At 34.4% G+C, this 72,089-nt stretch overlaps 1 protein-coding gene and 1 non-coding gene across 2 annotated transcripts; one reads left to right on the top strand and one right to left on the bottom strand.

The window, feature by feature from the left end:
* Positions 1-28,003: 28,003 nt before the first annotated feature.
* LOC108482469 (S-type anion channel SLAH4-like) lies at positions 28,004-29,547 on the bottom strand. The gene is made up of 2 exons (XM_017785604.2): positions 28,570-29,547; positions 28,004-28,479 (listed from the first exon to the last, which is right to left on the bottom strand). Exons 1-2 carry the CDS (start codon positions 29,446-29,448, stop codon positions 28,162-28,164), a joined length of 1,197 nt encoding a protein of 398 aa, XP_017641093.1. The 5' UTR covers positions 29,449-29,547; the 3' UTR covers positions 28,004-28,161.
* An 8,824-nt stretch (positions 29,548-38,371) lies between these two features.
* LOC128281891 (small nucleolar RNA R71) lies at positions 38,372-38,478 on the top strand. The gene has a single exon (XR_008272174.1). It is a non-coding gene; the product is annotated as a small nucleolar RNA R71 (small nucleolar RNA).
* The last annotated feature ends 33,611 nt before the right edge of the window (positions 38,479-72,089 follow it).

Here is a 72,089-nt window from a genome sequence, read left to right as displayed (position 1 = left end):
TATATTCATACAATTTAATTTAGTTATTCGTCAATTAAAATCATATACATTCATGTTGAGCCGTTATCTAATTCAAATACCATTGATTCATGCTTTCCATTGTCATACTCACATTCAAATCACATTTTCAATTCATGTTCCATTTTTACATTTCTTTTAATGGTTCAACCAATTCCTTTTATTCAACTTTTCTTTTAATTACCCCTATTAATAGACTTGGACTTTGGCGGATACATGGATCCAACCAAACACATCGAAGTAAAGTTGACACCCAGTGTCTCATCGGCCTAGCCGACGTAAAGTGGTACCCAGTACCTCATCAAATCTATCCGAAGTAATAATATGACACCCAGTGTCTTATCGACTCGAGGTCGAAGTATCCTTGAACACATCCAATCCTATGGCATGTCAATTATATCCGACTCAGCCCGACTAATTAATAGCGTTTCCGGATCACATATATGTCTCAATTCAGTCACAATTTCTCACATATTCAATTCAATCATTTTCTACTTTTCAATCAAAATTTTCAATTCACATATTCATAGTTCAATACACTTTCTCAATTCAATATGCATTTCAATTATTCACATATAATCACAATTCAATTTAATTTCATACAATTAAATACTAATACTTACCATGCATATCAACTTAAAATTCAACAATTAATAATAATTAAATTCGAATTATAGTAATACTAACACGTATTTCTCATTCAATTCAATTTTCTAAATTCAATTCAATAAAATTATTTACCTCAATATTTACATACTATAAAATAAATAAATTTAAAATTAATACTTAATAATAAATAACTTGAATTATAGTAATACAAACACGGATTTCGCGATTACTCCTCGATAACTTTCTCCTTTCCTTTTTGTGCCAATGCCCTGGGTTCTTTGTTAGCTACGAAAATAATAATAATTTACACTATTAATTACAGTATTAATTAATAATAATAATAATAATAATAATTGAATTTTATCTAATTTATACCCTAATTCAAATTTAATCCTAATTAACTCATTTACTTTTCTAACTCAATTCATACTTTAATTCTATTCAATTTCCTTCCATATTCTACTTAACTATCTAATGTTCATAATAAAACTCTAATTTAAAACTTCTTTCAATTTATTCCTACAACACAAAACTTATAGCCTAGTTTACAATTTAATCCTCTAATCAATTCTAACTTGAAATTTATTCAATTAAACCCTAATTTATTATTTTATTCAACATGAACTATGTTCAAAAACCTAAGAACTTTCAAAACTTCAACTTAATTTCAACAAAACTTTGTTCTAAAGCTTCCAAAACATCAAAATTAAGAGAAAAGGACTTAATTGACTCACCTTTTAAAGCTTCAAACCTTAAAACCCTAATTTTTTTCTTTTTCTTTTCTTTTTCTTCCTTTCCTTCCGAATGTTCCCTGTTTCTTTTCTATTTCTTTTCTTTGTTTCTTCTTCTTTTTTTTACTTTTTTATTATTTTATTATATTAACTTAATAAATACTATTATTTCTTGAATAATAAGTAAATAAATAAATTACAATTGTATGTATATGATTTATTACACTTGTATTTTACTATCACCTTACATTTGTCAATTTATTAATTTATTCATTAATATAATAATATAATATCAATTAATTAAATAATGATAATAAATAAAATAAATATCTATTTAATACACAAATACATATATTACAAATGTACACTTATAAATATTTTTACATTTGTATATTATCATGACGGTCCATTTGTCTTTCTTTTATATATTTATCATACAAAAATCTTATAATATAATTAATATAAATTATAATTTATTTTAATAACAAGTACAAATACTACAATTGTACACATATATTTTTGTACATTAGTACAATATCAATACCATACAACTGTCATACTTTTAATTTATTTACTAATAAAAAATTTCCTAATATAATTATTTAATTAGTAATTATCTTTTACTTAATTTTCAAGTAAATAAATAAATATAATACAAATGTATATATTCACATTTACTTAATTTTCAAGATAATAAATAAATATAATACAAATGTATATATTCACATTATTACAAATGTCACTATTACAAAAATCTCACAATTTAATTATTGTGTCTAATAAATATCTTTTACTTAAATAAAAAGTAATTAAGTATTTAATTTACAATTGTACAAATATGATTATTACACATTTATATTTTATTACCATATAATCTTCTTTATTTATATTTTTATAATATAAATCAAGAAAATCTAAGATTTTTCCATGTATTACCACTTCACCTTAATCCATTGGCTTATTTACCTATTTAGTCCCTCTTATTTTCTTTTATTTTATAATTAAACTTTTACGCCTTATTCTATTTAGTCCTTTTTCCTAATTATTCTTAATTAAGCTAAATTCACCTAATTTAAACCTAATTAAACACATCACTAGACTCATAAATATTTCTAATAATTATTTTTGAACTCGATTTACAAAGACAGAGGTCCGATACACTTTTTCGATGCCCGTGAATTTTGGGTCATTACAGTTTAGATATGTTCAGTAATGCTCATTTACCCTAGTTTGGCGACGGATACGGGTTAGGGGTGTTATAGTTCTTACCCTAACCATCTGTTACACACCATAGGTTCCCCAAAACTCGACTGCCAAACTCCAACGAATGCAAGCAAAGCTTGAGGTGGTAAAAACCACCGTATATCATAAATGCATAAAATCTACCGGATAACATATAATACGATAAAATTGCCAATCTCCTCGGTACTCCAGGTGTAATGCACTGACTACGTATAAATGCAGACTTGAAATGTCACCGGTACTCCACCAAACTCCTCCGTCAACCACAACGATTACCCACCTCAATGCTCATACATAGCCATAATTCAATTCTTTCACATTAAATTGGCATGTACAACAAGCTTTCAATTATCAAATACTTTCAGAATATGGAATCAATAATCTAACTTTCCAATTACCATTAAGATGGTATCATTCACAAATCATAATTTCATGTACATTCACAACTTTTCTGTGTGCATGCATAGCGGTTTAACGGACATTCATAGCAAATCAATTGTACGGATATATCATGCATAAGCCTTATTTTCATTCAAAAACATGCTATACATACAACTAATCATTCATCAACTTACACAAACATTCATGACAATGTCAATCATCCATCAAACTAGCAACATTGTTATCATGCCAAATAGTTAGGGCTCGAAATGTACTTGATTCGGCCACTCACAAATTTAATTACTTAGCTATTAAGCCAAGCCCAATAAACAAGCTAAATCATCAATTAATTCATAAAAATTATTATTACCAATCAAGTTGTTGAGTTTAGGACCCACACCTTATTTTACGCTCTTTTGCAGCACACTAGCAAATCTTGCAGTTTCTCTAATAAACTTTAAAATGAACCTAAATTAAAAATCAGTATAAAACTCAATCAATACACCTCTTAAACAATCCTTAAACATCCACTTATGGGTTCAATCCAATTGTCACAACCTAAAACATTTTTTGAATCCAAACTAATTAGATTTCTTACACTGATTTGAGGCGAATCGTACGTGCGAATGTCTTTTGGCTTTATTGTTGATTTGGGGCGTTTAAGTCTTCACCTAACATATTTAATTACTAAAAAATCAGTAGCTAATATATGATTAAAAATTCCTTATTTGATGGCAACAAGATGGTGGGGAAAATGATGCAAGATCTTATAGCAAGAAGAAAATAAAAAGATGATAAATCAAAATCTATGGGCAATGCAACAATGCAGAAAGAAAGAAAAAAATTGAAAACAAAGGGGAGGAAAGAATGAGAGGGACGGCTAGGATGAGGGGAAAAAATTAAAGGCTTATCATTTTGTGAAAAAATAATATTTATATCTAGGTTCATATGGGTATGGACGGCACATTCATAAAATAACAAGGGATTTTGCAAGGGAAAGGATTCAAACTTGGGACCTTAATTTAAATTCCATGTTTTTCCATTTATCAATAACTACTAGGCTATTTCCTTATTTTTGAAATAATTTTACAATATTTATTTTAAAAACAAGGAGTGTCACATACTAGGGTTTGATGCAAAATTACAAAATAATAAAAATGGTTTTAGAGAAGGGATTTGAGTTTGGGTTTCAAAGAACGTTTCACTAATACTTAACCAAAAAACCAATACCTCATTTATTTCCTAAACACACATAGATAATCTCAAAAAATAGGGTATCACCACTCTCTTTTGATTTCCAGACCCGATTCTACTAACCCTCAATTTTTAGGATGTTACATGTTAAACATGCCTATTGAAATATTCTATTTTATGTGTCATATCACATGCATGGGGTTGGGATATGATTATACAGAGGAAGATTCTAGTAGTTTAATAATTTGCATGTTCTGATGGTTTAACCATATTATCTGGCAGTATATCTGCAATTCTAGTGGCTTGTCCACAATTATTTGTATCTGGTAGCTCAACTGCATTATCTAGTGGCTTATCCACAATATTGATGTGTTATTAGAGGGAGAACTCTTTTTATGGTGTGTAGCAGAGATGGGTACGAATGATTTCTGAAAACTATGCATTGATTTCTGAAAAATTTTGCATTTACATTGTCATGCATATCGATATATGTGAAATTGGCCTATTTGTTTACTTTTTGTTATCTTTCTTATTATGTGATTTATTTACTATAATGTTTTAAGTAAGACTCACACTGGGCTTAAGAAGTTCACCCTCCATTTCTTGACTTTTTAGATAATAATTGAGGTTAAGACATGGGCTTAGCTTACAGAGGTGCACTCAGATATATTAGTATAAACATTTACACTTTATCATTCGATAATTTGAGATTGTTTATTTATTATTGCGGATGTAGCATGGGACACTTATTTGGATTTTGCATTTTTTTATTTTTTGTATGAGTTGGTTTTTAAAACTATTATTTTAAATGGTTAATCAATTTGCTAAGAAAAACTGGATTTTCAACTAAATGACAAAATCAAACCAATATTATTATTTCAATTTAAGATTATGTTTTAGGAAACTTACATCTATATAGTCATTTATTCAATAATTTTATGAAATGTATCAAATTACAAATTTTAAACAACAAGTAAGATTTGGTTGTTTTCTGTTGTGACATTTTCAAAACGTGATGACTTCTTTGAATGATCAATACTTGTACTTTTCAAAGCTAATCAATTTATGATAATTCTTTTCCTAAAATATTCAAATACAATATTTTGGATTTTCTCGTGCAAATCAAAACACTTATTTTAAAAGTAAGAAATGACAATTATTGAAAGAAAATAACTAAACGTTTGTTTGCACTATTAAAATGGCCAATGTGATTTTCGAGATTAAATCATAACGTTTAGGCCGTGATTAGGAGTTACAGACGGGTACTCATACATTTGGCAGATTCCCAGGATGAGTTGAATACCATCAGTTTACTATCTGGATCATTCGAAATAATTACACACTTATCTGTTACAGAACACAAAGTTACTCACGATAACACACAGCTCAGGTTCCATAAGATTTTCAAGTCAGACATGAAACTGTTCAAATATGACATATGCCAGAAACTTAGATTTTAGCATTACGTAACGCAAACAGAATCCAATTGACAAATGCTCATATCTTTCATGACTAAAAATATGCCCATATTCTAGACTAATAGATTACCATGTTGGATACCCTCTTTGAACATACATATACACACTTCTTTTCAAGAGACTTCCCTTAAGACTTATTAGATTACATCACTGAACTAATTCAACTAATTCAACTAATTCAACTAAATTAACTTCAGACATATCACAATCTTACCATATACTTATCTAACAAGGAATTCTCAGAACTTATACAGAACTTTCCACAAAGGCTTAACAAATCACTCCACACAGAAAAACATATAGAATCACGTGTTTACTATCTCGATGAACTTTCATTGTAATAGTCTATTTTCAATAAAATCAGAAAAGTGGTTTCGGGACCAAAAATCTGATATGAAAATATTTATTTTATTATTATTTTAGAGTTTACAGCATGTTAATAGAGTCATATGAAAATTTCGTTAAGAAATTTTAACGTTTGCATGCTTAACTCGATAAAAAGGACTAATTTGCAAAAAGTACAAAACTTGAGTTCTATATGTTAAAAGTACCTTATGGCTATGAAATTAAATGGTTAAGGGATTTAAATTTTAATTTTAAATTAAATGGTTAAGGGATTTAAATTTTAATTTTACCATTTATATAGTTAGTGGACATTCTTGGACACGAATTAAGTATTTTATAAGTTAATTTGTAAGGTTATTTAAGTAAAATGATAATAAGTTAAGTAATAATAAAACATCATCTTCTAAAATGTTTTCATTCGTCGAAATTGAAGATGAGAAACTCCATTAAAGAAGCTTGAAGTTTTGGCCATAGTCTATCCTTGCATGTAAGTGTAATTTTGTCCCATTTTTAATGATATCTATGTTTTTGGAGTCGTTGTAGCTTAATCTAGCTAGCCTGGGGACTAATTTGCAAGACTGTTAAGAGTATAAGGTTTTACCATGAATGTATGTTAGTTATTTTTTTATGTTTGATGGATGAAAATGAATGCTTGATGATAGTTGAACAACTTTAGTAAAAGAAATTTTGATGAATTTGCCAATTACTGGTTAAATTGAAAAATAGAAAAATATTCATGGTTAATTTAACAGCCCGTTTCTAGTTAAATCAAAAAAGTGGTTTTGGGACCACAAATCCAAAGTCAAAATATTTATTTTATTATTATTTTAATGTCTACGGCATGAAAATATAATTGTGTGAAAGTTTCATTTAGAAATTTTATCATTTGAGTGCTTAATTCGGTAAAAAGGACTAAATCGCGTATGTAAAAGTGATGTTCTATTAGTTAAAGGTATTTAATAGCTAAGGAATCTTAAATTAGAGGTCCTTATGTTGTAATTAGACCATGATTAGTGTGAGTTGACAAAGATGGACATGATTAATGAATTTTAATGAATTATAACAAAGGTTAATTTTGTAATTTGGTTATTAAACATAAAAATAAATAAAACAAAATCATGAAATAGTGTTCATCTTCTCCTAGTGCCGAAATTTGAAGAAAAGAAAAGTCAAAGTTGGGTTTTCTATTCAGCCAAGCTTGTATAGTTAATTAAGATAAAAAAAATGAAATCCGGATATAAAACGAGGGAAAAATAAAGTACTTGATTGATCGATTCATTTCGTCGATTTTACATCCGAGGTAAGTTCGTATGTTATAAGCATTGCTATAATTATGTTTTAAATGCTTTGATATTGCATAAAATGTGAATACGAGATTATGGACACATTCAACAATGACTCAACAATGATTCGGCATATGAAATCCCATTTGAACCTTAGGAATAGGTTTGGATACTAGTGACATATCATTAGGGGATTAATGTGATTATGTAATCAGGGTGCTGGTCCTGTACGTCCTACCGGTGGCTGAGTATACCAACATGTGTTGCGAATACTTGACAGCTTGTGTAAGTAGGCCCGTTGTTAGCTCTAGTGTAAGCAGTATATGTTATATGAGATTGAGTTGGCTTCGGGTCATGATATTGGCACTTAGTGTGCGAGATTCCTAAGTATCTAATAATATTCCGAATGGTTCAATGGGTAAATGAAAGATGTGATTGTGTATGAGATTGATAAAAGATGTTACAGGTATGTACATGAACCATATAAGCTTAAATCGAAGAAGTTGTGAAGTTCGTACATAAGATTATGATTGAAAATGTGAAAGGTTTGTTAGTTAGATAAACTACATGTTGATATGTTCAAATTGATGAATTGTATATTTATGTTAAGATTGAGTTTATTTCATACGAGCTTACTAAGTTTTATAGCTTATTTTGTTTATTTTACCGTGTTTTATAGTGACTTCAAAGCTAGCTCGAAATCGGGGATCATCGGAGACATCGTTACACTATCCTACTATTACTTTGGTACTTTTTTTACTTATGTTTTGGTTATATGGCATGTATAGGTATTTTGAGTCATTGTGGTTATGAGTTGATAATGATTTTGGCCATTTGAATGGGCTTGTAAATGTTTATATTTTAGTTTGTATATATAGCCATGAGATTTGACTTAAAATTGGTTATTTTGAATGTAAATGTATATATGTAAAAATGGCCTATGATGTGCTCCATAATTGCTTGCAAATGGTTTGTAGTAATTTAGCATTTATGGTAGCTAATGGTTAGAAATGGCTATTGTATGTTTGTGAATTTAGGTAAGGTAAAATGTTTGGTTGAAATAATGAATATAAGTGTTTGAGATTAATGTGTGTCGAGAATGAGAGTACTGAATGTGCATGAATTATGTTTGATTTGGTTGAATTGAAATGCCTTTTGATGCTATGTATTTTTTTCCAATTGATGTGGTGTAGGTACATGCAAGTTTGGGTGGCAAAATGGCTTGGTAAATAGCCTATTTTTGTCCACACGGGCAGAGACACGGGCGTGCATCTCATCCATGTGTGACACACGGTTATGTTACACGGCCGTGTGTCCCATGGTGTTGAAATTAAAATCAAGTCAGTATGCTCCACACGGCCTCACACATGGGCGTGTGACTTGGCCGTGTGGCATAAGTCAGTATACCCTACAAGTTTGGCATGGCCTAGCACACGGTCTGGAACAGAGGCGTGTATGGCCATTTTTAGGGCACATGGGCGTGGGTGTTGGCCTATTTTTGAGAAAATTTTTTAAGTATTTAAAAAGTTTCCAAAGTTATCGGTTTAGTCCCGAACCACTCTCAATGCATGTTTAGGGCCTCGTAGGCTCGTATTAGGGACAAAATGATTGTTTCGGAATAAAATGTATATGATTTGATTAAATGTATGTGAAATGTATGTTTAAAATGTGTTATAAGTTTGGTAATGCTCCGTAACCCTATTCTATCCTTGAATACGGGTGAGGGATGTTATAGTTAAATTGTGCAATAAAAGAAATGTAGGGCTTGCTAAGGGCATTAGTGATATTCGACTATAGTGGGATTGTATTGAATTGTATGAATTTGCATTTTTATGAGTTAAGGACTAAATTGTATTGAATTCAAATTTTCAATGGCAAAAGTGTAATTTCTCCAAAACATGATTTTTGGATTAAATAGAATAGAATGGATTTTGAATGAGTTAAATTTGATTATATAGATCAAGAAAAGCAACGTAGGGATTTAGATCAGGGAAAAGAAAATGTAACACCCCCACGCCCGAGACCATCGCTGGAGTCGAGCTTGAGGGGTTACCGAACATAATTTATCAAATTAAGAACTTCAAATCATTTGTTTCTACATTCACAGCTTTCTAGCTACCCGCGTCACAGTTACAAGAAAAATCATATCTCGAGTTACGAAACTCAAAATCAAGATCCATAAATTTTTCCTGAATTTAGACTCATATATCTATTTACTAATTTTTTTCTAGAATTTTTAGTTGAGCCAATTAGTACAGTTTATTAATTAAAGTCTCCCCTGTTTCAGGGTTCGACTGCTCTGACCTCTGTGTATTACGAATCAGATATATCTCTATACAAAATTTAAATGACTATTAGGATTGTTTTTCTTAAAACTAGACTCAATAAGGAATCTGTACATATAAATAAAAACTTATAATTATGTTTTTAAAATTTATTATGAATTTTTAAAGTCAGAACAGGGGATCCAGAAATCACTCTGGCTCTGTTTCACAAAAGTTTAAATATATCATAAAATATAATTTATATGCCTGTTTTGTTCAATCCACATGAAAATAGACTCATTAAGCTTCAATTTCATAACTTAATCATCATTTATTTCCACTTATACTATTTTTAGTGATTTTTCTAATTCATGTCATTGTTGCAGCAATATTCTGTTTTAAGGCAAGTTTCATCTTTCCATGAATTTTTATGAACTAGATAACCTATTAAACTTCCATGATATCAAACATGATCTAAATTAGCCATCACCATGACTTATCAATATCAAACATTTTCTCAACCAAACATGGCCATATCATAAAATTATTTACACAAAATAGGTATATTGCTATACATGCCATACTTAAGTAGTTGTACAAGCCATTTACCAAGATAAAAGTCCTTTGGATAGTGTGATCGAACTTTCGACCTGTCCCGATTCCTGAGTCGACTTGTTCAAAACTACAGTGAATGAAAAGGAAGGAGTAAGCATAAATGCTTAGTAAGTTCATATGCAAATAACAAGTAACATAACAATACAATCATACCAAACAACCTTAACGTGGTATCACCAAAACATTTATCACACTTCTAAATATCATTCATCATCTTACGATCTTATCGTTGTTGTATCTATTTCCAACCCGAGGGTTAAGAACATACCTGTCCAAAGTGTCCATTTCACAACACTTACCCAAAACGTCACTGATATCTTAAGTGTTCTTCCATTAAACTAGAAATTTCACCCGTTGAACACATCGGAATATAACTCGGATACATGGATAATTTGCACATAAGTGCCACATATGTAATCAATAAATCATGTAACCCGCCCTAAGTGAACTCGGACTCAACTCAACGAGCTCGAGCGTCAGCATCCATAAATGAACTCGGACTCAACTCAACGAGTTCGGATGCCTAGTTACATCTCACGAACTCGGACTCAACTCAACGAGTTCGGACATTTGCATCCATAAGTAAACTCGGACTCAACTCAACGAGTTCGGATGCTCAACCATCCTACTGACATGTCACTTGTATCCTAATCTATTCCTAAGGTTCAAACGGGCTTTTTCCCTCGATCTCACATTTGCCGTCTTCCATGGAATATCGGAACCAATACTCGGTAGCAATTCATATTTATCAAATAATAAACATAATTTGCATATTACTCAACATTAACCACAAAACATAATATTTCACGATTAAAAATCAGCATATCATATAATTAACATCAATAACTTAAAAATAACAATTATGCTACATTATTTACACATGAACTTACCTTGGTACCAAAATATAAAGATTTTGCAATTTAGTCCACAACCTTTTCTTTTCCTCGATCGCGACTTGAATCTCGTTTCTCTTGATTATGGAGCTTGAAAGTTGAAGAAACCCTAGCTATAGAGAGAGGGAGAATTCGGCAGCAACTAAGGAGGATGATGACCAATTTTGTGTTATTTTTACCATTTTATTTCATTTAATATCCAAATGACCAAAATGCCCCTCCTTACTAACCTTTCAAAAATTCCTTCCATGTCCTAATTTTGTCCATGAACTTAAAATTGGTCAAATTGCTATTTAAGACCTCCTAATTAATATTTCAATGCAATTTCATACTAAAAACTTCTAGAATGCAAATATTGCAACTTATTCGATTTAGTCCCTACTTTCAATTTAAACACTTTAGGCATAGAATTTCATCACGAAATTTTCACACAATCATGCAATCATATCATAATCATCAAAATAATTATTTCTATCTCAGATTTGTGGTCACGAAACCACTATTCCGATTAAGCCCTAATTAAGGATATTATAACTCTCCCCCCCCCTTTTAAGGATTTTCGTCCTCGAAAATCTTACCGGTAAATAGGTGTGGGTATTGTTTTCTCATAGTTTCTTCAGGTTCCCATGTAGTCTCTTCTACTCCATGCTTTTGCCACAACACTTTCACAAGTGCAACACTTTTATTTCTTAGTTGTTTGACTTCTCGAGCTAAAATCTTAATTGGTTCTTCTTCATAAGTCATATCCGGTCGTAGTTCAATTTTTGTCTGTGAAATTATATGTGAAGGATCCGAACGATACCGACGTAACATAGATACATGAAACACATCATGAATCTTCTCTAATTCAGGTGGTAACGCTAGCCAATATGCTATCGGTCCAACTTTTTCAATTATTTCATACGGTCTAATAAAACGCGGACTTAACTTGCCCTTTCGTCCAAATCGAAGGACTTTCTTCCATGGAGACACTTTTAAAAATACCTTATCACCAACTTGAAACTCCATTTCCTTTCGTTTCAAATCCGCATAAGATTTCTGTCTATCTGAAGCAGCTTCCAAACAATCTCGAATCACTTTCACCTTTTCTTCGGTTTCTTTTATTAAATCAACTCCATAAATCTGATTTTCCTTGAGTTCAGTTCAATACAATGGCATCCGACATTTACGACCATATAATGCTTCATAAGGTGCCATCTTCAAACTTGTCTGATAACTATTATTATAAGCAAATTCTACCAACGGTAAATACTTTTCCCAACTACCTTGAAATTCCAATACACAACATCTGAGTATGTCTTCAAGAATCTGAATTACTCTCTCTGATTTTCCATCAGTTTGTGGATGAAAAGCAGTGCTGAAATTTAACTTTGTACCTAATGCTTCTTGCAAGTTTTGCCAAAACCGTGAGGTAAACCTCGGATCTCTATCCGAAATGATTGACAAAGGTATCCCATGAAGTCTAACAATCTCTCGGATATACAATTCAGCCAACTTATTAAGAGAATAATCTGTACGAACCAGAATAAAATGAGCCGATTTAGTCAGTCTGTCAACTATTGCCCAAATGACATTTTTCTTCCCTAGAGTTAACGGCAACCCTGATATAAAATCCATAGTAATCCGATCCCATTTCCATTCAGGAACCATAATAGGCTGGAGTAATCTTGAAGGTACTTGGTGTTCAACTTTCACTTGTTGACAAATTAAGCACTTTGATACAAACTCGAAAATATCTCTTTTCATTCCACTCCACCAGTAAATTTTCTTCAAGTCATTATACATCTTCGTACTGCCCGGATGAACCGCCAAACAACCATTATGTGCTTCATACAAAATCTTTTGAATCAACTCATCATTTTTCGGTACACAAATCCGATTTTTAAACATCAAACAACCATCGAATCGATTCGAAATCGATCCCGTGTCGACTTCACCTTTATTTTCTTTTGGCTAGCAAATCTTGATCATTTTTCTGAGCTTCAGAAATCTCTTGTAAAAACATCGGTCTTGCTCTTAACTCTGCTAGAATCGAACCGTCATCTGAAATTTTCAACTGAGTGTTCATAACTCTCAAAGCAAACAACAACTTTCTGCTTAAAGCATCGGCAACCACATTCACTTTTCCCGGATGATAATCAATAACAAGCTCATAATCTTTCAATAACTCCAACCATCTACGCTGTCTCAAATTCAAGTATTTTTTGTGACATCAAGTATTTAAGACTTTTGTGATCGGTATATACTCGGCACTTTTCACCATACAAATAATGTCGCCAAATCTTCAAAGCAAATACCACCGCAGCCAATTCCAAATCGTGAGTAGGATAATTCCTCTCATGAGGTTTTAATTGCCTCAAAGCATAAGCCACCACTTTTCCTTCTTGCATGAGTACACACCCCAAACCATTTAGAGAAGCATCACTATACACCACAAATTCTTTACCTGTTCGGGTTGTACTAACACTGGTGCTTCAGTTAATAACTTTTTCAATTCTTCAAAACTCTGTTGACATTCTTCCGTCCATTCAAATTTAACATCCTTTCGGAGTAGTCTAGTCATAGAAGCAGCAATTATAGAAAATCCATTTACAAACCGCCAATAATACCCAGCTAGCCCCAAGAAACTTCTAACTTTAGTTACGTTTTTCGGTGGTTTCCAATCAACAATGGCTGAAATTTTACTAGGATCAACCCGTATACCATCACCTGAAACAATATGACCCAAAAATCCAACTTCCTGGAGCCAAAATTCACTTTTACTAAACTTAGCATACAGCTGCTTATCTCTCAAAGTTTGCAAAACTATCCTCAAATGCTCAGCATGCTCTATCTCATCTTTTGAATAAACTAAAATATCATCTATAAACACCACAACAAATCTGTCCAAGTATGGCTGAAATATGCGATTCATTAAATCCATAAACACAGTAGGAGCATTTGTCAACTCGAATGGCATAACTAAAAATTCATAATGACTGTACCTTGTTCTAAAAGTAGTTTTAAGCACATCTGACTCTTTTACTCGCAGCTGATAATACCCAGATCTCAAGTCAATCTTTGAAAACCATGTCGCTCCTTTTAGCTGATCAAAGAAATCATCAATTCTCGGCAATGGATACTTGTTTTTGATTGTCACCTTGTTTAACTGCCGATAATCAACACATAATCTCATAGAACCATCCTTCTTTTTCACAAATAACATGGGAGCACCCCAAGGTGAAAAACTCGGTCTCACAAAGCCTTTATCAGTCAACTCTTGCAAGTGCGACTTTAATTCTTTCAACTCTGTTGGTGCCATTCTATATGGAGCAATCGAGATCGGAGTGTTCCGGTATCAAATCAATACCAAATTCTACTTCCCGACCGGAGGCAAACCCGCAATTCTTCCGAAATACATCCGCAAATTCACACACACCCAAGACTGATTCAACTTTCTTTTCAACTTCTTTTGTATTAATTACATACGCCAAATAAGCTTCATAACCCTTTCTCAAATATCTCTGAGCCGACATCTAAGAAATCACACTAGACAATGCCTCTGATTTATCTGATTCAACCCTCAGAGTTTCACCGTTTTCACACTTTAATTCTATAACCTTTTCTTTGCAATTTACTATAGCATCATGCAATGTCAACCAATCCATACCCAAAATAACATCAAATTCATCAAACGGCAACAACATCAAGTCGGGTGGAAAGTAATGACCCCGAATCATTAAAGGGCATTTATTGCTTACTTTATCAACTATCACGCATTTGCCTAACGGGTTCAACACTCTAATCATAAATTCTGTGTTCTCAACAGGTATATTCATACTAGACACCAGTTTCATGCATACATATGAATGAGTAGATCCAAGATCAATCAAAGCAATAACATTAATATCATAAAGAGAAAATGTACCGGTAATCACATCGGGTGAGGAAGCATCTTCACGTGCTTTAATAGCATAAGTTCTAGCCGGATCTCTTCCTTCAGATCTAACTGCTGCATCTCTGGCTACATTCTTACTGCTTGTTTCACTTCCAGCTTTTCTCAGATACCTTCCCCTCGAGTCTGCACCACTAGCTTTTACACTTTGAAAATTTTCTTTCTCAGCTCTCTCTGGGCAGTCTCTAATAAAATGATCCAGAGAACCACATCGAAAACATTCATTTGCTCTGCATGGACTAAAATGATTTCTACCACACTGTTGGCACTTGGGTTTAACAAATCTCGAGTTCCCTACACTGGCTGCAGAAGTATTCTGAGATTTAGGACCCACATTCTGCTTCTTAAAATTTCCATATGATTGCCCAGTTGAAACTTGGGAACGAGGATTCATATTTCTTGACTTTCCGGGTTGCTGTGAAGGTGCCTTACTCATTGGCCTTTTCTTCCAATTTCGTGTCTCAGCCTCTACCTTTCTCTTCTCTTTAAGTAGTTCTTCAGCCTTGCAAGCTCGATCAACCAGTACTACCATTTCTTTCAGTTCAAGGATCCCGAAAAATACCTTAATGTCTTCGTTGAGCCCGTCTTCAAATCGTCGGCACATCTTGGCTTCAGAGGAACATATTCCCGCATACTTACCCAATCGAACAAACTCTCTTTCATATTCGAGATGTCATATTACCTTGCTTCACTCAAGAAACTCTTTACATTTCGATCAATAAATCTTTCACTAATATATTTCTTCCAAACTTTTCTTGAAAGAATTCCGTGTTACCCTCTCTTTCGGTACCATCAAATCAAAGTCTTCCACCAATTATAGGCTGAATCTCTCAACAAAGATGTAGCATATTTCAAACATTCTTCAGGTGTACAAGATAATTCATCAAATACCCGAATAGAATTTTCAAGCCAGAACTCTGCTTTCTCTGCATCATCATCAATATTTGCTCTAAATTCTTTAGCCCCTTGTTTACGAATTCTATCAACAGGGGTTCTGTGAAATTTTATCATATCCACTCCTTGAGGCATCGGAGGCATACGTTGAGGAATTGGGGGAGGTGGGGGAGGTCGTACATTTGGGTTCGTATGAACGAACTCAGTGTACCATGCACTCATCATTTGGAGAAAGGCTTCTCGATCCCTTTCTCTTCCTCCCTGACCAACAGAGGAGGTGGGTTTTCATCGGCCTCGCCCCTCACCCGAGCTGGTGCATTACTCTCTACTTCATCGCCACAATGGATCGGGATCCATTTACTATATAAAAATCATTTAAAAGGTCGAAATCGTCACACTATCACAATTCATACATATGGCATGTATAGCAAAAATCCGTACATACAACACGTAGTCTGAGAACCGAATAAACCTGCTCTGATACCACTAAATGTAACGCCCCACACCCGAGACCATCGCCGGAGTCGAGCTTGAGGGGTTACCAAACATAATTTATCAAATTAAGAACTTCAAATCATTTGTTTCTACATTCACACTTTCTAGCTACCCGTCACAGTTACAAGAAAAATCATATCTCGAGTTAAAAACTCAAAATCAAGATCCGTAAATTTTCCTAAATCTAGACTCATATATATATTTACTAATTTTTTTCTAGAATTTTTGGTTAGGCCAATTAGTATAGTTTATTAATTAAAGTCTCCCCTGTTTTAGGGTTCGACTGCTCTGACCTCTGTGTATTACGAATCAGATATCTCTCTATACAAAATTTCAATGACTATGAGGTTTGTTTCTCTTAAAACTATACCCAATAAGGAATCTGTAAATATAAAGAAAAACTTATAATTATGTTTTTAAAATTTATTATGAATTTTTAAAGTTAGAACAGGGGATCCAGAAATCACTCTGGCCCTATTTCACAAAAGTTTAAATATCTCATAAAATATAATTTATATGCCTATTTTGTTCAATCCACATGAAAATATACTCATTAAGATTCAATTTCATAACTTAATCATCAATTAGTTCCACTTATACTATTTTTAGTGATTTTTCAAATTCATGTCATCGCTGCAGCAATATTCTGTTTTAAGGCAAGTTTTATCTTTCCATGAATTTTTATGAACTAGATAACCTATTAAACTTCCATGATATCAAACATGATCTAAATTAGCCATCACCATGACTTATCAATATCAAACATTTTCTCAACCAAACATGGTCATATCATAAAATTATTTACACAAAATAGGTATATTGCTATACATGCCATACTTAAGTAGTTGTACAAGCCATTTACCAAGATAAAAGTCCTTTGGATAGTGTGATCGAACTTTTGACCTGTCCCGATTCCTGAGCCGGCTTGTTCAAAACTACAGTGAATGAAAAGGAAGGAGTAAGCATAAATGCTTAGTAAGTTCATATGCAAATAACAAGTAACATAACAATACAATCATACCAAACAACCTTAACATGGTATCACCAAAACATTTATCACACTTATAAATATCATTCATCATCTTACGATCTTATCGTTGTTGTATCTATTTCCAACCCGAGGGTTAAGAACATACCTGTCCAAAGTGTCCATTTCACAACACTTACCCAAAACGTCACTTATATCTTAAGTGTTCTTCCATTAAACTAGAAATTTCACCCGTTGAACACATCGGAATATAACTCGGATACATGGATAATTTGCACATAAGTGCCACATATGTAATCAATAAATCATGTAACCCGCCCCTAAGTGAACTCGGACTCAACTCAACAAGCTCGGGCGTTCGCATCCATAAATGAACTCGGACTCAACTCAACGAGTTCGGATGCCTAGTTACATCTCACGAACTCGGACTCAACTCAACGAGTTCGGACATTTGCATCCATAAGTGAACTCGGACTCAACTCAACGAGTTCGGATGCTCAACCATCCTACCGACATGTCACTTGTATCCTAATCTATTCCTAAGGTTCAAACGGGCTTTTTCCCTCGATCTCACATTTGCCGTCTTCCATGGAATATCGGAACCAATACTCGGTAGCAATTCATATTTATCAAGTAGTAAACATAATTTGCATATTACTCAACATTAACCACAAAGCATAATATTTCACGATTAAAAATCAGCATATCATATAATTAACATCAATAACATAAAAATAACAATTATGCTACATTATTTACACATGAACTTACCTTGGTACCAAAATATAAAGATTTTGCAATTTAGTCCACAACCTTTTCTTTTCCTCGATCGCGACTTGAATCTCGTTTCTCTTGATTATGGAGCTTGAAAGTTGAAGAAACCCTAGCTATGGAGAGAGGGAGTTACCATTTTATTTCATTTAATATCCAAATGACCAAAATGCCCCTCCTTACTAAACTTTCAAAAATTCCTTCCATGTCCTAATTTTGTCCATGAACTTAAAATTGGTCAAATTGCTATTTAAGACCTCCTAATTAATATTGCAATGCAATTTCATACTAAAAACTGCTAGAATGCAAATTTTGCAACTTATTTGATTTAGTCCCTACTTTCAATTTAAACACTTTAGGCATAGAATTTCATCACGAAATTTTCACACAATCATGCAATCATATCATAATCATCAAAATAATTATAAAATAATTATTTCTATCTCAGATTTGTAGTCACGAAACCACTATTTCGATTAAGCCCTAATTCAAGATATTATAGAAAAAGTATTAGATTAATCGATCGTTTTTCTCCGTACGGTCTGAAGTGAGTTTGTATATTTATTTAGCATTAAATTATGCTTGATTTAAATGCTTTTATGTTATATTCTTGGTATTACGACTCTACGAAAATATCCAAAGAAGTTTCGGAAACTTTCAGATCCCGTTTGAACCCTAGGAATATATAGGATACAAATGACATGTCATTAGGGGTTACCGTGTTTTGGGTGCTGGTTCGTACATTCTATCTAAGGCTGAGTTTTCCAGCATGAGTTGCAGTTTTTCGTCAGCTTGTATGAGCAGCACCGTGTAGTTACGTTTTAACCGTCATCTTGTGTAAGCAGGCCCAGTGATAGCTCAAGAGGGAGCATTTATATGAGATATGAGATAGAGATGGTTTCGACCATGTATTGGCACTTAGTATGCAGGATTCCCGAGTATCTGATAGTATTCCAAATGGTTCAACGGGTATATTGATGATATGAAAGAGTAAGAGATTGATATGTACCGATACAGGTATGTTCATGAGTTGTATAAGCATTGAATCTATGAGATTTGTGAATTCATATCTAACATTTTAATTGAATATGTGTTAGGATTTTGAATTCAAATTGAGTTGCATTATGCTATGTTTATTTACTTAAATTGTGAATGAATGCTAAGATGTACTTTTTAGCGATACGAGCTTACTAAGCTTAATAGCTTACTTTGTTTTCTTTTCCGTGTTTTATAGTGATTTTGAAGCTTGCTCAGATTGGAAGTTGTCGGAGATCTCATCACACTATCCAGCTGTTGTTTTGGTACTTTTGAACTTTGTGTATTAAGGTTAAATGGCATGTATAGGTGTTTTGGCTAATGTAGCCTATATGTCTCATGATGTTTTGATTATGTGTTTAGCCATGTGATTTGGCTTATTTTGGTATACTTGGTTATGTAAATATGTGTAAATGGCCCTTTGATATTTGGTTTATAATTGGTATGTGAATGCCTTGTTGTGAATTGGTATATAAGATAGAAAATGGTTGAAATTGAGAATGTATTAGCATGCTAAGTGTTAGGTAAGTTAATACATATATGAAATTGACCATTTAGGTAATTCTTGGAAGTGATATTGGTATAATTTTGAATGCCCAATTGTGATGTTTATGAGCATTGTTTATTTTTGGTATTGGTATAGCATGATTTAAACTTGGTTGTGATTAGTTTGAATGCTTATTGATGTTAGGGTCATATGCTATTTGATGTGTTTAAGTTGATGCTAATTTGGGTGAGAAATGTGGCTTGAAACATAGTCTATTTTTGTCCACACAGGTAGAGACACAAGCGTGTGTCTTAGCCGTGTGTGACACACGACTAGGTGACACGGCCATGTGTCCCCTGATACTTATTTAGAAACCAAGTCAGTAGCTTCACAAGGCCTAGCACACGAACGTGTGGCTTGGCCATGTGGCACAAGTCAGTATACCTCCAGTTTTCACACGGCTTCGTACAAGGCCTGGCACACAGGCGTGTGAGGCCATTTCAAAGGGTATACGGGCTAGTCACATGGGCGTGTGGTTGGCCGTGTGACCCAAGTCAGAGAGTTACATGAGGTCAGACACGGGCTGGGGCATGGCCATGTGATCTCATTTCGAAAGTCCACATGGCTTGTGACACGGATGTGTCTTTTGGCCGTGTGAGACACACGGCCTGGCCACACGGGCGTGTATCCCCTGCACTTTGAAAATTTTCTATGATTTTCTAAAAATTTATTAAGTTTTTGATTTAGTCCCGAACCACTTCTAATGCTTGTTTTTATCCTCGAGGGCTCGTGTTAGGGACTATATGATTGAAATTGAATGACTTTTTTTTTGGATTTAAGAAATGAATATGAAATGTATGATTGTTTAAGAGATAAGTTCGATAATACTCCATAACCCTATTCTGGTGACGGATACGAGTTAGGGGTGTTACATTCACAGAAGGTGTCATGGGTTTCTCCCTTATGGATTTATATTTAACTTCATGTTGTGATCTACCAATTTGATTATATATTATCGAAGGCTTTAACATGAATACTCATATTATCATATTATATTATGCCATGGGACTCAGCCATATAGACTTACATACTCTCATGTCGTGATTTACCAATCCAATCTTCATCTTATTGGAGGCTACACTATGAGTGTTTTCATATCATAAATTGTCATGGGTATTAACCATATGGTTTTATACTTATTTCTGTATCGTGATCTGTTAGTTTGGTTAGCAATATACCTGTCTTACTAAAGACATCATAAAAGAAGTTTTATCCAAAATTTATTTACCCAGGTTTGTTCACACATAACAGATTAATTCGTACATTCCTTATATCATACCTTACCTGCATACTTACCAGTCACTTTTTATTAATACATAACTTCATTATACACATATAACATCTTTACTATACTCTTATCCATTATCTGAGGTTTTTTTCATTATATATATGTATTTACTTGAACAATTAACATGTATGAGTCAGAACAGAGACTCACCTGATACTAACCTAAACTGTAGCTTGAAGCTCCAGACTCTGACATCTATTTAAACCCAGCAACAACAACTACTCAAAGAATACAAACTCATCAGTAAAAATCATTTATACACAAATTGCTAATATCTCAATCATAGATAACCCCCATGCAAGACCTTGTCTTCAGAACTTATTGTTCATATAATTTTTAACATCTTTACTCCTTCAAAAACTTAACATGAAAAGTTATAATACTTACCAGGAGGTAGAACAATCACTGATTAAATCAAGAACCTTAGCTTCCAACTTAATGAGAAAAAAAATAACATTTAGATTTAAGAAATAAGAAGCAGAAAGTAATACTAAAGGAAGAAGAAAACTTCCTGTAACACCCCACACCCGTGCCCTACAATGGGATGGAATACAAGACGTTACTAAACTTGAACACGTACATATCACATTTTTGAGTCACCAAGACTCGCTCAAATTTAAAACTTTTTCGAACTATGTTTAAAATTCCTTAACATGGACTTACGAAACCCCAAACATCCATTGGAAACCACTCGAGACCAACTCGGGTCTTTTAACCAACCATATAAGAATGACTTTTGAAACAGGGCACACGCCCGTATGGAAGGGCAACACGCCTGTGTCCGAACCCGTGTGAATTAAATTCCAAATTCGAACCTACAGGGGTTTTTACATGGCCTGACACACGCCCATGACTTAGCCTGTGTCTAAAAACCTTGACATTCTATTTCTGACATCAGCAACCAAATAGAGGCACACGGCCAAGGCACACGCCCGTGGCCAGAGGCCGTGTCCTCCACATGGCTGAGACACATGGTCGTGTCTCTGCCCGTGTGTTTACTACCATAGATACTGACTTGCAAATTTTATATACAGGGGACACACGGCCGAGCAACACGCCCATGGGGCTGACCGTGCACCATACACGGCCTAGACACATGCCCGTGTATCTACCCGTGTGGACAATATAAAGCTATCTACCAAGCCTTTTTCCACCCTGAAACACAATCCAATACCATCTATCACACCAAAGTCTATCATAACATGATTTCCCAATCAAGCAACCATAACTAAGACCTATATACATTTCACATATGTTTAAGCGACTGATTTATGTACCTTGCTATCCATACACTAAAATTTACATGCTCAACCATACTAACAATTTTCTCATTCATGAAAGACCTTCTTGTATTCATATAACAACTTTCAATATTAGCCATTTTTCATGGCCTTATACAAAATGAGTCAAATGCTAAAACAAGCCAACACATTTGGCCTCAAAACAGTGTGACACTAAAACAAAACAAAAGTTCCTATACACACCATAATCAAAATAAAAGAACTAACTATACCAAGTGCTTCAGATGATAGTGTGACTGACTTCTCCGTCATAGGAGATGATCCTCGAGCTACTTTGGTGGCACTATAAGAAAATGGAAGGAAAAATAGGGTAAGCATAAAGCTTAATAAGTTGCATGAAAATAAACATCAACTTATTATCATACAGTAATATGCTCATAACATTTCATAGTTTTTCCATGAATACAATAAATAGACATAAGTACAACTTACTCATCACCATCCAATACAATTCCTATGGCAAATATTAAGCCCACATCTCATACATTTCAAGTAGGTACTTGTGCCACTCACCACATGGTCATAACTTTTCTCATTTCGATACAAATCATAAATCTTTCATTGAAACATTTGGAATATTACTAGATACTCAATAACCCTGAACGTGGGATAAGATGTCGACGCCATGTCCCGGACATGGTCTTACACTAGCTAGCACATTAAAGTCAATGCTGTGTCCAAGACAGGTCTTACACTGGCTTTCATATATCAAGGCCGATGCCGTATCCCAGACAGGTTTTACACTAGCTCTCATCTATCAGTGTCAATGCCATGTCCCAGACAGGTCTTACACTGACACACAACAAGCTGATGCCATGTCTTAGACAGGTCTTACACTAGCTTGTATATCTCGAGGTCGATGCATGTCCCAGACATGTCTTACACTATCTCTCGTCTCAATGTCGATGCATGTTCCAGACATGTCTTACACTAGCTTTCATAATATGGCCGATGCATGTCCCAGACATGTCTTACACTAGCTCACATACCACTCAATGTCATGGTACGAATATCCAAGTCTATTCTAAATGTTCAACTGGAAGTCTTTACTACATTAATTTCTGGACATGCATTCTCATAATCACAATCAAGCAATTCATGCAATATCAATTCAATCATACATCATAGCAGTATAGTTGCATTATTAACATACAACTTACCTCAGATTACAAAATTTAGACGACTAGACGATTTAATCTACTTGCTTGGCCTTCCCCCGATCTAGGTTCGGATTTTGTATTTCTTTATCTAAAATAATAAGAAAACATAATTTTAATCATTTTATCAATCTAGGTACTCAACAATTTATAATTAGGCAAAATGACCATTTTGCCCCTAGACCCGAAAATCAATTTTTATCACATTTTCTCATTAATCAAGCCTAGCCGAATACTTTTTATACTAGGAGCAGCCCATGATTCTCACTATTTCACACATTTATTCCCTATTTTACAACTTATGTAAAATGGTCCTTAGTTAGGGCTTCTATGAAAACTACTTCACAAAAGTCGTTTATTTCACAACCACGATTTATTTTCTTCCATAAAATTTTAGAAAAAAACATTAACACTATCATGGTAAAACCCTATACTTTTTAACCATTTTGCAAAATAGTCCCCTCATTTGAAAGCTTATGCTATAAGGGTTCTAAAAGTACAAAAATCATCAAGAAAGACCATCAAAATCACTTACTTGTGAGGGGTACAAGTTTCTAAAATTTTCAAGCTTTCAAACCTCTATTTTGCTGGTGTTTTTTGGTGGAGAAGAAGATGAAAAAGGGATGATATCACCTTTCTTTTATTTTATTTTCTTTTTGGCCAAATAAGTCACCAAACTTCACCTAACATTTGACTATTTTAATTTCCTTGTCTCATGACCGGCCAAGCACCATCCTAAGGTCTATTTGCAATTTAAATACCCCTACTTTCTAATCCATGGCCATTTAACACTATTTCTAGCAAGTCACAACTTTTTCCCTTTATGCGATTTAGTCCTTTTTCGCAATTAAGCTCAAAAACGCTAAAATTACTTCACCAAATTTTTCATGCACGGACATAATCATGCTATAACACCAAAATAATAATTAAATAATTTCTCAACCTCGTATTTGTGGTCCCGAAACCCCGAAATAGGGCTGTTACACTTCCTCACGAACCCTTCTCACCTACATATATATAACCAACTTCTCTTGTTGGAACTTGAAAAGTCTCAACTGTACCTAGAATTTATCCTTCTTAATGACCTACAGGTTCCGAAAGAAACATAAATGAGCATACTGTATGATTAATATTTGACTAGTCAATCTAGTTGATTCCTAACCAAATCTCATTACAAAACCCAACTAACACAGTACTCAGACAACTTGGCGTACTATGCATACGGTGGTAACTCGCTCAACTTACACTTCACTTGATATAACTTTCTCTTAAATAACAGAATAAGAATAACTTAAAACCTTTATTCACCTATATGACGGTTACCATACACCACATTCCAATTCGCTAGAAGATTGTAACATGGCGGATTACAGTACGCCAAGCAAATAACTTCACAGCTCTACGCCTTAAACTCAGATTCGATAAACTCGAGGTATGACAGGAATAAATTGCTCACACAAGCTGACAGTATATCAGGGTTGCTCACACAAGGTGATATTATAACTATATTGTTTACACAAACTGACATTATATCGAGGTTACCCGTTCGGGCTAAACCTTTAATACGTATAACCCGAGAATTTGTAACAAATGTTAGATCTCACAATAATATGTAAAATCCCTGATCAAATATGCATGTAAACCAAATGGCATGCCAAACCTAATGGCATGCCATACATATCCTTACCTTTACTAAGTTCACATGAGTCTCATTTATAATGATCATTACGAATACCTACATCGGGTTACACATTTCATTTACAAGTCCTGTAACATTAAATTTTTATATTTATATTCTCGTACTAATTCATAATAGCCAATATTTGCATGACTATTTAGTCTAGCCCAGTTTAAATTATATGTGCCAAATTCACTAAATTCTATTTAAATATGTGCCAAATTCACTAAATTCTATTTAAATCTAACACATGGATAAGTTCAAATATAATTCAAACATAAAATAAAATAGAGTGATAATCCCATATGAACTTACTTGTTCAAAATGACGTAAAGTGGATACTTTAGGGGCTAATCCACAATTTTATTTTTTTCTAATCAACTCCACTTTGATCCAATAATCATTTTATATCGACAATCAATACCAAATATTCTATTTTATGCCATGATATGTATGAATCTATATGAATCCCAATTTTAATATTTAATATATTTTTATATTATTCTCATAAATATTAATATTTAATAATTACTGATTCGATTTACGAAAATAAAATTTCAAAACGATTTTTTTAGTACCCAAAAAATTAAGCCATTACAATCTTCCACCTACACACCAACTTTTCCCTAAAATCGGATGAGGTTTCTATTTGCTACTAATCTACTTCTCCTTCCCATTCTTTTCCCCCTTCTCAAGCTCTTATCTTTTCCCTTTTTCTTTTTCTCCTCCAACCAATAGATTGTTATAGTTCATGAATATTATATAGAAAACAAGTCATGATGACAAATCCATTGCGCTGGTTTGTGGTACATATCAAAGATGTTGTTCCATGAAGGGTTAAAAGTATGTTTCTTTTTACAAGTATCAAAAGTACAAGTCAAGTGATAATATAGTAAAAGTTAGGGTCAACTATACGAGATAGAGTAATTAGCACATATGTAGCCAAATTCCTAAGTAGCCATCCTTCTTTACAATATTCCAACCGACAGTTCATTAGACAACACCATTCCATCAGGCATTAGTGGTTCCTATTTCCAATGTATAGCCACCCGCCCTTTGCAATATCTTTGTCCATTTCCTCAATAAGTCCAGATACAAAGTCCCCCTCTGCTTTTTGGCATATTGGGCTTGCTAATTCCACCATAATATCCCTAGTATCACAAGTTCACGTCACAAAAGAATTTCTATTGATTTTATTAGAGTTCGAATTTTAATATATTTCTTTAAAAAGTAATTGTATATAAGATAAATATTAAATTTATAGGTGAATTTTGATTTAATGAGTGTGATATATCAATTTTGATTTAGATTCAATTATATATTTTTAAAAATATAAATATATCAATTTAATTTTTATATTGAATAAATATAATTATTATTATATGTAAATATAAAATGAGATTATATTATTTGTGTAGATAAAGGATAACCCAAAAATAATAAATATATTTCTAATATTTTAAAACTTATAAAATTATAATTTAATTCATCCCTACTACCTCCTCAAACAACTTTTTAGGTTCCTTTACATGGATATATTGCAAACTTGGAGATGAAAGTATGACGTGTGAAGGCTTCTAACTGGTAAGCTATGAAAAAAGAAAAGGAAAGCATGGTGTGGATGTTGGAAAACTAGATTGCTTTGAGACAGACAACGAAGACAAAGACTAGGACAGCTCATTTCTTAGCCCTAATTTAGGAACTTTCCTCAACCCTACACCTACCTCTGTACCTGTCTGAAATTGGATTGCCAGGCTGAATCTTGGCGTTCGCCTAACTTTTTTAATTTTGAATGTTCAACCATTTAAACCTTAATTTCACTTCTCCAAATCTTACCAAGTTTTTTTTAATAATATTTTCACTTTAAATCAAACATCTCTCAATTCATGCTTTTATTGGTAATTTTCAATTCATTTAACGATGCTTGAACCAGCTGTTTTCCACATTTTTGCTATTTTAAATGACTTGCCAGCATAACTTTTTCAATGTCCGTCCCTATTTATACTATAATATAAATGAAGAAACTAATTTGTTCCTATGGATATTTGAGTATGAAATCAGGTAGATATTAAGGCGAGGTTTTTCGAAACATGAAAGCTTCAGAATATGTACTTCTCTTTTCTTTGTTTGTTTTCTACCTTGATGCCCTCCCCTTTTTTAATTATGTAATTTTTTTTTGAAAGTATTTATTAGAACGAGTTTGATAATTAATTTTTGTTTTTTTAGGAATATTAAGAGAATAAAAATTAATTATAAATTTTAAAATTACTTTATATTTAAAATGAAAATTAAATATTTAATCATTAATTAGTTAAAGTAGGAGATAAAAAGACCATTGCGATTGTTGCATTTATAACCAATTAAACTTGTATTTACTTTAATAATCGCCGTTTGGCTTCTGCCATAATTTGTAATCTGTACAACTCATTGGCTTCAGCCATTCTGTAATTATTACTCTTATGCCGGTAAAGAGGGTTAAATGAAAAAATAACTCAGTAGAGGTATTTTTATTTATTTTTAAAATATTTATAGGATTGAGTCTAGTAATTAATCATCTATATTATGTAAACTCATTAAAAGAATAAATATTGATCATAAATTTTAAAGCTACTCTTTTAGATGTATTTTTTTCAAAGTCTGTAGTCATAAAAACCTTATGAAGAGGCTGATAATGGCAATAGCGAAAACCATAAACAACTTGCTTAGCTCAAATATCAGTCTGAACTAATAATGTAATATTAATTAATTTGGTACTTTTTAATAACCTTAGACCAAAAATTTTGACTACTGTCAACCCAAGGGAAAAAAATTGGAAACTTTGCAAGTTGCAACATCAAGTTGATAAAAGCAGCCAAATTGTAGTTTAAGTGGAAGACTTGGATTTTTACTCTTCCAAATCATCATCGAACACAGCACATACATTAATTTAACTGAAAATATCAAGTCTTTACTAAGCATAAAAGTTCAGTTTCATCGACCATGATTTTCATGTCCTGTTTGCACACTTATCATCCAATTAATTAAACAGTTTGTGGCCGTTGTTGATTTTGCTCCGGTGTGGAACACATGGCACGCGAAATCAAACTTGAAATCGGATCAAAACATTGAGGTAAGAACAGTAGTATTTTGGAGTTGAGCAGTGTGAAAACTACCAAACAAATGGAGACGAAGACAGAGAATGTTAAAAGAAGAAGCATTAGAAGATGTGGGGTGTTGCCTTTGACTTCCTCAGCGTATTCCATTGAAGCCAAAGCCAGCACAGACAAGGGAAAAGAGTATGCCCACCACGCCACATTGAACTTTTTCATCGATACCTTAAACAATGTCGGCCTGCAAACCTGTCTCAACAACAAACAGTACCATGTCAATTTATTTAGATCACAATATCTTAGTTGACAGTAAATTATGGCCCATGGGTAATTAATTACCAGTGACATGAAAAGGAAGAGTGAGAGGAAGAAGAGCATTTTGGATGCAATATCGAAAGAGCCGGCAATGGATTGCCAAGCCAAGCTAGCAATGCTTGGTGCTGCGAAGAACAAGAAGAAAACTGGCCTTAACATCGATGGAAGCTGGTCGGTGCCCGATAGACGTTGGTAAAGCGTCACGAACAGCACCAAGTAATGAACCATCCCTAGTGAAAACAACCCAATGGCACTCTCTTTCCACCCCATTTCGGCCGCCGCCTGTGCACCCACAAGGTTCCCTATAACTGACAACTGGCTCGTGGGGTTTGCTACCGCTGATAAGAACTTCTTTCCTTTTGTAAACCATTGACCGTAGATTTTCACATCGAGCACTGCAATAGGAAGAACAGCCAAAACCCACCATATAACCGTGTAGGAGTAGTGGGTTTGGGGAGTGAAAAAGGGGGATGATTGTAGCAAAAGAAGCCAAGAAATCGATGGAGCGAATAGGTAGTTGACTCCTACATGGTGAAAGAACTCCTCTTTCACCATCTTAAAGTAAAATAAACACCTCAAAAGGTAAAGAATCGAGAGCAAAACAAGGGCAAAGAATGAGAGAGACCAGAGAACTGTAAAAGCTGTGGGATGAAACAAATGGAGGGTACGTCTTAAAGTGTGAGTGTCATCCGTTGGGCCTCTTAGTGTCTTCCATAATAAAGCTTGGCCACCTAATGATAGGCTTACCCTAAAATAACCAGCATGAAATTTGGTTAAGGTGGAAATTAATGATTCCTTAATACCCTTAGCAACAATGGTTGATGACATCAGGCCGCCGCTGCTGGCGTCGGCTGTGTCAACTACGAGCTGAAGCTCAGTGTGAGATGTTACGACGGCAGCCATTGGTAAGACTAGGTATTATCAAGATGATCATAAATGTTGGTGATAAGTTATGCGTAGTTTTCTTGGTTAGCAATGGTGGGGATTTATAGAACTCAAGAAAAAGACGGGATAAACTATAAATATATTTTTAGGAAAAGAAAAATTGTATGGAAAATACCTTGCACGTGAGTTAGACAATTTTTCCTGTGGAATTTATTTTGTTGGCACTTTTTGAAGAAATTTTTCTGCAAACCTAAACCTTTTCTTTTTTTGTACTTTTAAGCCTAACACTTTTGAATATATGGATTATATTCGACAGATTTAGCTTGACTTTCTTGACACGAATTTTCTATTAATTACAAAAGACAATAACTTTATTTTGACATATAATTCTGGTTCAATCTAAGGCGGTTTAATTAGAAAGTAAAGTGACTCATAGCACCTACCTATTTCATAGATTATGGACAAAAGGGTCGGTGGCAAAACTGGAAGAGACAAACGATGCAAGTGACAAAACTGGCGAACGTCCGGCTGGTATGGAGGTGAATCGATCTGTGAAGAAGGCAAGACAGAGAGATGGATGACTGTATAAAGCCGTCTACTCGAATGGTACTATTTCAAACTTCAAAGAGAAGTTACTATTGGGATGTACAGCCTCTGATGGCAATACTAGTCTTTTTAATGCTGAGAACTTTGAACTTCGTGCGGATGATGTGTTAGAGAATGTTAAGGATGGGAATCCGTCCATCAAATTTTCGAAACAGGTTCATTCGTACATTAATCAGAGCATGACAAATACCGTGGATCTCAAACTTTTGGGCAGGAAAATTGGTTTCAATGCCCTTATGAACCAAGCCATTTCCCTGTGGATGACATCTCATCTATTTCAGTTAATGGATTTCGAGAATGATTATTTTCTAGCAAGATTTAGAACTAAAACAGATTATTTGAAAGTTTTAGTTGATGGGCCTTGAGTGATTTTTTGATCACTACCTAATAGTGCAACCATGGTTTTTGAATTTTTCAACAAACTTGCTTTTCCAAAACAAAGTGGTGGCTTCAATTCGTTTACCTGGGCTCCCTGCGGAATTTTATGAATAGAGTTTTTTGAAAGCAATTGGAGAGTGGTGGGAAAGGTGATAAAAATTTATTTCAATATTGATTTTGGATCAAGAGGTAGATTCGCTCGTATGGCAATGTGTATTAATCTCGATGAACCATTGGTCTCGAAGATTCATATCAAGGAATGCCTCCAATAGGCTGAGTATGAATCTCTTCCCAATAACTGCTTTGAGTGGGATTGTTACAACCGCATGAAGGATTTTTGCTCAACAATGTTGAAAAATGAGGAGGGAATTTTAACATGGACATTAATCGAGCACCAGATCAATAGTAAGATGAACGAAAGGAGGAGAAAAAATTGTTCCTTAGATGATCGCGGAGCGTAGGAGATGACATCAACAAAGGAAAAGAGCTCCTTAAGGCGTTAATAAAGGAGAATTTTTAGGAAATATAAGTTTTATATTACCAGATAACAAGGATTTGGTAGATTTGAATTTTATTGATGTGGATACGGACATGCCATTGTCTTTCTATTTGCTCGTGAACAAAATTTTGTTGCTCATATCTTTTTTGTTGTGAAGATATTTGTTCCTCCATTGCCTTCATTCTCTCCTGCATGTCAATGTGCTTTTGGGATCTTGATTAAGGATTTTATGAACCTTGGTTAGCTGAGGAAGCTTCGGTATGGGCTTAAGGTGGATGACTGTAATACCGTGGGGAAATACTGGTAATACTATTTATATGGGTTAAATCAGTAACAATTTTACTGAGTTTGTGCATAGGTTAGATCGAGTTCATTGGTAGTGGAATACTGATATATGGGTTGCTCATTGTCCTTCATTCCCACCACACTAATTGTTAACCAGTAGGATTAACAAGAGGATGGAATGGTTATTTGGATGGTGGTTCACTTTTAGAGGCGGATAGCCATTGATGATGGTGGTCGTGTTCTCTGTTTTTGGGGAAATAGGTATGGAGTTTGCAATGGGACTTAGTTCTTTCAACTTTTATTATGGGCTTTTATACTAAGAGATAAATTTATCTACGTATTACTACTGATAGTGAGAGCATAATTTGCTCCCTTATAGTGATAGTGATGTGATATCTTGGAGCAGCCAGTAACCTACACAAAACATTCCATACAACGGTAAACTTACACAAAAGCCATAAAAACAACAAAGACTTTACAAAATATTAACAGACTACATCTAAGAAGGACAAGGTGATGGTCACTAAACTAACTAAAAATTCGCTAAGGCAAGCGCACCTATCGAACAGCAGTATAGTTATAGTGAGACCAGAAATATCATCTCCACAAGGACTAAAAGTACTAGTAATTACTATCTTTTTATTATCTAGACTAAGAATTAAAGGGATATTTTTAAACTAAGATAAACTATCTAATTAACTAAGAACACAACAAATATTAAAGTTGGAAAATACTTTTGGAAAACCGATGAAGAAGACAATACCCAAGGAAGAATTCACCTAGACTTCACTTATTTTTTTTGAATTAGATGATTTATTCACTTGACTTAATTTGTAGAAATCCCTGATTTATGTAAATATCTCTTTCGAGACTAAAAACAACTGACTCTAGGTTGATTAATTGAAATCTCTTTCTAATTAAAACCCCTATTGTTGTATTAATTCGATCTATGGATTCCCTTATTAGATTTGACTCTAATCCGGCAGATTTATGCCATCCTATGTCTAGGATTGCATGCAACTCAGCTTAATTATGGAAGATATACTCTTAAACAAGGACTTTTGCTCCACTGAATAAGCACATCAGACTTGAATTAATATCCTGGAATATTAAAACAATGATTAAAACTCATAACTAAGAATAAGAAAAGTATTTATCATATAATTCAAATAATAATAAGATCTGTCTTAGGTTTCATCCCCTTTAGGTATTTAGGGAGTTTAGTTCATAATGATATGGGAAAACATCTCAAAATTCGGAAAACAATAAAACATAAAGAAACCCAAAGAACTTCTAAGGAAATTGAGTTTCCGAGTTGATTCCGATGGCTATATTCGAGTATTTTCTGATTTCTCCTCTGTGTGCCTCTTTGATCTTCTTCTACGGTGTTTATATATACTTTGGAATGCTTTTAAACCCTAAAAATTAGCCTTTTCCGAGTAGAATTAGACTTAGGCTCAACAGGGACATGGCCGTGTGCCACACCCGTGTGAAGATGCTCAAGCCGTGTGTAATTCTGATTTGTTTTTAGTCGACACGGTCATTACACATGGGCGTGTGGCCTACCCATGTGTCACACATGGGCATGTGGATTACCCATATGGAACTGCCTATGCCGTGTGAAACACTGAATTAGGCTCATTTTGTCCGTTTTTGGCCTATTTCTTGCTCTTTTTGCTATCCTAAACTCTCTTGAGTATAAAACATGAAATTAAAGGATTAGGAGCATCAAATTCATTAAATCTTACGATAAACCTTCCAAAAATATTCCAAGCATGGGGTAAAAATATGTATATATTATGGTTTATCAAATATCCCCACACTTAAGCATTTGCTTGTCCTCAAGCAAAATTCTCAACTCACAATTAAAATTAATTCTTCTTAACTTATAATTCTCATCAATAATGTTTTGAAATAATCCACAAATAATCATACATTGAGAATTTTAACTAAAAGAACATCAAAGTTTCAAACAATCTAAGTTGAGCATTTTAATCATAAAATCATAGGTATCTCCCCTTATCTAAATAATTACCTTTAATTCCAAATTGGCAAGGGTTGACATCCTCACTAAAGATTCATTCAAATCACTCAAATTGTTTAAGGTCCAATAATTAAGCACTCAATAGTCAAACATGAAAAATTATTACCATAGGCTTGCATGAAAATCAAATCGCTACCACTATAAATGAAATGATATAAAAATCAAAAGGTCTTTACAGGGTTGTATTGGGGCTTGGGTTAAAGGTGCGGATAAAGGCTGAAAAAGAGGGAATAGTGAAAGGCATAGCTGTGAAAGAGAATGAAGGGCCAATAAAATCCTTGGAATAGCGAAAGCTAATTGTAGATAAGGCCAATGAAAGGCATGATTCTGAGCTACTAATAAGAAAATAAACACAACTTTGAAAGAGAATGAAGGGACTACTCGATAATAACCATAAAGATACCATAGCTCAAAATATAAAACAAAAGTCTTTAAAATTAAATAATAATAAAATAAATTGACTCAAAGGTCCTTATTATCAGATGTCTCGTGGGTCGATGATGCTGAAGGAGAGATGTGAAGATGGTGGCAAATCTTTCGAAGAGTGGCATCGATGCTATCGAACTACTCAAAACACTGCTGCTCAAAGTGAGTGAGTTGCTCGGATATATCTGTTAAGGTGGCAGCAACGGGGCGGTGACTTTGTGATGGTGGTGGAGGTGGGTCCTCATGAAGGGGAGGGACATCATCAGTAATGTCCTCTGGCTCATTCTGGTCATCAGAGTGAACGAGTCTATACTGAGAGGGGTCGAATCCATGGCGTCGCTCTATCATCCGCATGTGGATCATGCTAGAAATTCCTTGAGGAGACATCTGGCCTACTAGTGTGAATGTCGAAGACATCTCTAGAGTGTCGAAGAGGCCCAACTGTTGAGCGAGGTGAGTCACGTAGGGGCCAAGGCATATGGGGCCCCTCCTATGGCGGTCTATCTGGTGGCGAAAAGCAAGGGCAATAAAGTGTGCCAAATCGAATACATGACCAGTCACCATGCTCCATAAGAAGTAAGTATCGGTGGTGCTAACGACGCCAGTGCTCTCTCTCCTTCCAGTCAGGATGTGAGCCAAGATAGTATAGATGTAGCGTAGTACTAGGGGAAGAGAAGTCGCCTTTGAGTGACTTGCGTCATAGGGAACAGTTGCCGTAAGGTCGGTCCAACAGTAGGAGGGTGAGTGGTGTATGTGACGGTGAAGATGTAGAAAAACCTCGGAAGCCATAAACTCCTCCGTGTAGAGGCCCAAAGCAACTCCAAACTCTAATACGCTCATTTTTCGTACTAGTCCACCAAGTCAAAATGTAATAGTGCCAGCCTCGTCATGGGTGGACATCACATGCTGAAGATGGAAAGTAGTGTAAAACTCTAAGGTAAGCTCCGACTAGGTGGGCTCGATAATCACAAAGAACCTATCCCAAGGGGCAGTGGCGAGATAAAATCAAACAAGGTGGGCAAGATGGACTTGCTTCAAGGCGGCCTAATCAATACAACGGCCCACTCCCAATGGTCGTGCACAAATGAGCTGGAATAGGTCGTCCTGTAGGCCTCTTAAAAATTGGAGCCAAGGATGATGAGTCCCGTTAGATGCGCTCGATGAGGTCATGCCTAGGCCCTTTCATTTTTTTGAAATGGGGACAGCTACTTTCATCTTGCCAAGTGTGTTCGTCATGATGTACCTATAGGGAAAAGGAAAAAAAGCCGCATTAGGCATTAAAATAATCTTCAAATAGGCAAATAAAGTCCTATACGGTCAAATCTAAGTAGTCTAAAAATAAATTACTCTAAAAACAGTAGGGACGAAGACTTTAGCATGTTAAAACCATGTAGTGAACCAAGGTACGATTTAAAGTTATTAAAGTAAAAATAATGAGGAAAAGAAAAGATTCAGAATTGAAAATAAATTAGAACTAAAAGACAAATTAGGTGATATTGTCAAAAGTAAATGAGATAATAAAATATATAGAAACTGACATAGATTAATCAAATTAGACATAAAAGCAGTAAGCCTAAGTCAAATTCTAACATGATTTATAAAGTTACTAATCGAGACAGATTCATATGTATATAAAAAAATTAATAAAGAAATAAATAACTAGAAATAAAGAGAATATAGAAAATAAAATAAATGGAATTAAAGAAAATGAGGGAAAAGAGGAAACCAATGAAGATGGTGGTCGGAGGTACGGGTGGCGGTGACTGAGAATTGGTGATGGTGGATCGTTGGTGGAGGAAAGTGAAGGAAGTTGAAGGGAGTGGAGGGGTCGGGGTAGAGGAGGAAGAGGAAAAGAAAGGGAAAGAAGGGGTAGGGGAAAGAAGAAAAGAAAAGAAAGAGGAAGGTAAAGGAAAAAGGAGAATGAGAGAGGGAGCTAGGGGGTGGCCGGACAGTAGGGGTGGGTTGTTGAGGCGGCTGGGGCTGGGGAAGAAGACAAAAGAAAAATTTAGGGTTTGGGGGTTTAAAATAGGGGCACAGTCATGCCAAGGCCCCGTGTTAGGCCACACAGTCGTGTCACACGCCCGTGTGACTTGTCCTCTAGCCCGTGTTTATCGTGAATTAGATAGCTTAATTTTCCACATGGCCGTGGCACACGCCCATGTGTCCAGGCCGTGTGGTTCACATGGCTGTGTCGCATGACCGTGTAGTACATTCTTTGTTTCTCCCACGCCCGTGTAATCACCCACACGCCCGTGTGTCCCTGCCGTGTCTAGTACACGGCCGTGGCACTTTCCCGTGTTGGCTTCTGACTTGTTAAAATTTGAAAAATTAAGCTCCAGGTTTCACACAGTCAATGACACGCCCGTGTGTACTGGCCGCATGCTTCACACGGCTGTGTCACACGGTCGTGTGGCTCGAGTTTATGGCCGTGTGTATGTCAATACTTAGGAATTTTTAGCCCTATTTTCACATGGCACGATCGTGTGGCTCGAGTTTATGGCCATGTGTATGTCAATACTTGGGAATTTTTAGCCCTGTTTCCACACGGCCAAGGACACGCCCATGTTTCCTGGCCGTGTGGGCCACTGTACCTGTATTAACAAATGAAAAATAGATAAAATAAATGGGTTAGTGGTGTTAGTGCTCGGGTTGCCTCCCGAAAAATGCTTAGTTAGAGTCTAAGCTCAACTCACCTCAAGTTCCTATGGTCACGGTGGTTTGAGGAGTTGAAACTCCTCATCCCTGCTACCAAATCTATCAAAATAAGGTTTGAGTCTAATATTATTTACCTTGAATGTTCTGAATTCAGTATGTGTTACCTCGATTGTACCGTGTGGGAAGATATTCAGTACCGTGAAGGGAGTTGCTCCGTCTACATTGGACTTTGAAGTGATGATACGAGGGTCGGCGTCATCCAACAGTACCTTGTACCCAACCTTAAATTAATTTGTTTCAATCTTAAGTTTGTCATGGCGCTGCTTTGGTTCATCGTGTATTCTCAGTTTCTCCTTAACCTGTGTTTGCCATTCATCTAGTTCCTCGATTTGTAGCCTTTGCTCTTTGTAGATGGTTCCTTTGTTGTTACATGAACTATAACGTGGCTCATTTGTGCTCCTCGGGCGTGTTTCCTGCAAAGAAGGTTGAACAAAAAGGCTACTCACATTAAAAGAACTTGTGTAATCATCTCGATCACTAGTCTTTCTGATAGAATCACGAGCTTGGAGTTTAGTCAGGTCATCGCCTACCCGAAGTATTAACTCATACCGACATCAATAATAGTCCTAGCAGTTGCTAAAAAGGGTCGTCCTAAGATTAAAGGAATGTCACTATCCTCATCCATGTTTAAAACAACGAAGTCTACTGGGAATATAAATTTGTCAACTTTAACAAGAACATCTTCAATTATACCTCTAGGAAATCTAATGGTTTTATTAGCCAATTGAACGCTGATCCTAGTTTGTTTGGGTTTCCGAAGTCCTAGTTGTTTAAACATTTTATAAGGCATAACATTAATACTTGCCCCTAAATCAACTAAAGCATTGTTAACATTTAAACTACCAATTAAACAAGAAATCGTAAAACTCCCTGGGTCTTTCAGTTTGTTGGGTAGCTTGTTTTGTAGAATAGCTTAGCAAACTGCATTTAACTCCACATGTGATAACTCATCTAACTTCCGTTCGTTTGATAAAAGCTCATTTAAAAATTTAACTGCGTTTGGCATCTGCGAAAGAGCTTTAATAAACGGTAAGTTAATATGCAATTTTTTTAATAATTTAAGGAATTTATCGAATTGTTCGTCCATATGGTCTTTCCTTGTCGCATTGAGGTATGACACACGAGGTTTATACTTTTCGCTTACCAGTTTCTGTTTATCATTGCTTACATCAACCTTACCTTTATCTACCACATTGTCTTGCCTCGGTTTCAGTTCATCTTCAACTAACACTTCATCATTGTACACAGTAATGGCATGGAGTTGCTCCCTTGGGTTAGTTTCAGTGTTACTTGGTAGGCTACCTTGTGGTTGTTCAAAGATCAACTTAGCAAGTTGTCCTATTTAAGTTTCGAGCCCTTGAATTGATGCTTGCTGATTCTTAAGCGCTGTTTCAGTATTCTGAAAATGAGTTTCTAACACCGAGATGATTTTTGTAAGCATCTCTTCAAGGTGCGGTTTCTTCTCTTGTTGGTAAGGTGGTTGTTGAAAACCTGGAGGATGTTGTGGCCTTTGATTCCCTTGGCTTCCCCATGAGAAATTTGGGCGGTTCTTCCAACCTGTATTGTAAGTGTTACTGTAAGGATTATTTTGAGGTCGAGGATTATTAACCATATGGTTCATTTGCTCGTTCTCCATGTTGGGGCCGTAGGGTGGGTATTCTGAATTACTCATTTCACCTCTACTTGCATCGTACTGCATTACTGGATATACCTGCGTAGAACCAAATAAACCATCAATCTTTTTATTCAAGAGTTCTACCTAATTTGAAAGCATAGCAACCGAGTCGACGTTAAAAATGCCGACTGCTTTGGTCGACTTTGTCCTCATGACTTGCCACTGATAATTGTTTAGTGACATTTCTTCTATGAACTCATAAGCCTCTTCAGGTGTCTTATTATTGATGGTTCCACCGGCAGCTGTGTCGATTATTTGTCTAGTTAAGGGATTCAAACCGTTGTGGAAAGTTTGAACATGTAGCCAAAGAGGTAACCCATGGTGAGGGCACCTTCTCAATAAATCTCTGTATCTCTCCCATCCATCATAAAGTGTTTCTAAATCCATTTGTACAAAAGAAGAGATATCATTCCTCAATTTAGCTATTTTAGCCGGTGAAAAATATTTAAGTAAAAATTTTTTGGTCATTTGTTCCCAAGTAGTGATTTACCTTTGTGGTAACGAGTTCAACCACTGTTTACCTTATTCCTTAATGAAAAGAGAAAGAACCGAAGGCGAATGGCATCATCAGAAACGCCATTTATTTTGAAAGTATCACAAAACTCTAAGAAGTTGGCCAAATGAGTATTTGGGTCTTCATCCTACAAACCATCAAACTGACCAAACTGTTGAATCATTTGTATAGTGTTAGGTTTCAGGTCAAAATTATTTGCAGCAATTGTAGGTCTAACAATACTCTATTCAGCCCCCTTAGATTAGGCTTAGCATAGTCGTACATAGTACGAGGAGCAGGATTCTGATTCACTGGATTTGCGACAACCACAAGAGGTAGCAGATTATTTTGATTTCCAGCCATCTCCTCGGTATTAGTGGCATTGTCCTCATGCTCTTCCTCTATATACCGTAAACTTTGCCTTATTTCTCTACTATTTCTATGAGTCGTGCTTTCAATTTTGCTGTAAAAAAGTAGAGGTCCTGACGGGTTTCTTCTAGTTATAAATTATAAAAACCTGCCAGAAGTAAATAAAAGAAAAGTTAGTAATTAAATTAAAAACAAAATTAAATTGAAATAAAAATAAAAATGGCTAAAGTAATAAAAATTAAGTGTTCCTAATATCTTAGTCCCTGGCAACGGCGCCAAAAACTTGATGGTTGTTAAACTAACTAAAAAATTCGACTAAGGCAAGCGTACCTATCGAACAGCAGTATAGTTATGGTGAGACCAGAAATATCGTATCCACAAGGACTAAAAGTACTAGAATTAAAGGGATATTTTTTAAACTAAGATAAACTATCTAATTAACTAAGAGCACAACAAAGATTAAAGTTGGAAAATACTTTTGGAAAACCGATGAAGAAGACAATACCCAAGGAAGAATTCACCTAGACTTCACTTATTACTTTTTAATTAGACGATTTATTCACTTGACTTAATCCGTAGAAATCCCTGATTTATTTAAATATCTCTCTCGAGACTAAAAATAATTGACTCTAGGTTGATTAATTGAAATCTCTTTCTGACTAAAACCCCTGTTGTCACATTAATTCGATCTATGGATTCCCTTATTAGATTTGACTCTAATCCGGCAGATTTATGCCGTCCTATGTCTAGGATTGCAAGCAACTCCGCTTAATTATGGAAGATCTACTCTTAAACAGAGACTTTTGCTCCACTGAATAAGCACATCAGACTTGAATTAATATCCTGGAATATTAAAACAAGGATTAAAACTCATAACTAAGAATAAGAAAAGTATTTATCATATAATTCAAATAATAATAAGATCTGTCTTAGGTTTCATCCCCCTTAGGTATTTAGGGAGTTTAGTTCATAATGATATGGAAAAAATCTCAAAATTGGGAAAACAATAAAACATAAAGAAACCCAAAGAACTTCTAAGGAAATTGAATAGAGATCTTCAGTCTTGAAGTAGATCCTGTTTCTAAGTTGATTTCGATGGCTGTCTTAGAGTATTTTCTGCTTTCTCCTCTGTATGCCCCTTTGATCCTCTTCTAGGGTGTTTATATAGACTTTGGAATGCTTCCAAACCTTAAAAATTAGCCTCTTCTAAGTAGAATTAAACTTGGGCTCGATAGGGACACGGCCGTGTACCATGCCCGTGTGAAGGTGCTCAAGGCATGTGTAATTCTGAGTTGGTTTTTAATTGACACGATCATTATACACGGGCGTGTAGCTTACCCATGTGTCACACACAGGCGTGTGGATTACCCATGTGAAACACTGAATTAGGCTCATTTTGTCCGTTTTTGGCCCGTTTCTTTCCCTTTTTGCTATCCTAAGCTCTTCTGAGTATAAAACATGAAATTAAAGGATTAGGAGTATCAAATTCATTAAATCTTATGATAAACCTTCCAAAAATATGCCAAGCATGGGGTAAAAATATGTATATATTATGGTTTATCACAAGGTAATCCATCCTTATTCAAAATATTCAATAATGAATATGATGGTTTCCAAACCCAACTTTTCTACATTATTTAGTTCCCCAGTTTGCAGCTTCATTTGCTTCTCTCTTTAACACTCAAGAATTTAAACCTCTTACAAGCAACCATATATGCATCAATATCATAATAAACAATAGTAATTTTCCTGTTTTTCAAACTTTTGAAACTCATCAATAACTCCTTTAGCATCAATCTCGACCACAACATTCATCCATCCATTATTAACAATAAACTTCAAACCTTCTTTAACTACATTAGCCTCAGCCATAAAGGCATTATCAATAAGAAACTCCTTACCTAACCCATCAATAGCCCTCCCTCCAGAATCTCTAGCAATAACACCAATTGCACCACTCTTACTCTCTTTTTTAAAAGTTTCATCACAGTTTATCTAAACCCAATCCATTTCAGGTTTACTCTAAATAAGAGGACAAGTATCCTTAGCAGGATTTGCACTTATATCCTTATTATACAATTTCACCATATAAAGAACTTAATCAAATAAAAACTTTTAAACATGCAATAATCCCAAAAATGTTCAATTCCTTCCTACCTACCACAACCTCACTTTGACCCTTTCAAATATACCAAAGTGTAACCACAATCCTAATTTCAGTTTCCTAATTAATATCCTTGCAACCCAAAATCTGATGCAACCAATAATCAAATCACCCAATATTCTCTTAACCTTCATGTAACACCCTATACCCGGTCCGGTTGCCTAACCATGCTACAAAATGCTACAATAGTTAACAACAATTATCATCTATGATTTTAGCTTAAACATCCAATCAATTAATAAAGCATTCAATCATATTAGTATGATTTAAAACTAAAATCGAGTCTCAAACGAGCTTACGAAAGCTCCCAGGTCAACCTGAAATTGAATACGGACTTAATTGAAAACTAATCAAAAAGTAAGAAAATTTCTGCAATTAAAAGTCACACGACCGAGTGTCTAGGCCATGTGACAGGTTGTGGTCATATATGACATTGTCGTTTCATCAAGCCATTCCATTAACTAATCTCGTGTATAAAAGGGTCACACGATCGTGTAATAAATTGAGACTGTGTGGACCTAAATGTAAAATGTTGCAAACATTCACACGACCGTGTGGTTGGACTCTGTGAGAGACTAAGACCGTGTAAACTGGAATCACACGACCATGTATCCAGGTTGTGTAACTCAGTTAGACCTTGTACACTAATTTACCAATCGAATAATAAAGACCACGGGATTGTGCCACATACCCGTGTGTGGCACACGCCCGTGTGTTACACCTTGTATAACTAAAAAAACCTTTCAAATCAAGTTATATAACCCTATGATCATTTAAGCCACAAACATGCACTATACCATCCCTCAAACCTATTCAAATGTACCAAAGCATACCAAAAACAAAACTTATAACATCCATACTAAGTGCCTAACCAATATGCCACAATTGAAACCTCAATTCAACAATTCATAATCATCCACTCACTATAATATATATATATATATATATATATATATATACTTAAACTTCCATCACAAAAACACCATGTCCAAAGGTTAAAATTCATCAAACAAAATTTATCACTCTAACACAAAGCATATATACCATATCATGCTATAGCTAGCCAAAACAACAATAAGGCTCATATCATTACACATGTATCACTTTAACATAAACCAAAACACAAGTTTCAACTTCATATTACAAAATCAGGTACACCTATTTATATAACACTTATAACCGGGCCAAAATGAGTAAAAAATCTACCAAAAGGGTTAACGGATAGTGCGAGCTTCGAAGATAATCCAATCGTCAACACGATTTTTGATAATGTACAAGGAAGAAAATGAAACAAGGTAAACTTACTTAAATATTAGTAAGTTTGTATAATATAAACACAACATACCTATCATTTAAAATCTTACTAATTGGAATTAACATAATAACATAGTATTTCTTGTCACCTTACACATTCCCTGCGATATCAAAATGGTTAGTCATGATCATATAATGAACATAAAGACATATAGATAGCATAATGCACATAACATTCACATTCTTTTCATGAATAACATCTTATACCATAGGCTTTCATTTCAAATAATTTCCATATGTTGTTTTGCCCAGAGAACTATAGTAAATTAACTTCTGATACTCGAGGTATCTTTGTTCACACGAGCCATAAATAGAGACATTAACCATTACTCGATGCTTCTCACACAAGCTATAGAGAATTTGCAACAAATGTTGGATCTTAGCCGTCGGTATGATATCCACCACTGATACATAGTACCTAAACTAATGAAATCACCAGTACAAAGTACCTGATACATTAAACCCTAATGACATGTCATTTGTATCCTAATCTGATATGTAACACCTCTCACTCGTATTCAACGCTGAAATAGGGTTATAAAACATTAACGAACTTATTATACAATTAAACATACATTTCTCTAACATTTTTCCATTTCAAATATAAATCATTAACATGCATTCATAACGTCCTTAATACGAGCCTACGAGGCCTAAAACATACATTAAGGGTGGTTCGGGACTAAACTAATAACTCAAGAATTTTTTACAAAACTTTGAAAATTTTTCAAACTATAGGGGACACACGCCCATGTCATAGGCCATGTGGACATTCGAAATGGAATCACATGGTCGTGTCCCAACCTGTGTCCAACCCCATGTAACTCCCTAACTTGAGTCACACGGCCAATAACACGACCGTGTGACCAGCTCGTGTGCCCTTTCGAAATGGCCTCACACGTCCATGTGCCCGGCCTTGTGCTAGGCCATGCCAATCCTTTAGGGTATACTGACTTATGCCATACGGCCAAGTCACACGCCCGTGTGCTAGGCCGTGTGGAACATACTGACTTGATTTTTAATTCAACACCAGGGGACATACGACTGTGTAACCTGACCGTGTGTCATACACAGCTGAGACACACGCCCGTGTCTCTGCCCGTATGGACAAAAATAGGCTACTTACCAAGCCATCTTGCCACCCAATTTTTTTGCCTACACCTACACCAAAACAAATAACACTAAACATGACATAAATTGGCATTCATCCAACCTCAACTGAGCATAAATCATACCATTTCAATACCAACATATACAAAGCACACAAATACCACAATATGCTATTCAATTTCATACCAAACTTCACTTTCTCAAATCATCAATATAACCACTTTCAAATATGCATTATTTTGCCTAGATTCACTAGCATATCAATATTCAAAACTCAACCATAATGCTTGTTCATAACAAGTATCTTCTATCACTAACCAACCACACATCACAAGATTAATTACACATATATATACATGAGCAAAACATGCCAAATACAAGCCAAATCACATGGCTAAAATCATAATACATCCATCATCATTTACAAGACAACTCAAAAGGTTAAATTTGTTACTAAAATATATCAAAATAACCAAATTCCTATACAGGCCATATAACCATAAGCATAGATTTAAAAGTACCAAAGTGATAGCTTGATAGTGTAATGAGATCTCCGACGATTCCCGAATCCGAGCTAGCTTTGATTTCACTATAAAAAACGGAAAAATAAACAATGTAAGCTATAAAGCTTAGTAAGCTCGTATGAAAATAACTCAACTTACCAAAGATATACAATTCAAACAATTGATCATCTGAATATACAACTCATATAAATACACAAACCTATCACATATTCAATCACAAGGTTAGATGTGAACTTCACAAGTTTCTTCGATTCAGAACTTATATAGTTCATGTACATACTTGTACCATCTCGTATCAATCTCATACCCATCCATATCTTTCATATACCGGTTGAACCATTCAAAATACTATCGGATACCCGGGAAACTCACACCCTAAGTGCCACATATATAGCCGAAGCTATCTCAATCTCATATCACATATAATGCTCACTCTTGAGCTATTAACAAGTCTGCTCACATAAGCTGACGGTCATGAAAAAGCTACACAGTGCTGCTCACATAAGCTGATGAGAATCCGTAACACATCCGAATAACTCAGCCACCGGTAGGACGTATGGACCAGCACTCAAATCACATAATCCCTAATGACATGTCATTCGTATCCTAATCTATTCTTAATGTTCAATCGGGATTTCACATTTGTCGAATCGTTATCAAATATGTCCACAAGGTCGTATTCACAATTTATGCAATACCAAAGCATTTAAAACTCAAATATAATAATGTTTATTACATATGAACTTACCTCGATTGCAAAAACAACGAAAAAGTTCGATTAGTTCGATATTTTATTTTTCCCCCGATCTAAATCTGATTTCTCTTTTCTTGATCTAAATGTAATCAAAATTAACATATTTAATTATCATTCTATTCAATTTAGTCCAAAATACACATTAAGGAAACTTTACACTTTTGCCCCTAATATTTCAACAATTTTACAATTTAGTCCTTATCTTATAAAAATAAAAATTTATGAAATTTAACTTATACTCATGCTAGTAAAATTTCAATTAAGTCCCTAGCAGCCCACATTTTTCATTTATTTCACAATTCAACCAAAAAATTTCAACATTTCTCAATTTAATCCCTAAATGACAATTTTGTCAAAAATCACTTTACAAATATTGTTTATCTAACAACAAGTACACATTTTCTACAATTAAACATCAAAACTCATGCTATTTCATTAACGGAAAAACCCTACACCTTTAATAGTTTTGCAAATTAGTCCTTGGGCTAGCTAGATTAAGCTGCAATGATCTCAAAAACATAGAAATCATTAAAAACGGGATAAAAACACTACTCACATGCATGAAGAATAGCTTGGCCAAATATCAAGCTTCTCCAATGGCTATTTTAAGTTGAAAAACTCAGTGGATGAATACACTAAAGAAGATGACACATTTGTTTTTCTATATTTTACTTAATTAATTCATTAAATTATAATTTTAACCTTACTTAATAACATTTAAAACACTTAATAATATGTCCAAATATGTCCACTCACAGTATAATTGGTTTAATTACTACATAAGGACCTCTACTATTTAATTTCATAGCCATTTAATACCTTTCGCATCACTTTTATACTTTACGTGATTTAGACATTTTTATTAAATTAAACACTCAAACGATAAAATTTCTTAACGAATTTTTCACACAATCAAAATATCATGCTCTAGAAATTAAAATAATAATAAAATAATTATTTTGGCCTCATATTTGTGGTCCCAAAATCACTGTTTCGATTTGACTAAAAACGGGCTGTTACATGATACATGCATGGATAGGGTAAAATTTATTAAATTCCATTCACCGAAACTACCAATTTTTAAGTTTGGGAAATTAACACATCTGTGACGAATTCTTGGATGAGATCCAGGAATTTTTGGGTTGAGATGTCTTTATGACGTTCAAAGATTTATCTCTTAGCTTCGAAACACACTTTGAATCACTCGATTTCAAGTCCTAGAGCTCAAGTTATGATAGTTTTAGTGAAGATTGTGCGAGTAGAATTTCTGGATAGAATTATGACAGGAATTACGAGTTTCGGACTTTTAACTCAAGTTTAAATCATATTGGGTTCGGGTTTTAGGCTTAATTTTTATTATATATGAGCCAAACATTATATTTATCAACTCTTATTATTTTATTATTCGAATTTTTAATAATCATTAAATACTTAAAGTTATTTAAGAGTTTTATGTCAAAAAGAAAGTTTAGTTTAAAAATACTTCTTTTTTAGATTAATTAGAGTTCTAGTATACTTAAGAGTTTTATTTAGATTTATTTAGCTAACCTATATATAGGCATTTGCATTGTACACAAATCACACAATTTGTTTTCATTAATAAAGTTTTCAACTCTAGGAGTTTGTTTCTTGTGCAAAACTTCTTCTTGTGGTTTTTTAGAAGTAGTTTTCTTCTTTATTTTCTTTAAGTAGTTTTCTTCTTTATTTTCTTTAAGGAGTCATGAAAATTCATTCTTCACCCTTCAATTTGCTAAGGATTATTTCTTGGAGGGTTGATTAGATCCATTAATTGAGTTTATTGGGATTTTTATCTAAAAGGGCTCAATTGGACATTTATCCTTCTATCCATCATAACCATAAATTTACTCATCCATCTTCCACTATGTTCTTTTTCAGTTTCTATTTCTTAATTATTTATGATTTTTTTTGTTTTTTATTCTCAAATTTCTTCTTTTACTATTTTCGATTTCTTTATTACTAAATTTGTTTACTTTTTCTTTTCAGAGCATATCTAAATCTTTCCTTTTTGAGTCGAACAACTTGAATACGATCCTTGATCCGTTTCCTCCTCTCAAATTTCGTATCATTTGGTATCAAATTCAGGCGTTTTAGGTGTTCTTTGTGTTCTTATAAACTAGTTTCCAGCAGACCACTCCAAAACAATTTTTTTTCTTTTTACCCAAAATTTTTTGGAAAAAAATATTTTTCAGTAGGTAAATACTTTCTAAACTATCTAAAATTTTATATATTGATTCTTGGCATTATCTTAGAATAGAAAAAAAAATATTTCCCACAAAAAGGTGATCAAAAAGTGCAAAAACAAAAAAAATACGAAAAAAAGAAAAAAATATCGTGGGTTGAATTTTATGCCAAAAATTTCCATATCGTATCTATATTATTTGAGGAGACTCCATTTTAAATTTTTTAATTTTTGGAAATCGAGAACACCTTGAAAGAAAAAATGCAAGTTGTTTTGCATTATTTCGGGTTTTTGGTTGGGTAGTTTATTTTCTTTGATTCTAGCATTAGGTTTTCTTTTGTTTTAGTTTTTTTTTATTATATTACGCATTCTAACACATTTTCGTTTCTTGTGCTAATAGATATGAAAAGAGTTGCCTCTCCTTTCTCTGCACAACTTACTTCCTTCAAAGTTTGAGTTTTTCTTTGGCTTCTTAAAGCCTTAGGTCAACTTTGTTAAAGAGTGATCCCACATATTTTTTAATATTATTGAGTTTGATTACTCTTTAAAGTTACAAGAGAGAAAATCTTAATTTCTTAGAGTTTTTTTTTTATTTCTAAGTGCATAATAGTGAGGTTTGCTTAATTTTTCTTTTCTTCAGTGGTGTGTTCTTTTCATGCTTTCATATGATTCATCGTACTATGATTAAAAAGTTATAAAGGGATCAAGAGGATCAAAATGCTTGAGATCAGAACCGTGACACTATTCTAGACACGATCAGTAAAAAATGGGAATGTCTAAGTACTAAAATTGAGCGTCAAAATCATAATTAGAGAGATAAGGTTGATCAGCCTTGTCTTCATGCAAATAATGCTCGACGTGTCTCTCATGCAAATGATGAGACTTTGGTTAATAATGACTATGGGCAACATTTTTTAGCTAAACCGAAGTTCAACATTCCACCATTTTGAGGGAAGTATGATCTCGAAGCATATTGTGAGTGGGAATAAAAAATTGAAATGTTTCATTACTATAAATGCCCAGAAAAGGAAAAGTCTTTTTGGCGACCCTTGGATTTTTAGATTATGCATTGAGTTGATATATTCAACTTGGAATTAATCATCAAATAAACTACGAAAGGGTAATTTCAACATGGGACGAGTTGAAACAAGTGATGCGAAAGTGTTACGTTCCTTCTCACTATTATAGATATATTAAACGAAGACTTCAATGCCTTTTTCAAGGTAATCGATCTGCTGATGAGTACTTTAAGGAGATGGAGATGCTTTTGCATAGAGAAAATGTCTGAGAAGATGAAGAGACTACCATGGTGCGGTTTGTGGATGGCTTGAACATTTTGATAGTTAATGCTCTTGATCTTCAAACCTACATTAATCTTGAGGAGGTGGTACACAAGGCAGTTGAGATTGAGAAACAATTTCAACAACACCATTCTCGTCCATTTGGTGCATCACAATATTATAGAGGTACGAGTTCTAATTCTACTTTCAAGAATTTGAAACCTCCTTATACTACTAATAAGTTACTTCCAAAATGTGATGAGACTAAACCTTTTGAGTGGAAAAGTGGGGCTACTACAGAACCTTCTTATACATTTTTTAAGTAGCCCACTTCTACTAATTCTTCACCAAAACAACAAAGATTTCATGAAATTGAATGGTTTAAGTGCAAAGGGCATGGGCACTATAGTTGTGATTGTGCCAACATGAAACTTTTGTTGATAAAATAAGATGATAGTGAGAATTTTTTATTTGAATCCATGGAGTTGATGATATACAAATGTTAGGTTCTCCTACTGATATATATTCTACTAAATTGAATATTCATAATACTTGTGAGGGGATATGGGAAGTGAGGAAGAATATGTGAAAAGATTGAGAGAAAAGAAACCTTGAGTGATAAAAGTCTACTTGATGGTCCAAATTTGGTGAGTGAAAATCCACATGAGGTAAAATTAGAAAGTTCTCAAGTGAAAAAAGAAAATGAAAAGTAAGAAAATGCTCATACAAAAGTAAGGAATGATTATGTTTTAACTAACCATAACTCAAATTTGTTTAATGGTGTTTCTTCATTATATGACTTCAAGGATCCATTGACGGACTTCCAATTATATTACTGTACCATTGATAGACGATTTTACTTGTGGAAAAGAGCTAAGTTAAATATTAATAATTCCCTACAAGTGTTACAAGGTAAGAAAGGGAAGGAAATATTAGAATTTGATTTAAGAAGGCATACCTTGAATGTTTTTGATAAGTGTGCTACTAATTTTGTTTGTAAAATATTTTCTTACAATATGTGTTCTGGTTGGTCAAATTTTATTAAACCTTGGTCTGAAAGCCCAATTGATTTTACGGGTTTATCTAGATATGTCAAGGTTACTTTTGTTGTATTCAATAGGTTTATTAAAGAACTTTATGCATTTGATCTTGCAACAACATTTTCCACCTTAGACTTTAAATATGAATTTTTACATAATAATATAAAACTTCAGGATTTTAATTATTATGTGAAATTATTAACTAATCTTTAGAAATTCTTATGGATGACCATGCATATTCAAAGACAGGTATGGTTTATTTTTTACTTGAACATTCATGTGCCTAACATTTCTTTGTTTAGTGTTGATACCTTATTCTTAAAAATTTCCATGATCTAAGCTAATTTGAAGGATCAAAATAATGTCTTTGATCTTGGAGATAGTTTTGGCACACAAGAACACTTAGGTAAGTATTTTTTTTCATTTTATTGTTATATATTCTAATCCCTTTTTATTTTTTTGCAATGATGTGAGTCTCAAAGCCTAATTTCAGACCCATGGATGTGATAAGCTCACACTACCTCAAGGCCCAACAACAATGTCAAAAACCAAACAAATCAAACCAAGATTCGATTAAAGACAAGATTTGAAGACGAATCTTTTCAAGGAAAGGGGGGATGATACATGCACAGATGGGATGAAATTTATTAAATTTCATTCATCGAAACTGCAAATTTTCAAGTTTGGAAAATTAGTATAGTTGTAATGACTTTTTGGATGGGATCTAGGCATTTCTGGGTTGAGATTTCTCATGGTTTTCAAAGGTCTATCTATTAGCTTCGAAACGCACTTTGAATCACTTGATTTTGAGTTTGAGAGCTCAAGTTATGACCGTTTTAGTGAAGACTATGCGAGTTGAATTTCTTGACAAAATTATCACAGGAATTACGAGTTTTGGGCTTTTAACTCGAGTTTAAATCATATTCGGTTCGAGTTTTGAGCTTAATTTTTATTATATATGAGCCCAATATTATATTTACCAACTCTTATTATTTTATTATTTATTATTCTGAATTTTTAATAATTATTAAGTAGTTTAAGTTATTTAGGAGTTTTATGTCAACAAGAAAGTTTAGTTTAAAACTACTTCTTGTTTAGATGAATTAGAGTTCTAGTATACTTAAGAGTTTTATTTAGATCTATTTAGCTAGCCTATATATATGAATTTTCATTTTACACAATTCACACAATTTGTTTTCATTAATAAAGTTTTTGTAACATCCCGAAATAGGGCCTAGCCGGAATAGTGGTTTCGAGACCATAAATCCGACATTAAAATATTTATCTTCTGATTATTATGAGGCCTAGAATATGAGTACATGCATGTGTTAAAGTTTCATGAAGAAATTCTTTGAGTAAGGCGTTCAATTGGAAATTAGGGACTAAATTGAATAAATTGCAAAACTTGGATTCTAGAAGCAATTTGTATGAAATTGCTTTAGATTATGAATTAGAAGGTCTTGGAGAGAATTTTCCCAAATTCTAAATTTTTGGACAAAAATGGGCTTGCATGGATGAAATTTTAAAGAAAAGGCATGAGGGCATTTTAGTCATTTGGCTTTTTAATGAAATAAAATGGGAAAAATGAACCAAAATCAGCTCATTTCCTCCTTCATCCACCCGAAATTCCCAAGTCACCATAGCTAGGGTTTTCAAGCTTTCCAAGCTCAATAACCCCGAGGAACAAATTTCGGAGGTCGATCATGGTAAACGTAAGGTTTCGGAATAACCAAAACATATCTCTGAAACGAATACCAGGTAAGTTCGGATAACTTAAAGTAAACCATTAATATTCATAATTGTATGATTTATGAATGCTTGATGATTGCATTTGTTATTTGTATGAAATATCATAGAAATGCATATTGATGATGACATGAGAAAAATATCTTGGTTGAGGTTGACAAAGGAAATTCGATGGATAAACCCTCATTGACATGTGAACTGAGATCTTTCATATGTTGCAATAAGGATTTAGCCCAGAGGGGTAATCCGTGATCTCAAGTATGAAAAGGAATCTAGCTCGGACGGGTGTTCCTTGAATGATCAAGCCTCCCGAAGAATATGTGTGCATGATGGATTCAGTCCGGACGAGTAATCCGATTAGGGTCTGAATTTAGCCTAGAATGGTAATTCAGATCTAAGCTCATTAAGGATTTTTGTCGTTATAAAGGATTTAGCCTGGACTGGTAATCCCGACATCACCTTATGAGTTCATATAATGGGGGATTTAGCTTGGACTGGTAATCCTGCCATATGATGTGAGGTTCGCGGGAGTGTATATATGAAATGATCATTCGTATGAATTGACAGATAATGGGTATTCCATCGAGATTTTCTAGTAATTTAACGAGATTAACGTGGTATACATATGTGAATGGAATGTTGAATGATGAGCTCATCTAGTTAAATTACATGATACATGATTATGTGACTAACTCATTGATTGAGTGTATGTGATAGGAAATCATTTCATAGTGGATGATTTCATGATTTAAGTATGGATGTATGCTAATTACTCGGTAAGTTTATTTTCTGGTTATTTGAGCTTACTAAGCATGAAAATGCTTACCCCTCTCTTTTTCCCCATCTCACAGAGCTCGAGGACTCATAAAGACTAAAAGACAATTGGAGAGTCAACACACTATCAACTAAACAAGCTTTGGTATAAAGACTTTGTTTGTTTTGTTCAATGGCATGTATAGTATTTTTGAGTATTTTGTTGTATGTGTCATTTAATTTTCCAAGTAAAGGCATGTAAAAATATGTTTATCTCTTTATATAAGGCCATGAAAATTGGCTTAATTTAAGTAGGCTATAACCTACGATTTTATGTATGGTTTTAATTACAAATGATGGGTCACTATCAATTGGCAATGAGTCACATGAATGAGCCAATTTCGGATGGATTAAAGTAACATCGGAACCCATAACACTAAAGGGGAAATAACCATTCATGTATGAAACCAATGATATGAGGTTTCCATACAACTATTTTCATTAAGATTATTTATAAGTGTAAAATTATGTTCTCTCTCAAACTTGGTAACCACTAGGCATAAGTAGTAGAAACGCGTGACTAAAGGCTTGGAAAATAGCCTAATAGAGTCCACATGGTTGGACACACGGGCGTGTGTCTAGGCCGTGTGTGACACACGGTTCCCTTCCATAGGCTTGTGCTATGGCCGTGTGTCCCCTACACTTAAAATTTTAGCTCAAAGTTGTACACAGGTAGGCCACACAGGCGTGCACCATGACCGTGTTAAAAAGATAGTGTCATCCACGGGCATGCAGCACGGGTGTGTGCCATGGCCGTGTTGATAAGTCAGTATTACCCATGGCTGAAGGGCATGGGCGTGCCCCAAGTCACACGGGCATGTGAGTCCACATGACCCACCTACACGGGCGTGTGGCACTTTATGATAAGGAAAAATTTCCTAAGGAGCCCAAGGTTTATCGAACATACCCGAATTTGTCCCGCACTGTCTCTAGGTATGTTATAGGCCTCAAAGGCCTATATAAGGGATGAGTTGTTCATGGATGAAAAGCTTAAATTTTGAGTAAAACTTGGTGACCCAATTTGGTACGTTTCAAAATGTAAAGTCCGGGTAATGCCTCGAACCCTATCCCGGCGTCGGGTACGGGTGCGGGGTGTTATAGTTTTCAACTCTAGGAGTTTGTTTCTTATGCAAGACTTCTTTCTTTTGATTTTTAGAAGTAGTTTTCTTCTCGATTTTTTTCAAGGAGTCGTGGGAATTTATTTTTCACCTTCAATTTGCCAAAGATTATTTATTGGAGGGTTGATTAGAGCCATTAATTGAGTTTGTTAAGATTTATATCTCAAAGGGTTCAATTGGATATTTATCCTTCTATCCATCATAACCATCGGTTTACTCGTCCATCTTCCACTTTGTTCTTTTTTAATTTCCATTTCTTATTTATTTATGATTTTTATTTGTTTTTTATTCTCAAATTTCTTCTTTTATTATTTTTGATTTCTTTATTACTAAATTTGTTTATTTCTTCTTTTCAAATCATATCCAAATCTTTCCTTTTCAAGTCGAACAACTTGAATACGATCCATGATCTGTTTCCTCCACTCCAATTCCGTATCATAATCATTCACTAAGTTCATACTGGACTTAACTCAATTCCCATATTCTTTCCATCATTATATCATAGTCTAATATAACAACATGCACCAATTAAAATTGCATATCATCTCTCAATTCATCCCAAACACATATAAATTCCATACTTTACAATTCAGTCCTTCAATCTCACTTTCAATATTTAATTCAAACTAATTATACTAGCACATATATACATAATACGAACATAATTAAGTATTGAAAAAAATGAACTTAATACGAACTTAACTAAACAAAATAGCAACGAACACAACACCATGGACTATTCAACAATTTTTTCTTTTCTACGTTTATCAACTGGTTGATCTGTTTCTTAATTTATTTAATAATTTAACTCAATTAAAAATTCCAAATACCTTATAATGTCTAAACATATGCATATGACCCTTTAATAACATTTTACAATATTTCCCTAAACTTTTACCTTTTATTCAATTTAGTCCCTAAAATCAAAACTTACTTTTAACATTTAAGCCCCAAACTTTGAAAACAAATTCACTCTTATCGCTTTACAACTCTCAAGTATCTAAATTTATAAGAATTTCATGCCAATCTCAACATATTATCATTTTAGTCCCTAAACTCAAGACTAACCAAAATAACAATCTTATTTCAAATCAAATCTTCAAACTCAACCATTTAACATCTAAAAACTTCAAATTCATCTATGGTAATTTTTCAAATCTATAACAGTTTTACAAAATAGTCCCTGGGTTTGCTAGATTAAGTTACAGCGATCTCAAAAACATAAAATTCATGAAAAACAAACTTCAAATATACTCACATGTAATGAAGTCAAGCTTGGTAAAATCCCTAGTTCTTTGCTAATGGAGGAAATGAGTTTTTGAAAGAAAAATGATGAAGATGATATGTTTTACTTACCTTTTACATATTTTATTTTCTTTTTAAATTTAATTTTTAATACATAATTTAGTATAAAACCAATCATTTACCGTCAACCAAATTAAAAGTGGCTAATTGCCACATAAAACCCCTAACATTTACCTTTTGAACCTTTTAAGTAATAAAATTTAAGAGTGGCTAAGTTTTGTAGTTTTTACAATTTAGTCCTTATTCTCTAATTAACCATTCAAACAACAAATTTATTAAACCAAACTTTAATACGACACTCTAATAACCTTTTAAATATTAAATAAATAATATTTACAGACTCACAATTTGGAATTGTGGTCCCAATAACACTGAAAACAAGTTGTTACAACTCTCCCTCTAAAGGAATTTTCGTCCTCGACAATCTTACCAGAGAAAAGGTTCGGATACTGTAGTTTCATAGTTTCCTCCAGTTCCCATGTGGCTTCCTCGCTACCGTGACATTGCTAAAGAAATTTTACTAATATTATTCATTTAGTTTTGAAATCGGCCCGATTTGTGATACTTAAAACAATAGACCTTAATCGAATTCGTACCTATGTTTTTAGATAAGCAAATCATTGATATTTTTCGTATTTCAACTAAACGATCTTCTCTGCTATTCCCGTACCACGAATTGCTTTGAGTGTGCGCTCGAACCAATTGAATCAAAACACAAAACTAGAAAAATTTTCCTTTTGGGGTGAAAACAAAAATTCTCTCTTTCTTAATAGAAACTAGTAAAATTGTTGTTCTGAAAAATATCTTTATAAGTTGAGAATAAATTCTCTCTATTTTCTGGCAGCATAACAATCTCCCAAAAGTTATGTTAATAGCTCTACCGGTGTCATTTATTTATAGGAATAAAAGGTAAAAACCCTATAGAGTTGTAGAGGTTTATTTGAAATAGAAAATTAACATTCTAATTAGAGTAGAATAAGGGTAAACGAGTCACCCTAGTATTTCTACTAAGGTTGCCACCCCCTTCATGTTATATGAGGGGTTTTGGGCCTCTCTCACATCGAGTCCAATTACGAGTACTTTCTGGACCTTTTTGACCCAGTATCTGTAATATGATCCAGCCCGATTTAATATTTCTATTTCCCAAAATAAAATTTAATATTTACATATTAAATAATTTTCTCACCTCAATTTTACCCCAGTAAAATTTTGACTGTTGGTAAAATTTTGACGATTTTTCCCTTGGTAAAATTTTGAGAAAATTCGTACAATATGTTACAGCTCAACATGTTCACTATGACAAAATGATTTATTTCCATTTTCGGGCTTCAAAATAGTCTAAAAACATAAACTCATTCTTCTATAATTTTTTAAGTAATCCTATATGGGATTGCAAGTTTCCATTTTCATTTTCATTTCCATTTTTGGAAACCTACATTTATTTCCAAATGATTCCATTTCTCTATTTTGGAGAAAACCATGATCATTCCTGAATGTTTCTCATATCTCATTTTTATATTTATTCCATTCATTTCTATTCAAACACGTAATTCATTTATGGTTTCAACAAGCTAGCAGAAGGACTGATTGGGCATATGTAGTTGAGGCTCAAATGATTTATAATTAGGTTCCGGCTTTTCAACTATTAAATATAAACTCATTTAGTCATGAATTCATTCCACTATAGTATCGTGACCAAGCTCTCTCCAACAAAATACCATTATGAAAGCAACTACTCAGTGCTCGTCCTGTAACACCCCTAACCCGTCTCCATTGTTGGATTAGGGTTACAGAGCATTACCACGCAAATTCGATCACTTTGATATCAAAACATTTCACTAATGTTATTTAACAACGATCATATACCCAATCACACATGTATATTAGGGCCTAAAATTGAGCTTTCAAGGCCTTAAAATTAGTTTAGAAACAATTCGGGACTAATTCGAAACAAATCAGAAAGTTTAGGAAAAATTGCAAAATATTGAAAATAGGGGCCACACGGCCGTGTGGCTAGGCCATGTAACATAGCCTAGACTGTGCAACAATTGAACAAATGGACACACAGCTATGTTCCAACTCGTGCCTCCAACCGTGTAACTCACTAAGTATGGTCACATAGCCGTGTCGCAGGTCGTGTGCTAGGCCGTGTAACACACTAACTTGATACACCAAAATTAACAAGTGACACACAGCCATGTAGCCAGACCATGTATGACACACGGTCATGTGACAGCCCGTGTCCCAGGCTGTGTGCTCCATAATTTGGCCATAAAAACAAGCCATTTCAAGACCAAAACACAGCTAATCAACCATCCAATTTGTGCATACATTCAAAAAACCTAAATACCTTTCAAACACATATAAACATACCATTTCAAATATCCTAATTCATCTAACCAATATGCCATTCAAAGGCACCACATTTATACAAAATCATCATTAACCAAAACAAGGCAATATTGCCATATTTCAAGCACAAAATCTAGTTTAACCTTATGCCAACCATGCCAAAATAATCATTCCAAAACATGCCATCATACCATATACTATCTAGAATCCACGGAGTATGCATAAGGGTTCATTCACCCATATTTGCAACTATTATTCATGCCAACATTTACCTTATTCAGCAAGCAACAAACTTGACACAACTCAAGACAAGTAATTTCACTTGAATAACCTTTCAACCCTATTACATGTCATTTATAACCATTAACTAAAATAACCATAAATACCAATATGTTGAATAGATAGTGCGACGATACTTCGACGAGATTCTAACCGGCTGAGCTTTCGATAGTCTACAAGACAAAGGAAGTGATTACGTAAGCATTTAATGCTTAGTAAATTCGTATAAGTGAAACTTAAAATTACCAAACATATTAAATTAAACAATCAAACCTACTCGCACCATATCATATGCCAAACTTCCTTTCCTATACATCAACTCATAAGGTTAGTAAATATATCATTACATATAAATCCCAAGTAACTCATAGCATATACATGATAAACAATTAGGCTTTATCCATAATCCATCACCCATACATTTATCCTTTATACATACTTTCCATTGAAATCATATGGTTAATAGATAGTAAAAAATACATCTATAAAACATAACATATATTAATAAATGGATTCCATGCATGTTTCATCCATCACTTAACAAATTATCATCCATTTTCATTTTGTATATTCATATTCATCTTTCCATATCATATGAACATTAAGTCCTTATGCATGCCTTTCCATTGACCTTTTCTTATCCGTTGTACCTTTTCAAATAACATCGGATACACGGAATACATTTTCATGAAAATGTAACCTTTCATTTTTTCTTGTCAATAATGCTAACACGAGCTATGAAGTGGGCCTGCTCACACGAGCTGTGGGTCAGAACGACAGCTACACGATGCTGCTCATATGAGTTGTAGAGAATCTGCAACACATGTTGGATCTCAACCATCGGTAGGACCTCTAAGACCAGCACCCAATACATATACTTCCTAATGACATGTCCTTTGTATCCTAATCATTCTCTAGGCTCAATGAGTCTCTTTCTATATCCTTATCTCTAACCTTTATTCTCATGTAACCATTCATGAAATTTACATGCTCATAAATTCATCATAATTCACTTAGCTATTAAATAGAATACCATCATCCATGTTATACATAATAATCCATCCCAAAATCCATTTATCTTAATTTTTCTTTCTATTATATCCTTTTTCCAATATACATTTCCTTTACCATAATTCCCCTTTTTATTATTTTATCCAAACCAAAGCACCATGTCATTCAGTTTAATTAACATCCTATTTTGGTCTATATTACCAAAATATTGTATAATTGCAAATCTAATTATTTATAACATAGTAATTATAAACATGATATACAAAACAACTTAATCCTTATACGAACTTACCTCGACTAGAACGGTTGCAAAAACAAAGTCGATAACTAATCAAAGATTTTAACTTTTCCTCGATCTAACTCTGACTGTCTCGTTTCTTGATCTATATATAATTATTTATTCAATTAAACCAATTTCAACACATATATAATCAAATTTACACATTTAACCTTTTCATAAAAAAATATAAATTTACCCATAACATTTTACTCTTTTTACAATTTAGTCCATAATCCCTAAACTTGCAAATTCACCATTTTTAACCGAAACCCATGCTAGCCAGATTTCATAGGCTTCACAATCTGCCCATTTTAATAATCATTTCACAATATTTCCATGAACTTTTTCTATTTTCACAAATAAATCCCAAAACAATAAAATCATTAAAACTCACTTAAAAAATCACTTATATTTATCTAACAAGCTCATGAAACTATCAATCAAATTCACAAACACACTTAACTCATTCATGGTAAGTCCCTAAACTTTTTACAGTTTTACAAATTGACCCCCAGGTTAGCTAAATTAAGCTAAAACAATTTCAAAAACATAAAAATCATTAAAAACGAACCTCAAAATCTCCCACATGCATTAAAGAGAGTTTGGCTGAACCTCCCTTGCTCCAAAAATGGAGTTTCTTACAGTTGAAAAAGAAGAACATAAGGAAAATATGTTTTTGCTTTTCTTTTTATTTATTGCTTAGTATTTACTTTATTATCATTAAAATATATCATATAAACTAACAAAAATTAGCCATCAACCGTCCACTAATTTATGGTATGATATATTTGTCATTTTCATCCATTTAATTACCTTTCCCTAGCCATTTGATACCTTTAATTAATAGAAACTTAATTTTGCAACTCTTATGATTTAGTCCTTTTCAATTAATTAACTATCTAAATGTTAAAATTTCTAGACCAAACTTCAATATACTTATATAATCACTCCATAAATATTTAATAAAATATTTATGGGCTCGGTTTACAGAAATGAGGTCCCAATACCACAATTTCTAAAACCACTTGACTTTAAGGATTTACCACATAAACCTAATTACTTATTCAAAAAACATAAATTATCAATTCAAAATTTATTTTAATACTACATTTGACTCAGTAAATATTAAGTTGTAATATCCCTAAATCGAGTTTAGCGCTTTGTATATTTTTGGGTTCGAGAATGAATTTAAGAATTTATTGGGTTAATAGTAATTTTTAATTTAATTTAGGAAGCCAATTTCATCTAAAATCGATTAAACATTAATCCAAAAAATAAAAGTATTTTTGAAAATTAATTTTAAAATAATTAAATAATTATTAGTGAAAATAATTAATTTGGGTGAAAAAGAATTTTAAAATAATTTTTACTTCGGGTTAATTTGAGTTAAATTTAAATAAATTAAATTGGATTCAATTGTAAAATAAGGGAAATTTTGGAGTATTTATTTGGCAAATAAACCTTTAAATTTGGAATTTTGGAGGGAAAGGATCAATTGGTGGGTTGTGGGAGTGGCCATTGGGCAAATTTCCCAATTTTTAAATTTCTGGTGGGTTGTTAAACATAATGCATCTACCCTACTTTTCATACCATTTACATCAGATTAAAGAGTTATAAAATTTCTTTTCTTTGCATGGTTTTAAAAATCTATCATCAGAGAATTGTTAGAATTAAGTGACCCAAATTCTTATTTAAATAAAATACGATGGAAAATAAAATAAAAGTAAAATCCATATAGAACTAGACTTCTTTTATTTTATTTTAGAATAAGGTTTTAAACCTTATTAAACTCCATCTATTTTATATTGATTAGGATAAGGTGTTTCAATCCTACTAGAATATGGCTTTGCAAGCCTATAAATAGACATAGTCTATTCCTCTTGTATTTGTGTAAAAATTTTTCGACATAGTGAATTTTCTTCTCCTCGCCTGTGGTTTTTTTCCGAAAGGGTTTCCACGTAAAATTTATGTGTTCTTTATTTTATTTATTTTATTCTATTTTATTTTTCACAAATTGGTATCGAGCTTCCGGTTATTCATCTCGATCACGGTAATGGTGTCTTTGAAGTATGAAATTCATTGTTGGATCGCAACACCGATTTGTGTTGTGGCAAATTAAGATGAAGCGCTTCTTGCACGATGGATCTAGAGGATGCCCCGCTAGGATAGATAAGATGCCTTCGACATTAACAGATGAAGAGAAGAAGCGTAAGGATCGAAAGGCATTAACACAATTACATCTGCATTTGTCCAACGAAATTTTGCAGGATGTGATGAAAGAGAAAACTACCGCTGCATTATGGAAGAGGCTAGAACAAATATGTATGTCGAAAACTCTAACAAGCAAGTTGCATATGAAGCAGCGTCTTTATACTCATCGTTTGGAGGAAGGTGCGTCTGTACACGAACACTTAACAGTGTTTAAAGAAATTCTCTCAAACTAGGAGGCCATGGAGGTTCAGTATGATAAGGAAGATCTAGGGTTGATTCTACTTTGTTCGTTGCCCCCGTCTTATTCAACCTTTAGAGACACGATTTTATATAGCCATGAGTCTCTCACGCTTGATGAGGTTTATGATTCTTTAACCTCGTATGATAAGATGAAGCATCTTGTGGTTAAACCCAACTCTCGGGAGAGGGTCTCATTGTTCGTGGGAGACAAGACCGGAATGTTGATGATGATCGTGGTAGAACACAGAACGGAATCCTCGTGGTAAATCTAAGGGTAGATCGAAATCTTCAAACAGAGGTAAAACTTGCAACTTCGCAAGAAGAAAGGGCACATTAAACTGAGTGCTATAAGCTACAAAATAAGATTAAAAGGAGGCTGCGAATCAAAAGGAAAACAAATGTAAAATTCGGTGAAGCCGATGTTGTAGAAGACTACGGCGATGGTGAACTTCTAGTTGCTTCATCAATGATTCTAAAGTAAGCGAGAGTGGATACTTGATTCAGCTGCACCTTCCACATGAGTCCCAATCGGGATTGGTTTACAACTTATGAAACAAGATCTGAAGGTGTTGTTTTGATGGGAAATAATGCTTCATGTAAAATCGCAGTGTTGGAACAATTAAAGTTAAGATGTTTGATGGAGTTGTCGAACACTTAGTGACGTGCGGCATGTTCCGAATTGAAAAGAAATTTAATTTCGTTGAGTACTCTTGATTCAAAAGGGCATGCAGATACACAACTGAAAGTGGGGTTTTAAAGATTTCCAAAGGGTCCTTGTTGTGATGAAAGGGCAAAGAAAGATTGCCAAGTTATATGTTTTACTGTGGTTCTATCATATCGGTGATGCAGTTGTCACTTCCTCTTCCTTGTCAGATGATGATATTACTAAACTTTGGCATATGCGCCTAGGGCATATGAGTGAGAATGGCATGGCAGAATTAAGCAAAAGAGGACTTCTTAATGGGCAAGGAATTTGCAAACCGAATTTCTGTGAGCACTTGTGTTTTGGGAAGCAAAAGAGAGTTCGATTCACTAGAGGAATCCATAACACGAAGGAAACGTTGGAGTATATCCATTCGATCTGTGGGGCCGTCGAGTGCCTTCGAGAGGTGGAGCTAATTATATGCTAACCTTTATTGATGATTTTTCCGAAAAGTTTGGGCGTTCTTCCAAGCGTAAAAGCGATGTGTTTTCCACATTTAAGTCTTGGAAAATTATGATTGAAAAATGACGGAAAAGCAGATAAAATACCTCCGCATGCACAATGGCTTAGAGTTCGCTCGATGAGTTTAATAGATTGTGCAAGTCGAAGGGATCATGAGACACTTGACGATTCGTCATACTCCACAAAGAAAGCGGCGTTGCGAACGAATAAACAGAACGATCATGGAGAAGGTTCGATGTATGTTGTCAAATGCCAACTTACCAAGTCATTTTGGGCGTATGACCTCATCTTGCATGTTTTTGATCAACCGATCTCCATCCGTTGCCATTGAGAAAAGACTCCACAAGAGGTATGGTCCGTAATCCCGCTAATTATTCCGATTTAAAGATTTTGGGTGTCCTGCGATGCTCATGTTGATAATGGAAAATTGGAACCGAGATCCATTAAATGTGTTTTTCTTGGTTATAAAGTGGTGTAAAAGGCTATAAGTTATGGTGTCCGAAAATAGAAAAGTTGTGATTAGCAGAGATGTTGTTTTTGATGAAACCGCTATGCTACCTAACTTATCTCTTAAAGACTCTTCCAATAAAGAAAACCAAAAGCGGTGGAGCATCGATTAATCTGAACCAACTCCTCAAGCCAAGATAAAAATTGAGAATAGAGTTGCTTCTTCACCGCAATACTCTATCGCCAAAAACAGGACAAGAAGAGAAATTAAACCTCCAAAGAAGTATGCCGAGGTTGATCTAGTTGCTTATGCTTTAAATGTGGTGAAGATATAGATGCGAATCAAGAGCCATTTAATTATTCGAGGCGATTAGTGTGAAGACTCGAAAAATGGATGTTTGCTATGCAAGAGGAGATGGAATCACTCCACAAAAAACAGAACATGGGATCTTGTAAAACTTCCTAAAGGTAAAAAGGTCATTCGTTGTAAATGGGTGTTTAAAAAGAAAGAAGGGACTCAGGAGTTGAAGAACCCAGATATAAAGCAAGGCTTGTTGCAAAGGGTTACAATCAAATTCCAGGAGTGGACTTCACAGATGTGTTCTCTCCAGTTGTTAAGCATAGTTCGATTCGAGCTTTGCTTGGTATTGTTGCCATGCATGATTTGGAGCTTGAGCAGTTAGATGTAAAACCGCATTTTGCATGGAGAACTTGAGGAAGATATTTACATGCAACAACCAGAGGGTTTTATAGTCTCGAAAAAGAGGACTATGTTTGCTTGCTGAAAAAGTCCCTTTACGGTTTGAAACAATCACCAAGACAAAGGGTACAAGAGGTTTGATTCCTTTATGACTTCTCATGATTTCAAAAGAAGTAGTTTTGACAGTTGTGTCTACTTTAAGAAAAACAGTGATGGTTCTTTTGTGTATCTACTTCTTTATGTTGATGACATGTTGATAGCGAAGAAAAGATAAAAGAGAGATAAGAAAGGTTAAAGCCCAACTAAGTGAAGAATTTGAGATGAAAGATTTAGGACCAGCAAAGAAGATACTTGGTATGGAGATTCTCAGAGATAGAAAAGCAAGTAAATTGTACCTAAGTCGGAAGGGTACATTGAGAAAGTTCTTTGCGGTGTTCAATATGCAGAGTGCTAAGCTCGTTAGTACTCCTTTAGCACCATTTCAGACTTTCATCTACCTTATCTCCTCAATCGATAATGAGATTGAGTACATGTCACATGTTCCATACTCTAGTGCAAGAGGATCTCTCATGTATGCTATGGTTTGTTCACGCCCGATTTATCATATGCAACAAGTCAGCTTAGCGATACATGGCGAATCTCGGTAAAGAACACCGGAAAGCGATTCGATGGATTTTAAGATACTTACGAGGCACTACTAATGTTTGCTTACGTTTGGAAGAACTAAAGATAGAGTTATAGGGTATGTTGATGCTGATTTTGCTGGAGACCTTGATAGAAGAAGATCTCTCACAAAGTTACGTCTTTACAATCGGAGGTTGTGCAATTAGTTGGAAAGCCACTTTGCAAACTACAATCGCTTTGTCTACCAATCGAAGTCGAGTACATGGCGATTATCGAGGCTTGTAAAGAAGCTATTTGGTTGAAGGGACTATTTAGTGAACTCAATGAAGACCTTCAAATCAACACAGTATTTTGTGACAGTCAGAGTGCCATCTTTCTTACAAAAGATCAAATGTTTCATGAGAGAACAAAACACATTGATATTCGGTATCATTTTGTTCGTGATATTATTGCTCGTGGTGATATTGTTGTGAGCAAAATTAGCACTCATGAAAATCCTGCAGATATGATGACTAAGTCACTTCCTATAACCAAGTTTGAGCATTGCTTAGACTTGGTTGGTGTTCATTGTTGAAGTTAAACCCTTAAGGGGTTTTTTGGAAGAGGTGAAGAACTTGTTTATTGAAAGTTCGCGATGAAGAACTTGTTCATTGAGAATTTGTGTCAAGGTGGAGATTGTTAGAATTAAGTGACCCAAATTCTTATTTAAATAAAATACGATGGAAAATAAAATAAAAGTAAAATCCATATAGAACTAGACTTCTTTTATTTTATTTTAGAATAAGGTTTTTAAACCTTATTAAACTCCATCTATTTTATATTGATTAGGATAAGGTGTTTCAATCCTACTAGAATATGGCTTTGCAAGCCTATAAATAGACATAGTCTATTCCTCTTGTATTTGTGTAAAAATTTTTCGACATAGTGAATTTTCTTCTCCTCGCCTCGTGGTTTTTTTTTCCGAAAGGGTTTCCACGTAAAATTTATGTGTTCTTTATTTTTATTTATTTTATTCTATTTTATTTTTCACAAGAATAGATTCGACAAATTTCCTACTCAAAATATTCTCTCTTTTCACCCGAAATTATTCACAAAAGTAGCGAAAACTATTCTGAAATTTCTCAAGATTCTTGAATCAAAATTTTCAATCAAAAGATTTAGAAAGAATCGAAGGTAATTATTATTTCTAAACTTAGTTTTATGATGATTAGAAGCATATATACATTATTTGAGTGATAATTATATGATTTTTTATCAATGTCATCTTCTTCAAAAGCTTAAGGTGCTTTAATGGTGGATCTTAAATTTTGAGAGGAAATCCACAAATTAATGGATGTTCCAACTCAAAATGGATCTATTAGGAGGTTTTTGACCTTATTTATCAAGATTAAACATGTTTTGTAAGGTAATTTAAAGAAATTTGAATTTCATCATCTTCATGAATCTATTTTCTGGATTTTTGTAAAATTGATGCTTAGTATATGTTTATTTGGTCTAGTATTGATGTTTGGAAGTGATTAGGAGGGTTAGAGTGATCGATTTTGTGAGGAATCGAGTTTTCGACTTGATGATACAAATCCGGTAAGGTAACTTTGAGTAAGAATTTCATGTAGCCTAGTTGATGAAAATTTGTGTTTATTATATCTTTTAAAAGATGATAATATCTATTTTATCTCTGTTGAAGCTCCAAATCTTGAAGAGGATCCAGCTAATTGAAATTGAAGCTTGGATTTGCTTGGTTGATCACTTGGTTGTGGTTGAGTTAGTTGTGTGGTGAGTGTTATTAAAGGGCGATTTGGTAAATTGACTCTCACTTATGCTTAGTTGGATGATTACTTATTGATTGAAAATATTTAATTGAGTTTTGGATGGTTAATTTTGCAAGATTATTGATATATGTTTAAGTGATGGAATTTTTGTTTAGTGTTGGTAAGTGAGCATCTAGTGATTTAATGTGCTTGATTTGATTGATTATAATGGTGAACTAAGCAAGCATGCTGGAGTTTTTGATTCATGGTTCAATTGATAAATGAACATTGATAATAGGTAATTAGTATGCTAGATTTAATTTGATGTTAAAATGGCTATGTTACATCATTCTCATATGCATTTTGACACTTTAAATTGAGCACATTATTGATTGAAATTATGTTATGATTGATTGGTTATATTGACATTATAGCATGGTGGATGCATTGGATATAGTTGGCATGTCATAGGATTTGTGAGTACTCACTATATTGATACGTTATTTGTGTGCAATGAGGCTTTAGGTGGACTGATTTGGAGTAGATAAAGGAGTGTTGAGCTTGTGTCTCCATTCAACAGGACTGATCTAAGGCGATATAAGGGAGCGTGTGGCCTCAGCCCACACCATCCGGGAATGATTCTGATTCTGATTAGGAGTAAGGAGATTCGTTTATCCGATGTATGATCACCCGATTAAGCTATGATCGTATATGCCAATATAAATGTATGAAATGTTACATGCTAAATTGATAATTATATGCCATGATTAATTATGATTTTTGATACATGGTTGAGCATATGAAATTGAACTATTATGGATTGATATTGTGATTGAAAATTTGCATTTGATTGTTTCAATTTAAGGTTGATTTGGATGCTAATTTACTCTTCATTTTATTATCATTCACTGAGCTTTTTAAGCTCATACCCTCACATTCATACAGTTAACTGATGGGATTGAGGAGTTGAGGAGCAAGCAAAAGAGTTCCAAGAGATTAAAGCTCGGTAGAGATTTAATTATATGTTTTAAAGATGTTAATTGGGCATAGTGAAACTTCCGAGACTTAGTTTAATTTTGGGTGTAATTGGATTTGAACACTGGACATTTTTAATTTTGGATGGTCTTATAATATCATAAATGCATGTTTGAGTTTAATTATTGAATAATTTATGGTGTATTGTTGCTTGATAACACAATGTGTGAGGCATGATGTTTACACTAACCATAGTTTAAATGAAGCTTCAATGGAGTGGTTTACTAGCGACTAATGTATGCCACTTATTTGAATTAACCGGTATGTGATATGCATGAAATTGAATGTTTAATTCTATTTAATTGAGGCTTAATTTTTCTTAGTAAATACAATTGAAGATGTATGAATATGTATGATATTTAATTGTAGCTAAATTGGGTTTAATTGGCCATTAATATACTCAAAATTCGGTTTAAAATCAAATTTTTCGCACGAAAAAACTAAAGGTGGACGGTTGGGGGTTTGAATTATGGTCTTCTTAAATTGGTTCTCTAGTCTATTGAAATTACAAATTAGTCTTGTAACTTGATAAGTCTAATTAGAGCCTTAAATGATAAGGAAACTTGATAAAATTTTAGGATTAGACTTTAATTAATAAAATTTGTTATAAACTCAATTTAATATTCGGTATAGTACTAATAGTTTGAAATTGTTACGATTTAGTCATTAATGATTAAACTTGAATTAGACATAAAAAAATAAACTCGAATTAAGCTAAAATTTTTAGGAATTGCATAAATTGACTAAAAGAGGGTTGGTAAATGTATAGATCTAAATTAGGGTTAGTTTACTATAAGTGGTAAAATGACAAAAATGCCCTTAGGTTAACTTACTCATAAAGAGTTTAAAATTGGTTCACAAATTACTTCCGCATTAATAAATAATTAATAAATGGATAAGACTGAGGTGTTATAAGGTCAGGGTGCGTCTTGGGAGGTCGTTAGCCAAAAAGTCACTTAGGTGGCTTATGTAACGCTTTGAATTTGGTTCGACCCGTCCTGGTCGGGTTTGGAGTGTCATATAAGTAATAATATTTACGAACTTACTTGTCAGATTTGTGGCCCTAAAATCACTGTTTTTGACACCACTGAAAAATGAGTTGTTACACATCCAATGACCTTGTCGTTAATGTGTTACCCTCATAGGATATTCTTGTTCTCTTTGGGATAATATCCATTCTCCCAATATGATCTTATTTTATCTCATGGTAACCATTACATCTTCCTTTATGAAAATTCAATCACTATCAAATTGTGATCAAGTCATTCATCACAAAGATGGACAACCTGTAACCATGTTTACTTTTCATCAACCATGTAATACCAATGAGAGGATATCATTTACCATGTTTTAAGATATGAATCCACTTTTTTGAATAACGCTACATACTACAAAAGTTGTACACTCAATGCACCAGCTTTCGGTTCTTTATCTATTTGAACTCAGGCTTTTACTTATATCAAAGTGTACAAGTCACGCATACAGAGTCCGCCATCCACTCAGGATTTAGGTATGTCACACTATGAACATCAGAAGTGAATAAATCCATAAACAGAGTAAAGATCTATTCTGTTTAGGTCCTGCCGATGTACTGCCAGTCCAGTCAGTCACATCTATGTCTCTATCTTTTGGGAGTCTTTCACTTTGTAACGCCCCAATTTTCGGGAATTTTAAAAATGTTGGAAAAATTTAAAAATTCTGTGTCCTATTTGTTTGTCATAGGGTTAAGTACGGTAGTGGGCCTCTAGAAGGCCCAAGCTTAAGGTAAAACCCAGCAGTTTTAATTAATTTTAATTCCATAAGAAAAAGGGGTTCTGGTTAATTGGGCTTTTAGGTATTAATTGTGTAAAATAAATCACAAGGAAGCATGTGGTAAAGTGGCTAAGTGACGCCACTGGGAATGCATAAGTGGCGTGTGGATGATTGGGAGGACCCAGGTTCAAGTCACAATGACAGCAAATAAGGGATTAATTTTTATGAATGGAAAAGGTAAGTAGTGGAATTGAAGTGAAAGTCTGTCAGGAGAGGATTTAGGAGTTGATAAGCGATAGGATTTAGGAGTTGATAAGGGATAGGATTTAGGAGCAGATAAGGGAGGAAATCTAAGAGCTGATCAAGGAACAAGAGGTGGCCGGCCAAGGGACTTTAGCATGGGAATTTCGGCTAGGGTTAGTGCCAGTATAAATTCGGCATTAGTGGTAAGTGGTGTCGTTTCCTGACCATTCTCTTCTTCTTTTCTTTTTCTCTTCTCTCCATCCACTTATTCTTTTCTTATTCTTTTCCCCATAGCCGAATCCTTCAGCCACCCTACTCTATACCACCTTCCTTCCATTATTTTTAAGACTATAGCCGATTGCCTCAAATCCTAAAATCCCGAAAACTTGACACCTTTTGTACCAATTTTTCCCGAGCCAAATCTCTTATTTTTCTCATTATATTTGGCCGATTCTCTCAACCTCTAAACCCAAGGTTTCTGTCGACAATACCGCAAGTAAAAACCCTCATATTTTATCTTTCTCTACACTTTTGCAAAAAGCCAAAACTCCCACACTATCCTAGGGACATAGTCGAATACTAAGATCACTGAGGGCTCGACTTTTGTTATCATTTGAGGGCTTAGAATTGCATCAGAATCAAGTAGGAACTAAGGGGGAACGTTGACTGGAAGAATCGGTGGTAAGTCTTTCCAACTTAGTCTATCTTGCATATTTTAAGAAAAGCCAGAATCCCTAAAAGGTTATGGAGGTTGTCATTTTTGGACTTGTAGCCCTAAGGGGTTGTGATAATAGTATTATTTTGGTAATAGTGTGATTAAGAGGCTGTTGATCAAGGGCTTGGACAAGTGGAGCGAACGGATCTGGATCGAGACACTATTTTCGGCAAAGGTAGGAACCCTTAAGCCTAAGGTGTTGTTGGCCGAATATGGTAAGAAGTTAATATGTAGTTCGTTTCAGTAGTAAGATTAACGTGGTAGTATTATAATTGCAGCGTTAGATGCGTGGATCTCGTCGGTAATTGTCATAAAATGTGTGTAATCGACACCTCTCATAGACTAGATCGGCAAAAGTCGAAAAGCCGAAATGCCAAAAAGTTGGTATTTTGGGAATTTGCGAGTGTGCGAATGCTCGTAAGATAGTTGGGTTTGTATGTTTGGTATTCTGAAGGTAATAAACTCCAGTACGTGCGATTTCGTGCATTTTGATAACTTAGGCTTAATGGGCCAAAAATCGGGTTCATGGGCCAACGGGCTCAATTTGGTAAGTATGCGCTGTAAGTATTCTGATAGTACGTAAATGGATAGGATATGAATGAAAACCCTAGAAGTAGCTAAATCACTACAATACCCTTATGTATGGAAAATTACCATGATATCCCTAGGTGTAAATGACCAATATGCCCCTAGGGTTAATTTTGTCTGAAAAGCATGTTGATTTAAATCTGTATGATGTATGCCATGAATGAATATTTGTTGCATGGGGACATGGGTTATATTTTGGAGGAAGCGTCCGGTGGCTATGCCACAATTATTCGATCTGGTGGCTCGCCACATATTTACGCTACGGTGGCTCGCCACGATTATTCAGATCTGGTGACTCTGTCACATTATTCATTCCGGCGACCATGCTTGCATAATTCTATGGCGTGTAGCGGTTGAGTGGGTCGAGTAGTCTCCCACATGGTGAAAGGATGGTATGGGGTGTACATGGTTGGATATGGGTTGGGTTTTGCATATACATGAAATATCGATCGATGTTATGGGCCTATGGGCTTAATTCTAGATTTGTTATGGGCTAAGGCCAATTTATTCTGCTTCGTGGTTTGAGTGATATGGGCTATGGTTGGGTTAATTTTACACATTGAGTTTCTCCAAACTCATCCCTATTTTCATCCATGCAGTAATCCCCACCATAGTGGGCTTGGAGTCATGAGGATTCGAGTGGCCACTCGCTTTGCAATATGGATTTCTTCCGGTGATTTGGACTTCAATTTTTTTACTTTGATGATTTGGGTTTTGTTATGTAATAAGGCCGCTTATGATTATTTTAATTGGGTTTCGATTTATAACTTATCATGATGACCTTAAATTATATTAACTATCAAAATGGGCTAGATCTAGGTTCGTTTTCCAAAATCATAAACCGATTTCAAGTAACACGATTACAAACAAGGCTTCGCTATGACAACGCTTTTACAAACTTAATTACGTTTTATTCTAAAATAGACATAATTTCAATGGTAACCTAAAAATATACGCGATGTTAGAGTGTGGCAATGGCGGTGTGCATGTCTAGGATTGGATCCGAAAGAGCTTGGTACTTAAGCAGTCCGATGGACTCACCTCCTTTTTCTGGTTTCCTACCTGGTGCACAGCTTCCATTTACTTTAACCCTTAATGAATTAATCGTTTGAACATCAAGTACGATTTTCTGAACTTAGAACGGAAAAATGTTTTTAACGTTTTTGATGTGGCACGTCGAATCCAGCCATAACGTCTAGGCCGGGTTTGAGGTGTTATATTTAGTGGTATCAGAGCCAAGTTGCAACAACTCGGCTGTGGAATGGGTTTACAAAAGCGAAGATTTCAAAAAAAAATTCTATTTTTAAAATCTGGACTTCTGAAGGTGGCATTCCGAATCTCCGGCCCAAGCCTGTAAGTATTCTGAATTTTTCTTGATATATTCTGAATTATCTGTCTGTACTGAAACTTTACTAGAATACTCTAGATAGGATGCTACTAAAATCCTAGAAAAGCTTGCTAAAAGACTGAAACTGTAGCTAGACATCGATTCTGCGAAAACCAACTCAGACATCTTTCTAATCATAAAGCATCGTAATAAACATTGGAATGATATTAATGCATAAAATTCATAATCAGATAATACGATATGAGTACAAGAGCCACTCGTGGAAGAGGCCGTGGACGTGGCCGAGGAAGGGCTCGAGCGGTATCTTTATCTTCGGGACATATGTCGACGGTAGATGCACTGGTACCATCGGCAACAGAAGTGGAGTCTCATGATCGTAGTGCCGGGGATGACGCCCTGTCACAGGCTATGCTTCGAGTTCTGGAAAGGGTTGCCGGGGCAAGTACGGGCAACGGAGTTCGGGGGTCCATTTCGAGAACGACTCCGGGCCAACGGAGTGGAGATTTTAGGGTGTGTCGGTATCGCTCGAATGTGGCGTAATATTGGTTGGAGGCCACGAACTAATTATGGATGACTTGGATCGCTTCGGTGGAGAGAAGTGAAGGGGCCGATCGCTGTTACGAGATGAGGCTTATCAGTGGTGGCTCACCGTGAGGGATGGAACCCCAGCTGATAGGGTTACTTGGGAGCTGTTTAAGATAGCCTTTAAAGGAAAGTACGTCGGGGCAAGTTATGTGGATGCCCGCAAGAAGGAATTCCTGAATCTGGTCCAAGGATGTAAAACTGTCGCTGAGTATGAGGCTGTTTCTATGGCTGAGCCGGTATGCTGTGGGGATAGTCGCTACGGAGTATGAGCGTAACGTTCGCTTTGAGGATGGACTCAGAGATGACCTTAAGGTGCTGATTGCTCCGTAGAGGGAGCGAGATTTCACGGTTCTGGTGGAAAAAGCTAAGATAGCTGAGGAGGTAAAGCGTACTGAGAGGTAGAACCGTAAGAAAGATCAAAACTATTTCCGGAGGGATTCAGGACCCTCGGGTGGTGCCAATAAGAATATTAAGAGAG

This window comes from Gossypium arboreum, chromosome 1 (genome assembly GCF_025698485.1).
Source record: "Gossypium arboreum isolate Shixiya-1 chromosome 1, ASM2569848v2, whole genome shotgun sequence".
NCBI lineage: Eukaryota > Viridiplantae > Streptophyta > Magnoliopsida > Malvales > Malvaceae > Gossypium > Gossypium arboreum.
The sequence above is the reverse complement of the archived record's forward strand: the minus strand, read 5'-3'. Positions and strand labels throughout refer to the sequence as shown.

Excerpts from the sequence above, each read along its gene's own strand:
- LOC108482469 (XM_017785604.2), bottom strand. The coding sequence starts at position 29,448 with ATGGCTGCCGTCGTAACATCTCACACTGAGCTTCAGCTCGTAGTTGAC. Across the intron at positions 28,480-28,569 it reads TCTTCCTTTTCATGTCACTG|GTTTGCAGGCCGACATTGTT; the intron begins GTAATTAATTAC and ends TTGTTGAGACAG.